This window comes from Leucopleurus acutus (genome assembly GCF_964270905.1).
Source record: "Leucopleurus acutus genome assembly, chromosome: 20".
NCBI classification, from domain to species: Eukaryota; Metazoa; Chordata; class Mammalia; order Artiodactyla; family Delphinidae; genus Leucopleurus; species Leucopleurus acutus.
In genome coordinates this window covers 7,273,248-7,344,590 of record NC_139162.1, presented here as the reverse complement: position 1 = coordinate 7,344,590, position 71,343 = coordinate 7,273,248, and the positions used below count along the sequence as shown (strand labels likewise).

Genomic DNA, 71,343 nt, shown 5'->3' with positions numbered 1-71,343 from the left:
AGCTGCGTGGCTTGGGCAACGCTACTGGACCTCTTGAGGCCTCAATAGCTTTGTCTGTAAAACAAGATGATTATGTAGTTCAGCACTGTCCAACAGAAACTGTGTGAGCCACGTGTGTCATTGTAAACTTTCTAATGGTCACACTGAAAAAAGTGAGAAGGAGCAGGTGAAATTAATTTAGAAAATTTATTTCCTTAACCCCAATAGATCCAAAATACTATCATTTCGATGTGTAATCAGTATCAAAACATCACTTAGTGAGATATTTTACATTCTTTCATGAGAAGGGAGCTACATCTTCAATATCCCACGTGCATTTACATTTACAGCGCATCTCAGTTGAGAGCAGCTGTATTCCACGGGCCCAGTAGCTCATATGGTGAGTGGCTGTTATTCAGGACAGAGTAGCTCCTGCTCATGGGGTTGTTGTGAGGATTAAGTGAGATTGGGTGTGAAAGCTGCTTAGCTGGACTGTTATTAATATTGCTACTATTATTTTTATTATCCTTATCAACAAAAAACATTCGTACACGCAGGTGAGCATCTTCTTCACCCCGTTACTGACTCCTTGGACAGTGACTCGGGAGATTCCACAGAGCCGAGCTAAAAGGACCCAGCTCTCCATGACTGTTTGAGTGACCTTCTCCATTGAGAAAACCTGTGAGCACCATTCCTCCCATTCCCGTATGTATGCCCCTTTGTACTGTGACTCTGCCTCTCCTTCCACCAACAGGTGGAGACTATTTCTCCACCCGTTCAGTGTGGGCTTGGCCATGGAACTTGCTCTGGTCAATGGGACATTAGAAAATGTGACACAAGTAGTGATTTGAAAAATGCTTACACATTGGACCTTGCTTTCACTCCCTGCTGGAAACTCTTCTGCCACCATGCAGATGAGCCTAGGCTAGCCTGTTGGGTTATGAGTGACACATGCCACTAGCTGACATCCAGCTAACTGCCAGACAAAAGAATGAGGCCTTCCTAGGCCATCCAGATGAGCTAGTCCAGACAAGAAAAGACACCTAGCTGATCCAAAGAACCATGAAAAATTATAACTATTATTGTAAGTCACTAAGTTTTGTGGTGTTTTGTTATGCAGCAGAAACTGACTGATACATTTTTACTCAAGGCTCAGAAATTCCTCTTACCTTGTGGGGTAGTAGGGATCGAAAGTGTGGTCATCCCCCATATTAATTATACAGGACAGGTTTCCAATGTAGGGACAGAGGAGCCATGTAAGGGAGATGGTGACATTGTCAAAGATGAAACTCTCAGGCTTCCCTGGTGGCGCAGTGGTTGAGAGTCCACCTGCCGATGCAGGGGACATGGGTTTGTGCCCCAGTCTGGGAGGATTCCACATGCCACGGAGCGGCTGGGTCCGTGAGCCATGGCCGCTGAGCCTGTGCGTCCGGAGCCTGTGCTCTGCAACAGAAGAGGCCACAGCAGTGGGAGGCCCGTGTACCACAAAAAAAAAAAAAGATGAAACTCTCATTGCACACCATCAGCTTCAGGCCTGCACATCAAAACTCAAAATACCATTTGCCGTTGCAAAGCAGATGTTTCTGTTTAAAACCTACTTTCTTCTATCTACCTGACCTTTATCTTTAGTGGGGCTTTTAAAGTTTTAAAATTTTTACTTTTTAAAGTTCTTTTGAATTTTTTCATTCCTAGGTAATACATGACCCAGATACAGAATTTGAAGTGTACAAAAGGGTCTACAGTGAAAAGAAAGCCCTCCCCGACGGCTACCCCTCAGTCCCCCAGTTCTGCTCCCCAGAGGCAGCCATTGTTACCAGTCTCCTGGGTCTCCTTCCAGAGATACCTACACACTCACAAGCATGTACATACTTTTCTATTTATACAAATGGTGCTCTGTTCGCTATTTGGCATCTTCCATTTTTTTCACTTAGAATATTTTGGAGATTGTTCTATATGAATTCAGTTAGAGCTGCCTTACACTCTTTAATAGCTGCACAATGTACCCTAATTTATTTAACCAGGATCCATTGATTGTCTAAGTGTATTTTATAATGATTAAAAAGGCAAAAGGCAAAGCACCTTTAGGAAAATCTCCTTGGCTAGGGTGGCTGATGAATCATCATTAGCAATTTAGTGCACATTAAATTTTACAAATTTGAGCTTCACAAGTTGGCCTGGAGGATGGGGTGAGGGGTAGAATTTGTGGCAGTTCACCCAGCCATGGGCTGATTGGTGCAGCACAGTCTTCTGGTTTCTGACTTAAATGAGAAGGGAAAATATGTAAGAAGCTGAATGCAAATGAAAAGGACTTTCTTGAGCTGGTCAGAAAGCCACCGTGGTCCTGATTGGTACGGGTTCGTGATCATCCGAGGAAACTCAGGATGCAGCAGGCCCTTCTGGGCACAGAGGCAGGAGCTGGGGGGCAGGGGATACTGCTGGATGAAGTCCTTCCCTTCAGAAATCAGAAACTGACGGTGGTCAGAACCCACTGATTCACAAGGGACAAGATATTTGAAATCAAAGTCAGGACAGAAAATCTGGTCCATGTGGTAGCCAGACCCAACTCACCCCCCTACCCCTAAGCTACCTGTCTGTCTGATGACAGCAAGGCTGCAACTGGCAGATCTCCAAGGGCGCCCTTTGTCCAGGAGCGAAACCACCAAACGGAAAGTGCTGCCAAACCATGTGGCCTCCCTTCCCAGAAAAGAGAACAAGACACCCTGCTCACTCTTACTCCACCCAAGTGTGTTCTGCAAACGAGTGCCACCCCCCCTTCCTGCACCCTCTCCTCCGTGCAGCCCTCTTCCTCCTGTCCCCAAGGACCCCGCTCTCCTGGGTGGCCCCTGGGGACCCCAACCTTCTCTGACTCATCTTTCCCTTTCAGAGCTCCTTGAACCATTACTCACAGACTCGGTAGAATTTGCCATTCTGACCGATTAATTGGTTGGACAATGGCATAATGTGGTGTCCCAGCTTGAGGGGAAATTTGCACTCACACTGTAATAGGAATGAACTCGATACAGCCATCTTGGAGGGTAATGTGGCAATGTCTACTAACATTTAAAATGCACGTACCCTGTGACCCAGCATTTCTGCTACTAGGGATCTCTCCTCTAAAAATAATCCCAGGCATATGTCAAGATATATGCACAAGAATGCACAAGAGAGCACTGCAGAGTGATCCATAACAACAAAAACTCAGAAGCAACCAAAATGTCCATCAAGAGGGGAACAGGTTGGACTTCCCTGGTGGAACAGTGGTTACAAATCCACCTGCCAATGCAGGGGACATGGGTTCGATCCCTGGTCTAGGAAGATCCCACATGCCGCAGAGCAACTAAGCCCGTGCGCCACAACTACTGAGCCCACGTGCTGCAACTACTGAAGCCCGCGCGCCTGGAGCCCGTGCTCCACAACAAGAGGAGCCACCATAATGAGAAGCCCACGCACCGCAATGAAAAGTGGCCCCCGCTCACCACAACTAGAGAAAGCCTGCGTGCAGCAACTAAGAACCAAAGCAGCCAAAAATAAATAAATAAATAAATTTTAAAAAAGAGGGTAAGGGGTTAAATAAATTTTGACATAATCTTATGATGGGATACTATGCAGTCATTAAAAGAATAAGGTAGGGACTTGGAGAGATGTCCAGGATATATTATTAAGTGAAAAAAATTGAGTTGTAGACATATACATCTATACATTCATACACAGCCATGTCTATGAAAACACTTTAAAAAGCAGGGAAGAATTTATTCTAAACAATTGAGTAGTTTCTTTATGAGGAGTAGAATTGTTGAATTGAAGGGAGGGATTCTTCCTTCTTGATTTATAAAACTTTTACAAATTCTGGTAATATGGGTTATTTTTATGGTTTTTTAGATTTGTAAAAGTTCCTGTGCATTCTAAAATGGCAGTCTACAGCGGGGGGTGGTGGTTGAGTGCGTGTGGCATGTGGGAATCCTTCCAATCAAGTAATCTTGGTTTTGTCTGTTGTGTTTATTGGGTCACCCCATGAAATTTAATTTGAAGCGTCCTGGGGTTAAAACAGTTGTTTTTCAACTTCTGGCTTGATGGCTTGTTTTGCAACTGAAGCTCAAATGCTTTATCCTGCAGCTAAGCCAGGTAGGGAGGGCAAGCCACAGGGCAGCAGTTTTGGGTGAGGAGGTCTCTCAGTACTGAGCAGATCCACCCCCATGGAGAGCTGCACCCTCTGCTCCAAGGAGGGCTAGAGATAAGAAGGGACTTCCCACACCCAGGCAAGTTGGGGACTCACCTTCCCGGCAGTGGTACTGCACCCACAGGTAACTGCCCCAGGTGGGGCACAGGTCTCCAAAGTAGGTCCCATTGCTGCCACCTGGCAGGCCTGCAGCCCCCCGGCACTGGCCTGGGAGGCACCCACATCCCAGTGGAAGCAGAAACCGTGTGAAGGACATTAAAGGATAGGGTCAGACAGAGATGAGTGACCTTGAATTCGTTCATTCACCCACCATCCCCCCAACAAGTACCTGTTGGTATCTACTGAAGACCGGGCACTGAGTCCGGTGCTGGGGGAGAAACAAGTAGGATTCCTGCCCTCAAATATCTCAGGGTCCAGCACAATGGTCCCCAAACTTCAGAATACCAGAATCCCCTGGAGGGCTTGTGAAGACAAAGACTTCCAGACCCTGATTCTGATTCAGTAGGTTTGGAGGGCAGCTTGAGAATTTGCTCTTCTAACAAGCTTCCAGGCGATGTCGATGCTGCTGGCCCAGGGACCCCACTTTGAGAACCACTGGTCCAGTGGCATCTACTCAGATGGTCTAAGGTAGGAACCTACATCCTGAGAACTGGCAAAGAGGGCACAAGATTAGGAACCCTGTGTCGGCCACGGGCACCAGGTGCCCACAGGAGGGAGGAGTGTGGAGACCCCAGGCCAGAAGCCTCAGGGTCATCCCAACACCCGTTCCCTCTGCCCATGTAGACGTAATAGACGCCTACAGAGAGGCCTGGAGAAAGGACAGGCAGATGCTGTGGCCCTGGTTCCCTTCTTGGCTTGAGAGCATCCTATGGCTCTGCCCTGCACTGCATCACTTTCCTTGTTCTCTTTCGCATCTTAGAAACCCATGCTTGCTCCAGGCTTTGGAATATTTAAACGCTCTTTTCCTGTCTGGTTGCTTAGCCAGGCAAGCCCCACCCCCTCCTCAGATGCTCTCCTGGCCCTGGTTCCTCCCCAGCTGTTATGGTTTTGTGCTCCCCTCACCCAGTTTTTAGCCATGGGCCGATGACTCCTTGATCTATGTCTCTTGTTTAGCTCTCTCTTGAGTTCCTATCCTGTATGTCCACTTGTCTACACAGCATCTCCACTTGGACGTCACAGGGCACTCCAGGCTTCTCATATCCTGAAATGAGGTCTTGATCTCTGATTTGGGTTGAAGTGTGTCTCCTCTAAAAGGTATCTTGAAGTCCTAACCTTTGGTACCTGTGAATATGAGCTTATTTGGAAACAGGGTCTTTGCAAAGATAATCAAGTTAAGATGAGGTCATTAGGGTGAGCCCTCAATCCAGTATGACTGGTGTCCTTTGGACACGGAGACAGGGCATGTGAAGTTGGAAGCAGAGATTAGAGAGATGCACCTACAAGGGTTTGTGGGCAAGCATTGCCGACAAATGCCGGATGCTAGAAGAGGAAAGGAAGGGCTCTCCCCTGCAGGTTTTGGAGGTAGAGAAGTCCAGCTGACACCTTGATTCTGGACTCAGCCTCCAGACTGCAAGAGGACGTGCTTCTGTTGTTTTAAGCCACCCAGTTTGTGGTACTTGGTAAGGCTGCCCTAGGACATGAAGACAATCTCCCTCCTCCACCTTTGCCACCAGCGGCTCCTCCCCCAGCCTCTTCTCTCAATGCCAGGGTCATCCTGGACTCCCATCATTGACAAGTCCTGTCAGTATGTCCTTCTGTTTCTGGAATCTGTCCATTTCTCTCCATCTGCATTGCCCTCCAGCCTCCAGCCTCTCTCACCTGGGTTTCTGGCATCAGCCTCCCTTGTTTGGACTCACAGCAGCCTGCGGGCAGCTTTAAAATACACCTGGCCGTGATCCTCCCCTGCTCAAAACCCTCCAGTGCTTCCCCAACATCCTGGGGCTAGGGTCTGGGTTCCTCAGGAACTAGTGCCCCACCTCCCCCCATGCTGAGTGCTTTGCAGTTCCCTGCACCTACCACGCTCTTCCTCGGACTTGCATGGGTTCCTCCCTCTCCCCAGAACACCCGTCCCCATTCACCCAGCTGTCCTTTTCCTGCGTGACTCCTATCATATCTTCAGGTCTCAGCTTAGCTCTCACCTCCTCTGGGAAGGTGGCCAGCCCTTTGACCGTTGGTCCACAGATCCACCCTCACCCTACTTGGTTCCAAATTGCAGGGAACTACATTTCCCAAACTGCCCTGTGCACTGGCAGGCGCTGATGGAAGACTGAAGATGACGTATTAACTTCCAATGGCTGCTGTAACAAATGACAAAAACATAGTGGTATAAAGCAGCACATTTATTATCTCACCTTTCTGGAGGTCAGAGGTCTGGGTGGGCTCAGCTGGGCTCTGCTCAGGGTATCACAGGGCTGAAATCTAGGTGTCACAGAGGCTCTGGGGAGGAATCTACTTCCAGTCTCATTCTTCTTGTTGGCTGAATTCAGTTCCTTGGGACTGTAGAACTGAGGTCCCATTTCCTTGCTGGCTATCAGCTGGGACCACCCTAAGCTCTTAGAGACCTCTCTCCAGTCCTCCCATGTGACCCCCTGTCTCTCAGAGCTGGCAGTGAGGCATCAGATCTGTCTCATACTTGAATCTCACTGACCTCTCCATCTGCCACCCCTCTCTTATGCTTCTAGCCAGAGAGAATTCTCTGCTTTGAGGGGCTCATGCGATTAGATTGTACCCACTTCGATAATCCAGGATAATCTCCCTAGTTTAAGATTAGCAACCATAATTACATGTACAAAGACCCTTTTGCCACGTAAGTTAACATATTCATGGGCATGGCAGCTCATCATACCCGCAGTTCCAGGGACTAGGGTGGGAATTTGGGGGTTCAAAGTCTGCCTGCACCAGACGGGAAGAGGTACAGGGCAGGGTGCTTTTTGCCCTCTCTCTCACCCCATCTCCTCTGAAGCTCCAGCTCCCTGGGGCCCGTCCCTCCCTCCGTGGTCATTGCTCCCCCGGCGCAGATCATGGTTCTAGCACCTGCCAGGTGGTCCTGACTTCTGGTTTTGGTGTGACATCCCCCATGGCTGTCCCTCCAGCCCTTTGGGGTGGTCGCGGCTTTCTGCTCCTCTAATCTCAGGGCTCGATCATCATCCCCTATTCGGCTTCTCAGCACTTCCGTGACTGAGTCATTGGATAACCAATTCCCTGCATTGAATTCCCTCTGTTGGAAGACCTAGCATGATTTCTGTTTTCCTGCTGGGACCCAGTTTGCTCTACCCCTCCGTGTGAGATCTGTACCCCACTAGGCGCGTCCTCAGCACTAGACTACAATCTCCAAGAGAGAGGGAATGCTTCGTTTTGCTTTGTTTTTGTTCACTGCTGTATCTCCAGCACGCAGAACAGTACCTGATACAGAGCAGGTACAAAATGAGTCTTGCATGAATAACTAAACAGCACCTTTTCTCCCTTCTGTGTGACATTGAGCACAGTGCTAGGTAATTGCCTGTATTTGTTTCTGTCTCCCCATTAGACTGTGACCCCTTCGAAGAACAGACTGTGTTTGATTCATCCCTGCATCCACAGAGCCCAAGATAGTGCATGGCACAATTTTGGTGCTCAGTAAACGTCTGTCAGCAAACTGACTGAATGAATGAGTGATGGTGACACTTAGGTACAAACAGCCCCCCTGGGGCTCTGCCCAGATCTCCTCCAACCCTCCCCAAAAGGATGCAGGGCTCCCATCCAATGTGCCCTCTGGGTGTGGCTACAAGGTTTGGAAGCTCACATCTAGGCCTTTAAGGAAATAGCCCACTGAGCTCCATCTGTGAAGGAGGCACACCCATCGGCCCGTCCTTTGGGCCTTTCCTCCTTGGTGGGCCACGGCCTCAGGAATGCTGGGGCAACGAGGCAAGATGAAGAGAACCAACTGGCTGATTTCGGCATTTCTTTCCCCCACGCCTGCTCTAAGGGGAGGAGGGGTGATGTGGGTCAGACATGGCGGGGAGAGGTGCAAGTTTCTTTCCAAGGAAAAATCCTTGTCACCAGACAAACCTGGCTCAGAGGCAGATTTAATCTGATTTAGAAAAATAAGACCCTAGAGAAACTCTCCCACGCGAAGGAGAGATACCATCCAGAACAGGAGAGATACCACCTGGAACGTTTGTTTGTTTCAGAACTATTCGCTATAGCAAGGATTAAGCAACAATCCGCACATCTCTCAATAGAGGAAAAGACAAACTATGATATAGTTACATAATAAGTGAAACAAACTAGTACAACATGTATCAGGACAGATGATACGAATCTAATGTTTTATTCATTTCTGTAATAAGGAAATCTTAAGAAAATATGGCATAATGCTAAGATTTGACAAAGTTGGGTAGTGGGTCCAGAGGATTTCACTGAAATTTTTTCATTCTTGTACGTGCGTTTGAAGTATTTCGAAATTTAAAAATTTCAAATTAAAAAAAAGAAAGAAATGTTTTTGCACCCAGTTGGGGTGGGGAGCAAAATGTCCACCTGACCCGTCGGGTGGGTTTGATGTCAGGTGAAGGGTGAGCCACGGCCCCCTTACTCCCCTGCTTGGTGCTGTGGGCAGACTGGCTAATTTTCCTATATGATGGAAGCCCAAGGTCAGATATGAAGATTGTTCAATCCTTCCAGACCCCTTTGCTGGGCACAGGACACCAGGAAGTGCCCTGCACTTGCAGCCAGAGCTACAGAGCCCTTGGGCCCTACCTGCCACTTCATCCTTGACGCTGACCCAGTTGCATTCCTCCTCCAGGTCTGAGGGGTCCCCGGCGTCCTGGATGCAATAATGGGGAGTCTGGCGCCCATAGAAAGCATCCTGGATCTGGATCACCTCCCCTGAGCCACAGTGCATGGTGGCATTGAGGTTCTCACAGGCCAGACTCTGGCCGACACCTGTGGCAAAGGTAAGGTGACACCTAAGGAGGGCTCGTGGTCACAGATGGGCAAGTGCCCAGGTAATGGGAAGCAGAGGGGTCTCAGGGGTCAGGACTGTGAGATGCAAGGACACAGTGGGAGCTGACTCAGCAGGGGTGAGAAACAATGTGGAGGGCATGAGCATGGCTCTGGGGCCAGACTGCCCAGGGTCAGGGCCAGCCCAGCCACACTCGGGCTGTGTGGTCTTCTGCAAATTATTCAGTTTCTCCGTGCCTCCTCTTTATGGGGGGAGTCAATATCACACCCCATAGAGTCGTTAGGAGGATCAAATGAGTCTGTACGTGTAGGGTCAGGGCTGTAAAAGTGGCAATTATCATTCCACCTGTTTCGAGTGCCTTCCTTGAGACTTATCTGAAAACAATGCCTGGCACATCATAGATGCTAAACTAGCATTTGTTGAATGCATGAGTGATTTCACTGAGTCTTCATACCAGTCCTATGAGCTGCACTATTATCCTCCCCTGTGGTAACATCGGGCTCTGTGGGGTCACTGTGCTGAAACCCCACTCCAGCCCAGCTCCTGGCATGTGGTCTATGCTCAGTAAACATTTGTTGATAAAGAATGACCTGGCTCAGATGTGCACAGCAGAAAGTAGGGAACACTGGCTTCAGACTCAGCCGCGTCTGCCTGGTGGGACCGCCACAGGGCAGGGGTTGAGATCAAAATCTGTGTTCGTTTCCTAATGGCTGCTGTAACAAATGACCACAAACTTAGTGGCTTAAACAGCACAGATTTATCTTCTTACAGTTATGGTCAGAAGTTCAAAATGGGCTTTACTGGGCTAATATCAAGGTGTGGGCAGGGCTGGTTCCTCTGGAGCCTCTAGGGGAGAAGCTATTCCCTTGCCTTTTCCAGCTTCTAGAGGCTGCCCCTTCCTTCATCTTCAAAGCCAGCAGCACAGTGTCCCCCAGTCTCTCTCTCTGATCTTCACGTCTCATCTCCGTCACCTCCCAGCTGTGTGGAACTTACCCTTTCTGAGCATCACTTTTCTTAGCTTTATCATGGGCCTGCGACAGAATGATGGAGGTATTTCTACTGTGTGATGAATAAGTGCACAGAGGCATGTACAGCTCAGTGCCTGGAACTCCTGCTGGATGTATGTTAGCTCTTCCTAGTGTGACCTCGTGCCAGGGACTGCAAGACCCTGGGGGCTGACGGTGCTGAGACAGGCTTGCAGTGGGGGTGGGGAAGGGGATGGGGTTTGGGGCGGAGCTTTGGTAAGAAGTGAGGAAGTTGCACAACCCACAGGTCCACAAAGCTTTCGACTTTTCCGAATCGGCCAGGCAGGAAAGTTAAGCTTGCATGGCATCTATAAAGCTGAGTGTGGGGGAAATAGAGCAGGGGTTCCGTAAGTGTCTGAACCCAGGCTGGGGCCTGGGCACCAGAGTCTCCAATGAGGGGCTTAGAACCAGGGAGGGGACTGGGTCTGGAAGCCCAGAACCTTCTGTCAAGGCTGGCTTGAGGGTCAGGGGACCACAAGGCAGCTCAGCTCCAAGACCAGGCCCCTCATGGCAGGCAGGACCCAGTGTGGGTCTCGGGCCACTCCTGCGGGGACTCGCACACAAAGTCCCCAGGAAGGGGTTCCCAGGGCCCACAAAAGGGGCCTACCACAGGCAGCAGCTGGAAAGGGCACAAGAGCAGAGCGTGGGAGGATTTAGGAGTTGGGAGTGGGATGTGGGGGTGAGGGGCTCAAAGCCAGGCTGACCAGGAAGCGGGAGTCAAGGGTGAGTGAGAACAGCCTCCTGGGACCACATGTCTCTTCATGGGAAGACTGGAAAGGGAGCGAAGATAGGGCTGAGCACTTCCCTCTAATGTGGGCTATGAGAGGGGAAGACAGAGAGACAAGTGAGACTAGAGGGCAGGTAGGCAGGTAAGTGGACAGGGAGAGAGCGGGACATGAGCTGGAGAGATGAAGTGAGACACAGAGCATCACACAGCCGGAGATTGTGGGCATTTAGAGAGATAGAGACAGAGAGACAGAGACAGAGAGATACAGAAAAAGAGAGAACAAGACAGAAGGAGATGCAGAGAGATAGAGACAGAGAGAGAGTCAGAGAAAGAAAGAAGGAGGGAGACCCCACAGCACAGGCCAGCTCACCAAACTCGCAGATGAAGGCGAACTCCTGCATGCAGTTGTCCGAGGGCAACCACCCAAAGGAAGGGTCTCTCCCATTGTAGCCCCAGGGGTTGGTTACAGAAGCATCCTGCCCTCGGCGCCAGATCCTGTAGCTCACATTTGAGGTGTCCAGCCAGATCCTGGGCCCTGGGATGGGAATATGACCACCAGGACTTGGAAGGGTCCTTCTGATCCTGGTGTGCAGAGAGCCTGCCCCAGCTCTGCTCCTTGTGTGCAGTGGGTGCTCAGGCAGTGCTGACAGGCTGAAGGCCTCTCTGTCCCATGCCAGTGAAGGGGCATCACCTAGCCACTATCTTCCAAGATAAGGTCTCAGCCTACAAACCGGGGTGCCGAGCCCAAGAGCCCATACAAAGAGGTTTGATTAAATAGATGATGCTTCTAGTAATGTGTAGCCACAATTTAAAATAGAGCACAGGACTTCCCTGCTGGCACAGTGGTTAAGAATCCGCCTGCCAATGCAGGGGACACAGGGTCAATCCCTAGTCCGGGAAGATCCCACATGCCACGGAGCAACTAAGCCTGTGTACCACAACTACTGAGCCTGTGCTCTAGAGCCTGCAAGCCTCTACTACTGAAGCCCATGAGCCACAACTGCTGAAGCCCGCGAGCTCTAAGACCCACGTGCCTCAACTGCTGAGCCTGCATGCTGCAACTACTGAAGCCCGCGCGCCTAGAGCCCGTGCTCCACAACAAGAGAAACCACCTCAATGAGAAGCCCGCATGCCGCAACAAAGAGTAGCCCCCGCTCACCGCAACTAGAGAAAGCCCATGTGCAGCAGCAAAGACCCAATGCAGCCAAAAAAATAATAATAAATTTAAAAAAAAAATTTAAGGTTTAAAAAAATTTTTTTTAATTTAAAAAATAAAATAAAAAAGAGCACAGAACTGTGCCTCGGGATGGCAAGACATACTCCAGAGAGTAGCAGGGGCCCTTGTCAAATATACTTGGGCAGCACTGAATTAAAGTGGAAGCAATTTTCATGATTTTGGTACTCTTCAGAACCTTGAATACACCAACATGATTGTTGAAGAAGTGTGTGTGTGTGTGTGTGTGTGTGTGTGTGTGTGTGTGTGTGTGTAATACAGAGGTACACCAGAGGTCTAGAAAACACTGGCTATAAACTATTTACTGTGAAGACTCAAAAATACATTTACCATTTTTTTAAGGAAAAGAAATCCATACATATGGTTTAAAAAATTCAAAGAACACAAAAGGGTATAAAGTGAAAACATCTTCACTCTTTCAACCTATGGACTACTCCCATTATTGTTATGTTTCTTGAAAATTGTTCCAGGATGAATTGTATCCATACATCAACATTTATGAATGCCTGAAATCTAGTTACATAAATGCCATCATATCACACACAGCCAGGACAGTCCCTTGCTTCTTAAATAACACTGAGCGATGGAGGTTGGGACATATCAGCCTACTCAGATCTACCCCATTTTCTGTAGCAGCCATGCAGTATCCCTTGGAGATTTTAAATAGACACGCTCCTTTAACTGCATGTGAATGGGTGTCCGATATACAGAAATCCACAATTTCTGCATCTACATAGCAAGAAACCATTCAGTAGATGTTGCCTGAAGATGCATTTTAGAATTCAAATCTCTTGGCTGTGAGTTTCCTAAAATGAGCTTCTCCGGCTGCTCCTTTATTAAAGTATTTCCATCCACGCTGGTACATTTCTACAGGTGTTCAGCCCAGACCAAGCTACTCATTTATAAAACCCAGCAGCTTCTACTGGGCAATGGGAGGTAGCAGGACGCTGTCATCTTGAACAAGTCATTTCATCCCTCTGGACTTATTTTCCTCATTCATAAAATAAGAGTAGCAGTGCTTGCCTCATGGGGCAGGGGTAAGGCCTAAATACGGACATCCATTTTTTGTTGTGTATGGACACTGGGAAAACAAAACCGTCCAGAATAATGGTTCCTTCCCTTGAAGAACTCATAGTCCAGGGGGAAGACACCTAAAAACTGAAGTCATGCCAAAAGTGCTCTCCTAAATGTGTGGACAAGATCCTACAAGTGCAAAGAGGAGGACTCACCTGAACGTGCGGGGGTTGGAGGAAGGGGTCCTCGCCGAGCGAAGGATAAGGTAGGGTTTCCAGGACGACTGTTACCATGAGACTGTCTAATGTGAATTGAGCTGTGCTAAGCCCTTAACCCACTTCAGCCTCATAACAAGTGGGGGAAGGACATGTGGAAGTGCTTTGAAATAGCTTAGTCATTATTTCCTGAGACTCTGTTTTCCCATCTGTAAAATAGGGACAACAATCATAACTGTCTCATCGGTTATGATAAGGATTCACTGTGAAAATGGACGTGAAGAACTCAGGACAGTGCCAGGCACTGTTCTAGCAAGAACTGAAGAAGCCATAGCTAGTCTTAGGCACAAGCAAAGAAAGGGACATTTTTAGCATGTCAGCTACAAGCTGGATTCTGTGCTAGGAACTGCACAAGAATTCTTTTATTTGATCCACAAAACAACCAAAAAGGAGGGTCTCCTTACCATGAGAATTGGGACATACTAATTTGTTCCATGGAGTTCTGGGTAAGAAACTATGGTGAGAACCACAGCCACAAGCTCCCCATAAAACAAAATTATCGTGGCACCTACCTTCTGTAGTATCATTCCAAGCCAGGTTCCATGTGAGTCCAGTCCACCGTTCCCTGTCCTGGGTGAGGTGCTTCTGCAGGAATAGCTGGGTGGCTTCACCACGAATAAAAACCAAATGGCCTACTTGCTCCTCACACCAGCTCTGGGCACCATAGAAGGTGCGGCCGAGAGGCACAAATTCATAGCAAGCATCTCTGAAAGCCACTTGGCTCTTAGAGCAAAAGCTGCCATCCTCTGGCTTAGCCGTAATGGCCCTAAACCCCAGGGCAAGCCCCAAGAGTACCAAGGCCAAGGTGCTCATCCTTGAACCACGGCTGGAGCATCTGGATGGGCCTGGCTCTCAGGTCCTTCATATGCTCGTGCCTTCACAACTGGCTGCCGTACATCTTTCCTTCTCTTGTTGTATCACATAATAGTGACTGACTTCTTGTTTAAGTGTCTGCATTTTTGTTAATGCACATCTTGTTAAGTGTCTGCATTTTTGTTAATGCACATCTTGTTAATGTGTCTGCATTTTTGCTTCCCCCAGCTCTTTGTTCCATGAAGTTCCAAATCCAATTAATTTGCAAAAAGGTCTTGTAGAGAAAGATAAAGTTGCTGTATCACTTGTCTGCTTGTCATTGGGTGAACCATTAGCTTCTGATAAAAATTCCTTGTTATTGGTTTTTATGTCATTACCCTTCAGGGCTAAATGTTTCACGAGGAGCCATCAGCTTGTGGGAAGTATGCGATAAAAGAAAACTGGCAGGAAAGCTAGAGTTATGGATAGTAAAGAAACCAAGTTGAGCTCATATCCAACCCCATTGTCTGTGGCCGCTGTGCCCAGATGATAATCACCTTCTCCCCAACATGGCTTCAATCCTAATGGAGATTTTTTTCTGCTCTCTGACTCATCACATTACCACTCATGCCTGTTTGAGAATAAAAATTTCCTACAAAATTTATTTGATGTCATCATGAAAATAAGCTTTTAAAACTTCAAACTGCCCATCCTCATCTACTGCCTAAACCCTCCAACAGGTGTCCATGGTCAATGGATCAAGTTCAAACCTCCTGGCTTTGTATTCAAGGCCCTATATGAAATGATCTCTGACGATGTTTCCAAACACACCCCCAGAATGTAGGGAAACATGCTGTCTCACCAATTGCTGATGCAAGTATAAATTGGTACAACCTCTATTGTGGGTAGTGTGACAATACCTATCAAATATCTATCAAAATTTTAAAAAGTACAAGCTCTGTAATGGAGCAATTCCACTTCTAGAAACTTTACCTACAGATGAATTCATACATATGTGATATGTCATATATATATATGTATATATATATATATATGGTTATTTATTACAGAATTTTGTAAGAAGGAAAGATGGGAAACAACATAAACGTCCATTTAAAGAAAACTGGTTAATAAAAGGTGGTACATCCTAAATAGCGACTAAAACATGAACATATTCTTTGTATACAAATTCGGGAGGATCTCTAAGATTTTGGCTAATATTAGAAGTGAAGTATGAGACATTGATGAGGTTCCAATCCCATTTACACACAACCCATATGAATACTTCTTTGTATATGTGTGTAATATATCTCTTAAGGGACATACAAGAGACTAGCAACAGTGATTGCCCAGTGTGGGGAGCAGGGACTAGGTGAGTGGGAGACAGACACAGGAGCGAGATTTTTGTTTCATTGGCCACCTTTTTGAGACTTTTCCATTTTGTACTATGTGACTGCATTACCTGTTCAAAAATTATAAATTCTCATGAGCCCATCATTCCCCCAGAAGCTCAAAGTCACAGCTCATCCCCTCATAATTCATTGCTGGTGACCTTCCTTCATGTCTCTGTGCATTTGTCTGTGCTCTTCCTTTTGCAGGAACCCCTTTCTCCCTAGTCCATCTGTGATCACCCTCAAGCTGATCCCCGGTTAGCTCAAACAGCACTTCTTCAATGAACCTTGTAGAACTTGCCTCAAATAATATGCCTCTCTCCTCTGAGTTTCTTTTTTCTTTTTTTATAACAAAAGCTTTATTAAGATATAATTCACTTTCCATACAATTCATCCATTTAAAATATATATCAACAGTTTTTAGTATATACACAAGGTTATGCAACCATCAGCACAATCAATTTTAGAACATTTTCATCACTCCCGAAGAAACCATATTCTGATAGCCTTCACACCCCGTTCCTCCCTCCCCCAGCTCTGACAGCCACTAGTCTACTTTCTGTCTCTAGGGATTTGCTTATTCTGGAAATTTCATATAATCCTCTGTGGCCTTTTGTGACTGGCTTTTTTCACTTTAGCATAGTGTCTTCAAAGTTCATCCATCTTGCAGCAAGTATTAATGCTTCATTCCTTTTTTTTTGGCACTCCATAAAAGTTTATAGAATAAATGTTCAATGAAGGTTTTTTTTTTAACATCTTTATTGGAGTATAATTGCTTTACAATGGTGTGTTAGTTTCTGCTTTATAACAAAGTGAATCAGTTATACATATACATATTTCCCCATATCTCCTCCCTCTTGCATCTCCCTCCCACCCTCCCTATCCTACCCCTCTAGGTGGTCACAAAGCACCGAGCTGATCTCCCTGTGCTATGCAGCTGCTTCCCACTAGCTATCTATTTTACGTTTGGTAGTGTATATATGTCCATGCCACTCTCTCACTTTGTCACAGCTTATCCTTCCCCCTCCCCATATCCTCAAATCCATTCTCTAGTAGGTTTGTGTCTTTATTCCCATCTTACCCCTAGGTTCTTCATGACATTTTTTTTCTTAGATTCCATATATATGTGTTAGTATATGGTATTTGTCTTTCTCTTTCTTTTTTTTTTTTTTCTTTTTGCGGTATGCGGGCCTCTCACTGCTGTGGCCTCTCCCATTGCGGAGCACAGGCTCTGGAGGCGCAGGCTCAGCGGCCATGGCTCACGGGCCCAGCCGCTTCGCGGCATGTGGGATCTTCCCAGACCAGGGCACGAACCCGTGTCCCCTGCATCGGCAGGCGGACTCTCAACCACTGCGCCACCAGGGAAGCCCCTGTCTTTCTCTTTCTGACTTACTTCACTCTGTATGACAGACTCTAGGTCCATCCACCTCACTACAAATAACTCTATTTCGTTTCTTTTTATGGCTGAGTAATATTCCATTGTATATATGTGCCACATCTTCTTTATCCATTCATCCGATGATGGACACTTAGGTTGCTTCCATCTCCTGGCTATTGTAAATAGAGCTGCAATGAACATTTTGGTACATGATTCTTTTTGAATTATGGTTTTCTCAGGGTATATGCCCAGTAGTAGCATTGCTGGGTCATATGGTAGTTCTATTTGTAGTTTTTTAAGGAACCTCCGTACTGTTCTCCATAGTGGCTGTACCAATTCAGGGTTTTTCAGAAGTAATATAGCCCCACCTTAGCTCTTTGTTTGCCTTCCTGAGTAATGTTTGTTGTTCATGATAACTTTCAAGATTAATTAAATTTGCCAAAGTTACTATGATACTTTAGTGGTGGGAAGAATTGTTTTCACTACTAATGCCAGAGTTCCTCTTGGGAACTTTTTCTTTAGAAAAATACCTATTAGGCCATTTGGGTTGTGATAGGGATGACACCAAGGGCCTGGTTTGTACCATTAAAACAAGAGATGGTCTTCCTAAGAAATTAATAATTTGAGATTGGAGAAGGGAGCCATGCAATGTGGTGGGACTGTGGAACATTCAAAAAAGGTGTCAGATAAACCGTTTCTTGTGTCAGGGTGGTCAAAGGCTTTAGAGAACACAGCTGTCTAATGTCTGTTTTTAAGCTTTTAGCTTGCTCTGACCTGAGTTACCATTATTTTGTTTTTTGCTTCCACCCCTCTCTCCCCCAGCCCCTGGCAACTACGACTTCCTATCGCTATGGACTTAACTGTTCTGAACACTTCATACAAATGGAATCATGCAATATGTGTACCTTTGTGCCTAGCATATTTTTTCAGGTTTCATCCATATTGGAGCATGTATCCATACTTCATTCCTTTTATTGAGGAATAATATCCCATTGTACAGATAGACCACATTTTGCTTATTCTTTTTTCTGTTGATGGACATCTGGATTATTTTATTCTGTGAATTTCTTGGGGGGAAGGAATAATGTCTCTTAACCTCTGTCTATCCCTTGGCTGGCACACAGTAGGACTCAATGAGCATTTGCCAGCCTGGCCCCATTTCCCAGGTCCCTGGGGCTGACACTTGACCCCCCCTCCCTTTCCCAGAAGCCCTTCCAAGAACGCTGGAGTAGCCTTTCCAGGCAGAGCCCTGGGTAGAATTTGATGTCATCGCTGACTCACAGGCTGGAACACAGGCTGGGCAGAACTGGTCTCTTATCTCCAGGGGCCAAGCATCTAATGACTTTCATTAGAGAACTATGTGGAAGGCCACACGCAGAGATAATGTGTCTCCTGGATAAAGGCTTAATTTATGTCCCTCGTGGAACATGCTTGGAGACATTCGATAAGGAACGCAAATGTGCAGGCTGAATTCCATTTCCACATTCTTTATATTCTGATAAATTGCAGACTCCTGGGCACAGAATTCATCTTGGTGATGTCAGCTCCCAATGTGCCTTAACCTCTGTGTATGTGAAGAAAGGAAGCAGGACATGGCTGGACCCATGTGAGCCTGATTCCAAGGATCCGATCCAGCTGCCTGAGCCTCCAAATCCTGCATTGCAGGATCAGCCAAAGAAAGCAGAAAGAGAGCGAGTTTGGTTTAAATAGGGCACTGAGTTCATAAAAAGAACCATAAAGCTATTCACGCCCTGTGGCCCAGACGTCCCAGTCCTGGGAATAGACCCATTTTAGTTTCGGTCCCCTCAGAAGCCTAGACAAGAATTTAAGTGCAAGCAGCTTATTTGGGAGGGGGTGCAATTCTATATGAACTGGTGTTTTCGTTAGTCATATTGAAATTTGCCTTCCATTCAATCAAAAAGACAATATGACAAAAGAATTTGCATGGTCCCATCACCCTAATACATTCTCGTTTCTTTGTGGTTTCTCCAAATGCTTCTTTTCTTGAAGACAGATGTTTACCCAGGCACAATCATAGTGTACGTATAACTAGCTCATATTACATCCTGCATTTCCCACTTAGCATTAGATAGTAAGCCTTTTCCATGTTGCTAAAGGGCGTTGAAATCCGCATGGTGGTGGCTGGGTCTCCTTTCAATGAATGGACATTGATTACACCACTCCCATTTTGCTAGATGTTCTATGTGGTTTTCGTCACCTGTCTGTGATCTGTTCACTTTTGCTATCCTAGTCAACACTTCTATGAACATCTTCTTGCACTTACCCTTTAGGCTGGGCTGAGTTATCTCTTGAGGGTTATAGCAGACACTGTCAATGCCCCGCCTTACCCTACACTTACCATGTAAGTCTTCTAAATGCACCCATGGCTCTTTGCCTCCCTCTGCACACAAGGAACAGAATGGAAATGCCTGGAAGTTTGAGCCTCTCGGAAGAAACTCTCACCCTATTGACCAAAGTTGCTGGGTCAGTCAATCCCCCAGCTCTCTAAAGATTACTCTAAGGCATGTTCACACCATCTGCAGAGTCTCCCACCAGACTGAGCCTCAGTTTCCTGAGATGGTAATGACCTTGATAATGTACTGTTAATGTCTACCCTCCCTGTTTCACTGCTCCCCTCCTGGGTTCACCACCCAAATAAACCATTTGCACTGGAATGCTTGTCTTTGGGTCTGCTTCTGGGAGAGCCAAGCTCAGACAAGTCTATCCTTGGGACTGGGATGCCTGCCCACAGGGCATGAACATCTTTGTGATTCTTGCTATGGACTCAACGCTGTTTAAACCAAATTAACAATCTCTCTGTTGTTCATTTTGCTGATCCCACTTGAAGGCTCAGGCTGCCAGATCAAATTCTGGGAAACACGCTCACACAGCTGAGTCGTGCCCTGCACACTCTTCTCGTGGTTTCAGTTCTATACTTGGGGACCAGCTCTGAGCAACTGATAACGACCTGAGTCATTGGAATGGTGGGTTGTGTTCTCTTGGTTTTTTAAACATGTATGTAGGTGAGGCTTCCAAGTTTGCTCATGTATGCCTTGTTGTTTGCTTCTATAGGGTGCCTGGTGACCTGGATCTTAAAGGACTAGTCAGGAAGAGAGGGGTGAGGTGGAGGTAGGGGTGGGGGAAGAGCTGGTAGAAAGGGGTTCTCAGGGAGAGGCCCCAGAATGTTAAGTCCCTATTGCGTGTCAGTACCCCAGGACCAACATAAACCACAAAACCCTACATTATCTCCCCTGGGTGGTCTGCCACGGCAGGCCACACCTCCACACGTTTGCACATGCTGTTTCTCCACTGAGAATGTCTTCTCTCATACACTTGCACACTTATACCCTTTTTCAAGAATAACTCAACTATAAACCATTTCTCTGAAGCCTTCTCAGCCTCTGCACGAGTTAATTGCCGCTTAATCCATGCCCTTGTAACAGTTTAATCTACTTCCATTTTAGCATTGCTTAAGTTTTCAGCCTTGAAAAACAGAAGAAGAAACTATATATATATATATATATATATATATATATATATATGTATATATAAAAGAGAACAAGAGAGAAACTACAAGAACTTAGATGTAAAAATAAATCCACTTACAGCCTTTGTAGTTTCCACTTTTGAGTTGTTTTGCTTAATGACTATTGTGGGTTCAGTTGTAACTTCCAAAAGAATTGAAATTGAAATTCTAACCCTTGGTACCTGTGAATGTGACCTTATTTGGAAACAAGGCCTTTGAAGATGTGGTCAAGTTAAGAAGAGGTCATGCTGGCTAAGGGGAGCCCTAAGACAATGACTGGTGTCCTCATAAGAAGAGGGAGATCTGAACAGAGAGACACACAGAAACAGAGGCAAGAAGGCCATATGACAACCAAGGCAGAGGTTGAAGTGATGTAGCTGCAAGTTAAGGGACATCACAGATTTTTAGCAGTACCGGAAGCTGGAGGAGTCTGCCCTCAAGACTTCAGAAGGATCATGGCTCTACTGTCACCTTGGCTTCAGACGCCTGGCCTCTAAAACCATGAGACAATAAATTTCTGTCGTTTAAGCCACCAAGTTTGTGGCACTTTGTCATGGCAGCCCTAGCAAACTAATACAATGACGATGTAGCCCAATGAGGCCATGTGCCATTCATTCATTCAGTATCTCTTGAGACCTACTATGTGCCGGGCACTGTGCTAATCTCCGGATTTTAAATAGGAGAATGATGTGGTCAGCTTTGAATTTCAGCCAGGTCACCTGGTGGCAGCAGGGAAGGTAGATTGGAAGGGGTGGGACTGGGGCCCATGAGGAGGCTGCTCCTAAGAGGTCAAAAGTAGTGAGGATAGCAGCTGGGGGACTGGAGGTGAGAGGTGCAGTGTGAAAGATTATTTAGGAGGTAGAAATGTCAGGACATCGTCCAGACTATAACTCAGTGGTTATTATTTAAATTGAATTTTTGTCCAGCTTCACTGACTGGGCCCTGAAGTACATGGTGGCAAATTGAACGGTTCCAGCTCAGGCGTTAGAAGGCGCTTCTTTTTCTACCAGTGGCGTCCGCTGTATTTCAGTCCTGTCAATTCTCCCAAGTGTGGCAAATTATTATTAGATAAATGATAATACACAGCACCTCTGCATGATGATTATTATTATTTGCATTCCTTTCTCCCTTGTTAGACTCTGAGCTCATTGAGGTCAGGAGCTATGATTTCCCATTTTTCTGTCTGAAATACCCTATATGACACCAGTCTCTGCTGTTTAGTAGAACTTGGAGGAAATTATGAATCCTCTTAAATGTTAATGGCATAATTTATGGCCTTTGTTGAGTGGTGAAGTGTTCACTCCGGGAGTCTTGGGGAGGCTCTCCCACCACTCCCTACATCCTGTGTTCTGGAGCTCACCACCAACGCTTGTCCCTCGGGGAGGCAGCTGCCACCTTTGCTGGCACTATTCCCGTTAACCTTGAACGCTGCTATCCGAGATTTCCACATTATCCTGCTCAGCTTATCACACCGGCTACTTAGAGGCACCTTTTAAAAGATAACTTAATGGGAAAACCGCAAAGTAATTTAGATATGATAACATTATCTCCAAAAGGGAAATATTAACTCACTTTAGGCTACAACTTTGTTAGTAGAAGATACAGAATTGCAAAATAAGCCTGTTGTTTTTATAGCACACAAAACTTTTCCTTTTGAATTCAGCTTTACATCTTCATCTCGAGGCTGCTTTATGGACGCAGCACATTCCATGGAAAAAGTGGCCTTGGGGAAGGTAGCCTCCTCTTCCTGCATCCTTCCCCAAATTACAAGGTAAGAGGATTCCATGTTTAATCTCCCACCCCTGCCACGTGTTGTGTGATTTCTGGTCCAGGGTACCACCTCCAAAGCTTCAGTTGCTTCCTCCATAAAGAGGGGATAGTGATAGTGTCTGCCGGGTCTGTGTCACGATAAGAAGATACACAAACTACAGAGCAGGGGCACACATCTGGGAACCCCCATCCTTCTCCTTCCCCAAGGGAGGAGGCCAAGCCTTCCTGCTCACGCTGAGAGCGTCTCATCCTCCAGAGGGCAGACTGTGTGTGGTTCTGTACCATGCCTTCCACCCTCTGGAAGGGAGTCCTCTTCCACAGTCTCTGGATCACTGCTGGAAGCAACATAGCCAACTTGTGCAAACGTGTGTGACTTGGGAGGAAGCCCAGGGGTTACTCAACCCAACTCAGAGAAGGGCCCTGCCAGTTAACGCCTCCTCGAACCCCAGCCTTCTTCCTGCTTCCCTCTCAGCAACCCAGCCTCCAGTGCCTCAAGTCTGAACGATTTTCCTCTTCCCCCACCCCTCTCTCTCCTGCCTGCCATTTCCCCTGGCCCCTGCTCCCCTCTCCTGCACACCCACCCCTTCAAAAATCTGGAATGAGGTGGTGTGGCCACGCTGTGGGATGCCTCTGAGTCTTCGCACAAGCTGTGGCCCTTTTGGATCGCTCCTCCCAGCTTCTCCTCGTGGCCAACTCCCAGCCATCCTTCAGCTCCTGGCTTGGCATTGCCCCTTTCAGGAAGCCTTCTGGAAAACCCCTCTCCCTACCCTGGAGGATTTCTCACTCATGACTCTTTGTCACCTCTTCTGTGCCACTGCAACCCCACCCCGGACGGGTGGCCCTCCGTATTTGTGGAACAGCTGAATGAATGAATGTGTGGGCTATTCACATTTTTACCATTGACAACCATGGGCTTCTCTGACAATTGTACTCTCTAAACTGGCTTGTTGTGCAGTCATAACTGCTTCTGTCCACCTGAGTCACATACAAATGCCGTCTTGGCAGCTCTCCTGCTAACTCAGCACTGTCAATAGAACTTTGCACAATGATTTGCACTGGCCAAGATGGCAGCCACCAGCCACATGTGTCTACAGAGCCCTTGAAATGTGGCTAGTGTGGATAAGGAATTTAATTTCATTGCAATTAATTTATATTTAAGTTTAAATAGCCACATGCTACTAGCAGCTACTGTGTTGGACAGCACAGCAAAATTCCCGCAGAAATGCCTTCCAGGACCTGGCCTCTTGACTTAGGACACCATTGCCTACCGCGTACAGCCCAAACTCTTACAATCTGGCACAATCCAATCCCTAAACGGGGATCGGACTGTGCACTGTTCACTTCCACTACCTCCATCCCGGAGGTAGTGGAAATGAACAGTGGTTGCAAGTACAGCTCTGGAGCTAAGCTGCCTGGGCTCGAAGCCTAGCTCTGTGGTGTTGGGCAAGTTACTTAGCTCCTCTGTGCCTCACTCTCCTTGTCTGTAAAATGGGGCTAAACACCTGTACTTAGGGTGATTGTGAGGAGTACATGATCATGTGTACAAAAGGCTTAGAAGGAAAGCCCAGCACCTAGGAAGCTCTCAATAAATGGTACCTATAATTGTCATCATCTCTCACTAAGTCCCTGGCAGCGCCGGCTCTGCTTCCTCCCTGTCTGCCTGCTAGAATTGTCCAGCTCCACGCCATTGCCCACTCTGGCCCTCCCACCTGCCTCCTCTTTGCCCATCCAACTGCTTCCCACCCTCAAGGGCTCGGCTGTGCACCTCGTCCTCCAGGAAGCCTTCTTTCTTAACCCTCCCCAGCCTGAGCAAGATTTCCCTCCTCAGAACTCCCACGATACTTATCTGTGCCTCTTCTAGAGCAGGTATAATAGGGAACTAGCTGTTACTTTCTGTGTACGTGTCTTCACAGCCAAACTAGAAGAAACTTAAAATCCTCTACTGGGTCATGAGGGTCTACTTTCCTTCCAGGGACAGACCAGAGTTGTATACATTGTAGCTGCTCCAAAAAATTAATGTTTCTGCTTATCATACTGGCTGACCTTTCCAAGTTTTCTCTCTTTTCCAAGAAACGATAGGAAAGGAGCACGCTATGAGCTCCTACTATATTCTAAGCACCATGACATACACGATTAGAGCTTACAATGTTTAATTTAAACTTTGCAGCCACCTGTGAGGCAGATATTATAATTCCTATTTTAGAGATCAGGAGACTGAGGTTGTGAGATTTAAGCCAATAGCTCAGCACTCAGCTTAGCAGGTGGAAGAGCTGAGGCTCTAATGGAAACGGGTCTGTTGAGGTTGCGAGTCTCCAGAGGTGGCCCCAAGGGACCACACAGCCCAGGCCCATATTCACACCCTGGTGTGGCCCCTCCTTGCCCCGTGATTCATGCTAACCAGTCAGGGGAAATGAAACTATGCCAGTCCTAAGTTCAGCCTTAAAGGAGACTGGCACCTTCTGCTTCCTCTCTCTTGAAATATTCACTTCTGGGGGCTTTTGCTGCCATGGAAGAAGTCTGGCTATCCTGTTAGAGAGATCTCAGGGAGAGGGTCAAGGAAGGCCCTGAAACCACATGGGGAGGGAGAGAGGCCCAAGCCCAGCCCTCCTAGTGTCCCGGTCAACTGCCAGCTGACTCACAGCCACACCAGGAACCCACACTGTGAAAGCAGAAGAACTGGCCCACAGAACACTGTCAACCCACAGAGCTGAGCCCACAGAGCCCACAGACGTGATCAAATGCTTGTTGTTTGAAGCCACTAAGTCTTTTTTTTCCGTTTAATAGTGTTTTTTTAATTTAATTTTTATTTTATATTGGGGTATAGTTGTTTCACAATGTTGTGCTAGCTACAGGCATACAGCAAACTGGTTCAATTACACATATACATATATCCATTCTTTTTCAGATTCTTTTCCCATATAGTTTGTTACAGAATATTGAATAGAGTTTCCTGTGCTATACAGTAGGCCCTTGTTGATTATCTATTTTATATATAGTAGTGTATATATGTTAATCCCAAATCCCTAATTTATCCCTCCCTCCCATCTTTCCCCTTTAGTAACCATAACTTTGTTTTCTAAGTCTGTGAGTCTATTTCTGTTCTGTAAATAAGTTCATTTGTATCATTTTTTTAGATTCCATATATAAGTGATATTGTATGATATTTGTCTTGTCTGACTTACTTCACTTAGTGTAATAATCTCTGGGTCCATCCATGTTGCTGCAAATGGCATTATTTCATTCTTTTTTATGGCTGAGTAATATTCCATTGTATATATGTATCACATCTTCTTTATCCATTCCTCTGTTGATGGATATTTAGGTTGCTTCCATGTCTTGGCTATGTGAACAGTGCTGCAATGAACATTGGGGTGCATGCATCTTTTTGAATGATGGTTTTCTCCAGATATATGCCCAGGAGTGGGATTGCTGGATCATATGGTAGCTCTATTTTTAGTTTTTTAAGGAACCTCCATACTGTTCTCCATAGTGGCTGCACCAATTTACATTCCCACCAGCAGTGTAGGAGGGTTCCTCTTTCTCCACACCCCCTCCAGCATTTATTGTTTGTAGACTTTTTGATGATGGCCATTCTGACTGGTGTGAGGTGATACCTCATTGTAGTTTTGATTTGCATTTCTCTAATAATTAGTGATGTTAAGCATCTTTTCATGTGCTTTTTGGCCATCTGTATGTTGAAGACACTAAGTCCTAGAGTGGTGTGTTACACAGCAAAAAATGACCCAGACTCTTGTGTATGAAGAGCTACTTCCCTTCACACTACCATTGCCCTGTTTTCTCATGCACTGGCCAGTTCTCGTCCCATTTTAAGGCAGCACATGCATTTTAGAAATTGCGGAACACCTACTTTTGCTCCCATATCTCCTCTGTTCTCAACTATCAGCTTCAAAATGTGGGCAGCATTACTGGCTAGTGGGGGAGAACATGCGCTGACTAGCTGTTGACTTTGATCAAATTCCTCCACGTCTCTGAGGCTGTAAAAATAAGATTGCTAATGACTCCCTCACAGAGATGAACTAAAAGACAGCTAATAAGACACTTAGCATGCTACTTGGCATGTGTCAAGCATCCAGTGAATGGTGTTTATCAGAGGGCGGAGGACAGGCCAGGAGACAGCTCCTACTGGCGACAAGTCCCTTGTCCCACTCTTCCCATATTAGCAAAGACATGGAAAGCAGGGGTCAGGCTTTCATGGTTCCAGAGCGATGCCAGAGCTTCCTGGGAAAGAACAGCTGCTGCTTGTTATTTTTGTTGATAAAGAGGGAGGATGGAGGTTTGACATGAAGGCAGTCCTGTGAACCCCTGCACTGCCTCTAACTGCCTTGGGAAATGCATATTTTTGGGGATATGCAGACTCACCCCCCAAACAGAAAGAACATCATGAGAGCCCGAGAAGGCAGAGACTGACTCTCATTAATCACTACTATATCCTCAGAAGTTGGCATGTAGTTGGTATACTTTCTGAGAAGGCACAGGATTGTTTTCCCGTTTTGCTCACAGCTCTATTTCCAGCACATAGTAGGTGCTGAGGAAATGTATGTTGCGTGAATGAATGTGAGGATGCATGAACGTTGTACTGCCTGCAGACGACACTGTAAGTTGCCTATCCCCAGCCATTCCCTCGTTTTTCCTTGCTAATGATATCTTGACATGACTCAGGTAGCAACGTGTTCCCTAGGGGTGACTCATGACAGGTTTAAGGAAATCAGGGCACTCCTGTTCCTCCTTGCCAGGGATTGGCCTGGGGGTGGGGTCACATGACACAGTTCAGCCAATGAGACTAAGAGAAAAATCTGCTCAGGGGATCATGGGAAAGAGTTGTCTCTAGCACAAAAAGAGAGAAAGCTGGAAAAAGAAAATGCCTGCTTCGTCCCCATCTTATCTCTTTACTTTTGTAGTTATTGTGCAAGGACATGATTCCTGGAGGGAAGGCAATCATTCATAAGCAAAAGTGAACAAGCCCAAGAATGAGAAACCAACCCTCTGAGGATGACAGTGTGGGAGGTGGGAGCCTCGTGAGATGACCCAAATGAGCTTCTGAGCCCGCCAGGAGCCCTAGGTGACTTGATGTCTGAGATAAATGCACATCTTTGGTGTGTCGGCAGATATTCTGTTACTCTCAGCCAAAGTATCTTGCATTAACTCATCGTGCTGTCATGATATTGTTATGGGCTGAACTGTGTTCACCCCCAAATTCATATGTTGAAGTCCTAACCGCCGTACCTGAGAATGTGACAGTATTGGAGGTGGAGCCTTTAAAGAGGTGATTAAGTTAAAATGAGGCCGTTAGGGTGGGCCCTCATCCAAACTGACTGGTATCCTTATTAGAGGAAAAGTGGACACACAGAGACACCAGGGATGTACATATCCAGAGGGAGGACCATGTAAGGACACAGTGAGAAGACTGTCTACAAGTTAAGGAGATGTCTCAGAAGAAACCAACCCTGCCGACACCTGTATTATGGACTTCCCAGCCTCTGGAACTGGGAAAATTACTTTCTGTGCTACTTTGTTATGGCAGCCCTAGAAAATATATAGATCTCTATTGTTATGATCAAGTTATTATCACCATCGTGAAAAAGTCCTTTGTTTCACCATAACATTGTCCCTGAGGAGCAGCTGGGACCTGAATGAAGGGAGCTTGCTCAATATTCCATAACAAGGCAATCATATCAACCCAAGACTGGCCTTCTTCGTCCTCCACCCTTCACTTCACTCGGTAGAAACCTAGCAAACATCCCTCATGCGCTGGAGCTGTGTGGAATTGTCAGAGTATATATTTCGAAGTCAGACTTCCTGGCTTTGCTTCCTAATTCAATCTCTTAGCAGCTGTGTGATCTAAGGCAACCTGGTTGTCTTCCCTGAGTTTTCTCATCCCCAAAACACTGCTAAGAACACGCATCTCATAGAATTATATAAGGCCAGAGCAAGCCAGTACATGCAGAGGGCTTCACCAAGTACTTGACTCAGAGAATATTCTTGATGGATGGGGACCATTTCTCTTCTGAATACACAAAATGGACAAGAAAGGGGAATACGGTCATGTTTTCACTTATATAACTTCAGTCTAATCCTCTCAACAAACCCTGTTTTGCAGAATAAAGTGAGGTTCAGAGGAGTCATGTGACAAATCACGGTTTTAGATCCTAGGGCCTGAGATTCCAGCCCAGACCTTCTGATGCCCATAAGCCCTGAGCTCTTTTCTTCTGCACCAGAGATGCCGCCCTTGGTAGAGTAATTTTTTCCCAAGCACTCAAGGTATGCCAGACATTCTCCTTTAATCCCCACAAGGACTCAGCGTTCACAACCTAGGAATAAATAACCCTGACGTGGTTACACGTGTTTACACCAGACAGCAGAATAAACTGGCAAGCTGTTGTGGGAATGAATGGACAATGTGGATCAAAGGGAAGTGCCTCCAGAGACAGCAGGGAAGAAAGGCCGACATTAACTGTGCGGGGACGAGGGCTTTTGCTAGACCCTTGACTTTGAATAACCTTGAGATTTTAATATTGTTATACCTCTGTTTTACAGATAAGGAAATGGAGGCTCAAAGAGGGTAAGTAACATACCCCAGACACAGAAAAGGGAGGAACGTGAATCTGGTATTAACGCAAACACGTAGCATCTTCCCCTGGACCAGGGCTTCTTAACCAGGGCCTGCTGTGTAAAGTAGAATACTCTGGAGAAGTTTTAAGACTACTGAGGGCTGGGCTGCACCTTCAGAGACTCTGAATGGGTGGGTCTGGAGTGGGGCCCGGCACGGGCATTGCTAAATCTCCCGCCAGGTGATTGGAATGTGCAGCCAGGGTGGAGCAAAGCCAGGCCACACTGCTCTCAGGACTGAGCTCTGCGATTCTGGAACAGTCTGGGCCCAGCCCTGATACTACTAGACCCAGCTGGCTGCATAAAGGCCAGCTTTTCTCACTCCACCCAGAGAGGGAACAGCTGGTTCTTTCTTAAAGCAGCATGAGCGAAGGTGAGGCCAGTAACTCATCACCCAACATTCATAGCAAGTTGAATATGGATTTTAGGCAATGGCATCACCTCGAGATTCATGAATGTAGGGGAACCTTAAAATCAAATACAGGCATACTATCTCCCTCTTGATGGGCCAGAAAGTTGGAGCTGAAGTTTGTTTTTTACTATTCCTTGTAGTTCCTGAGTAGAGTTTTTGGTTCCCTGAATTTATTGTTTAAATGGGTACATGAAACATTTTATGTTTACTTCTCCAAAAAATGAAGTATAATTAAGTTGCTCTTTACATATGATTTTTTTCTTTCTGAGCAGTGGGGAGGGTGGTGAGGAAGCTCAAGGACCTTTATTCACAACAAAACAAAACAATACTTTCCCTCTCTGGCAAACTGAGTTCCCATGCTGCATAGTAGGGATTCACGTGACTGATGCACTCTGGGCTGCCCTAATCCAGGTGTCCTAAGCAGAATGCACCGCTAAATGATCCCACCTGCTGCTTTTCTAAAATTTTTATTGGAGCAGAGTTGATTTACCATGTTGTGTTAGTTTCAGGTGTACAGCAAAGTGAATCAGTTACACATATACTTATATCCACTCTTTTTTAGATTCTTTTCCCATATAGGCCATTACAGAGTATTGAGTAGAGTTCCATGTGCTATACAGCAGGTCCTTATTAGTTATCTATTTTATATATAGTAGTGTGTATGCGTCAATCCCAGTCTTCCAATTTATCCCTCCCCCACCACCCCACCCCCCGGAACCTGTCAGCTTAAACACAGCAAGAAACTCGCTTTTCTTGATTCAACCAAAAGTGGAAGTGGACAGGGAGAGTTGAGGACACAATCAGAGAATTAAAGATTAACTGGGACACATGGCTGGGGAATTGACCGTTGACCAAACATAAATAACACCAGCGCAGCTTCCCGCCACCGTGTGCACGAAGAGATCCCAGGCCCTCGGAGAGCGGAGAGCGGAGAGTGGAGAGCGGAGAGCGGAAAGCAAAGGGAGAAACGAGTGGCATCAGAAGGGAAGGAGATGTAAAGGAAGCTGCAGGAGAGCAGGACAGGAAGGCAAGGAGGGGCCAGGAGCAGTCGCCTTGAACACAGAGGAGCGTCTGTTCACTGTTAATACTACTGTTGCTCATCGCCCTGCACGATGGATATAATATTTGGCAGAAATAAGAAGGAACAACTGGAGCCTCTGAGGGCCAGAGTGACAGGTGAGCGTTTTCTATAAGCGATGGGTACTTATATGTTTAGATGTACACTTTTTTTCTGCTTATAAAAGTAATGTTTATTATAAATTATTTTTGAAAAATCTGGAAAGCGGTATATAGAGGGAAGATTATCCATAATCTAGATATATTCTCTGTGAAGAACTAGTTGTGCTTTTATGCATTATAACAGTTTTCAAGGAGAGAGAGTCGTTCTCACTATTTCCAGGAGAAAAGTCCCGGGACTGCTGCAATTGGCATACAGACAATGGGATTCTTCTGCAAATTGTGCTCCATCCCCAGTGCGTGATATATTTGTAAAAATGTGCGCGTCCTAAGTTAATTTCAAAGTAATAAGAGAATCGCGTGGGAGCGCCCACTGCTGCACATGCGCGCTGGGGGGCATCGCGGAGCCCGATGTGATTTCCTAGAAGGTGCGATTTCAGGATGCGAGTACCTGCAGAGCCCAGGGTGGGAGCCTCCTCAGGAATCTCCGTTTCATGGGTTTTCTCCACCTCTTCTTAGTGGCCACTTTCGTGGGACCATTTTGTTTAGACTCTGTAGGGCAGTAAGTGGATCTGAACTCTCCCGTCCCAGGAGTGAGTGGTGCTGAAACAGGGAGGGGGTTGGCTCAGCCACACCACCGTTTTGGATAGATGCACAGTTTTCACAAGGACAGGACAACAGTGCCCTTTGTGAGGCAAGTCAGATTGGAGCTTCTCAGCTGAGGAATTGCCTTGGGTGGCTTTTGAAAGAAAAAAAAAAAGGTTTATGTATATTTTTTCTGATTACAGAGGTAATGTGAAATCTATATGCGTGTCTATATTACGCATAAAACTTGGAAGTGCAAATGAGAACACAGAGGGAAATAAAACTCAGCTGTATTTCCATCTCGTAAGCACTATTAATATTTGAGCCTATTTAAGTTTTTAAAAGATACATAAATATAGAGAGTACAAAGATCTATTAATAGATTTTACATATAAATACTTTTTCAAAAAACAAATATACACTTACTGTTAACTTTCTATTTTTAAAAAAGGGATCTTTGATGCCTATCCTTTTATTCTCTGGGGTACCACGGACATTTTGCCATTATACCCCTTTACAGCTCATGTTTAGTGACTGCATGGAAATGCTTGGAAATTTTAGAAAACAAGAATCCTAGGACCTGAGAAGCTGAATGAACCTCTAGATCTAGATCAGCTGTTCTCAGAGGATGGACCCCCAGACCTGCAGCATCAGCATCCCCTGGGCTCTTGTTAGAATCACAGATTCCTGGCCTCACTTCAGACCCTCTGAATCAGATACTCTGGGGGTGGTGCCCAGAAACCTGTGTTTTTACAGCCCTCTGGGTGATTCCAAGTGGGGGACCACTGCTGTAAATCAGGCCTCCCTACTGGGCAGGTGTGAAGCCGAGGGCCAGGGAGAAGCAGCAACTTGCCTGAGTCCCGGCGGCCAGCAGAGGATGGGCTCCAGCTTAGGACAGGCCTCCAGCCCTGGGTCATGTTTAATCAGCTGGTCAGCGTCCGCTGGCAGACAGCTCACTAAACACTGTGCCTGTGTGGACACGTCTGCCCCGGGGGGCCAGGCCAAGGCTCAGGCTTCACGTCCAGCTGCGCATTCTTGGCTCTGAGGCTTCTTTGGCGAGTTACTTAAGCATTTTCTGACTCAGTTTCCTCTCACGTCTAATAAAGTCAACATGTACCTACCACATGAGATTGCCGCAATGACTAAATGACTTAATCTATTAAAACACATAGTGCTCAATAAATGGTCTTCTTATTATGTCTAGGGCTTTAATATATGCTCAGATTCATCTCTCCCTGCTCTGCCTCAACCTGCTCCTTCTGTGTCCTGGGTCTCTGTGAATAATCCCACCCAAGTAAGAGACTTGGTTGCATTTTTCGAGTGTTCCCCTCCCCTTCCCCATACATTTAGTCAAACTCTAAGTCCCTTTGTTCCATTGGTTTCTCTCCATCCCCACGGCTGCTACCCTGTTCCTCTCTCTGGTCTTCCCACCTCCCTCTGGCTCCTCCCGTCCACACTCCACACCATAGCCAGAAATAACTTTTGAAACCCCCAAATCTGATCACATTCCGTTAGTGTGAGAAGAAGCAGATCCTTAGAGACACACCGTGGATTAGTGGTTGCTAGGGGCTGAGGGGGGGATGGGGATTGACTGCTAATGGGAACAGGGCTTCTTTTCGGGGTGATGGAAATGTTCTGGAGTTAGTGATAGTTGCACAACATTGTAAATGTTCATAAAAGAATAATAATCCTGAACTGTACACTTTGAAATGGTGGATTGTATGTTATGTGAATTTTATCTCAATTTTTAAAATCGCAAAAAAAAATCTGATCCTATTTTCCCTGTTATAACCATCAAAGGTGTCCCATTCTTCTGAGCACCAAATCAAAGCTTGGTGTGGTCTTGTTGACCTTGGTCGCTTGGCCCTACTTAACTCTCCAGCCGCAATATTTATGATGTCCTCGTTTGAAAGTTACAGGCCAGCTCTTACTAAGCAACTTGCACATCTCCTGATCGTTGAATTGGTCTTTGATCTCTGGGTTCAGGTTTCTCCAGAGATAAGAATTCAGGTGTAAGTCGTTTATTTGGGATGTGCTTCCTAAGGAACACTGGGAGGGAAGCCAATGAAGAAGACATTGTCAAGCCATTGACCACCAGGAATCATTGGAGCCAAATCCTCTGGACAAAGCATAAAATATGCCTTGCATTGTGTCAGCCGAGGGCAAGGAAGTGGTGGCCTTTGACCCATAGCATCCCATCCATCTTTGGGTGAGAGCAGCTTTCATGGGCATTAACTCTCCAGTGAGCTTCCAGCTCATCCACGTGTGGGCAGAGCTGCTCCACAGTGAGAACAAAGCCCTCAGGTGGAGAGCTGTAGGTATTTGCAGAAAGCAGCCTTCAGGGAGAGGTGAACGCCAAGGGGACAGGGCGGGACCCCAACAGCACCTGCAATGCTGTCCAATGGCAATATAACGCCTGCTCATGTGTAATTTAAAATTTTCTAATAGCCGCATTCAAAGAAATACAAAGAAACAGATGAAATTAATTTTAATAGTATATTTTATTTAATACCACATATCCAGAATGTTATCAGACCAACATGTAATTAATATTTTTTAACTGCTAATGAGATGTTTTACATTTCTTTTTCATACTAAGTCTTTGCAATGTGGTGTGCATTTCACATTTACTGCACATCTCACGTTTCCAGTGCCCAGTTGCCACTCGGGGGTGGTGGCTACCACATTGGACAGCACAGCTCTAGAATGTTCTCTCCTCAGGCCTTTGCAAGGCAAACATTTACTCTCCCTCAAAACTCAACCAGGTCGCCTCCTCAGGAAACATTCCTCACCCTCCTGCTATCACCCAATTTCAGGGTGGAGTTCTGTTCCACGCAGCACCCTTGCTGAGTTTGTTGCCTTGCCTTTAGCACAGTGTATTTTGAGTGTTTTCCTTTGTTTTTGTCTTTTAATGGATGGGGAGCAACTTGGAGACAGGGATGATGCCTGTTCAGCTTGGTATCCTCAGCACTAGCACAATGCCAGACATATTCTTTCTGGAAATGAACGGATGCAGCAAGTGGTACAGGGGCTGTATGGCCACTTCTTTTAGCTTTTTGGTTTAGGTGCAGAACTGGAAACTAAATGTTCTTTCTCTCACCAGGCAGGATTCCAGCATGGCTGCAGGGGACCCTGCTCCGCAATGGGCCTGGGATGCACACAGTGGGCGAGACCAGATACAACCACTGGTTCGATGGCCTGGCCTTGCTCCACAGCTTCACAATCAGAGACGGTAAGAGCACCGTGTGATTTGCCATAGCTGCCATAACAAATGACCACCAATGGAGTAGCTTAAAGCAACACACATTTAATTCTCTTACAGTTCTGGAAGTCGGAAGTCTAAAATGTATTTCCCTGGGCTAAAATCAAGGTGTCGGCAGGGCTGTATTCCTTCTGGAGGCTCCAGGGAGAGAATCCGTTTCCTTGCTTTTCCTAGCTTCTAGAAGTCACTTGCATCCCTTGGCTTGTGGCCCCATCTTCATCTTCAAAGCCAGCAGCATAGCATCTTGTGGTCTCTCTCTTTCTCTCTCTGTCTCTCTGCTTCTATCATTACATCCCTTTCTCTGAGTCTGACTCTCCTGTCTCTCTCTCTCTCTCTCTTTTTTTTGAAAATATTTATTTATTTAGGCTGCTCAGGGTCTTAGTTGTGGCACACAGGATCTTCGTTGCAGCATGCAGACTTCTTAGTTGCGGCATGTGGACTCTTAGTTGCAGCATGCAAACTCTTAGTTGTGGCACGCATGCGTGGAGTCTTACCCACTGGACCACCAGGGAAGTCCCCTATCTCCCTCTTATAAAAGTTTTTGTAATTACTCTAGGCTCACTCAGATAATCCAGGATAATCACCCACTTCAAGATCCTTAACCCAATCACGTCTATAAAGTCTCTACTGCCCTGTAAAGTAACATATTCAGAGATTCCAGGGATTGGGATGTGGACATCTCGGGAAGCCATTATTCAGCCCACCACAAGCACAAACCTCCCTGGAAAGGCGGCCAGGGTTGTTTTTCAGCGAGTTCAACCGGAAAAATAATATGCATTCTCAATAAGGTGGGCAGGGACAGGTGGAAGTTTACAGGCTTTGGAATCAGACACACATCAAATTAAAATAGGAGTGTAGAGCTGAAAAGAACAAAGTGAGCCTATTGCTCACCAGGCAGGGAGAGCCAGGTCAGTCATGTCCCTGAGAAGACACTGAACACAGAGCAGAAGGTAGGAGGTGCCGCAACTAAAGTGAAATTCCGAGTTCAGATGACTGACTCAGGAGGTGCTATTGGTCATTGAGCTGATTTATGTCACAAAGTACAAGCCGGGTTCTTAGAAGGTCTGGAATGGGTTCTGGGAGGCTTCAGCAGGCTCAGGGCCATGTGGTAGGGTTCAGCGTGGTGAGAGTTTACTCTGACCCCTGTGTTCCAGCTTGGGCAAGCTGCAGCCACTCCACCTCCCTGGGCCTCAGTTTCCTCATCAGTAAAAGGAGCTTGATTGTTCTCCCTGGAAAGCTTTTGTGATGATCAGAAGTACTAGGTGTCCAGCAAGGATTTGATGCCTGGTAGATGCTCAGTTGATTAAAAACCACCATCATAGGACCTCCCTGGTGGCACAATGGTTAAGAATCTGCCTGCCAATGCAGGGGACATGGGATTGAGCCCTGGTCGTGGAAGATCCCACATGCCGTGGAGCACGCCTAAAGCCCATGCTCCGCAACAAGAGAAGCCGCCGCAGTGAGATGCCTGCGCACTGAGATGAAGAGTAGCCCCCACTAGCCGCAACTAGAGAAAGCCCGCGCGCAGCAACGAAGACCCAACACGGCCAAAAAATAAGTAAATAAATTTATTGAAAAGTAAAATAAAATAAAAACCACCATCGCTGTTGCTGGGTTTGAATCCCAGCTCCACCATGCTAACTAACACATACCTAAGCTGTGTGACTTGGCCAAAGTTACTGACCCTATCTGTGTCTCAGTCTCCCCATCTGTAAAATGGGGCTATTAGTAGCATGTCCCGTAGAATTGATGTAGAATTTAAATAAATTAATACATGTGAGGGGCTTTGTATAATGCCCGGCTCATCATATGTGCTCCATAAGCGTTAGCTATAATTTTCACATAACTGTCATCTCTTTCAAGCTAGTCGGCAATTATTTTTTGAGTGCGGACTCCGCCAGCAACTTGCTCTAGCATTTCATGAACAGACACCGTGTGTGAATGCCATGAGCTCCGAGTTTGCAAAAACTCACGGTTTTTACAGTGACTCAGCTACAGGGTGGGTAGTTCCATATTTCCCGACAGCCTTGAGCCTTAACAGTCCCCTCTTTTCCTAAACAGAAGTTCCCAGTGATTCCTGGGGACAGAAGTGCTGTTCTGGATGAGGTGTCTGAGAGGCTTCCCTTCTCTGAGGCCCTGCCTCACCTGCTGCCAGGTTCTTCATGGTCCATTTCCGAGCTCACATTCACGTGTGTGAGAGGTACTCTTGTCTCCTTGCACATGTGACACTGAAACTTTAGGGAGGTTAGGTGACTGATCCAAAGTCACTGACGTAGGGCTGGGATCTGAACTTGTCTGGAGTTCGTTTGCAGCTTTCTCTCCTGTCCTCAGCCCAGCACACACGCACACACACACACACACACACACACACACACACACCTCTGAGAAATGGCAGATGCTTAAATGGTATCCTTCAGTAGAGAATCCAGGGACAAGGGAACCAGCAGGGGATGACCGAGCCCTAGCCGTCTTACAGAAGTATGGCTGCTGTCCACCAAAATCCTTGAGTGGGCTAAACGGGCCAGTGACCAAAGTTATCCTATACTATTTAGACTTTCTAAAAGCTTCTAGTAGGTTTTCAAACTAAAAGTTTACTGTCAGAGGCAAGTAGCTGTTTTCTGTTCTTTTCTGAGATGGTCGGTCAGGTGCAACCAGAAGAGGAGACACAGAGACTCAGGAAAACAAAGGTTATTCTACCCACAGGTGCTGGACACAGGAGGCGAGTCACGCAGGGCACATGGAAAAGACACCAGGGTGGACAGGAGACAGAAGACAGGAGCGGGGTGAACTCTGAGACTGAGGCCTTTATTGGGGTTTCTGAGGGCAAGGCAGGAAAGGGCAGAGTGAACAGCCTAGGACTGGCTAGGTGAACAATTCAGTGAACTTTGGGCTAGAGGGATGGTTCCTAGTTGCCTGGTACTCAGTCCTGGGCTGATTAAGGTGGAGGGACATTGTCTCCGGGGGTGTATGGACCAGATGGAGGATTGGTTAGTTTGCATATCAAAGACATACTGGGCTCTTTCCTGCCTCTAAGAATTGTCTGGTCCAGGGAGACACAGTCTTGTTCCAGCCAGAAAGTTTTTTTAAGGTGTGAAAACATCATAATATGCAGAAAAATTTAAATATATACAATAAAGCAGCATGAAAGACAGTTCTATTCATAATCTGGAATTGGCTAGAAAGTGGGAGGAATGGAGACTATAGCCAATTACTCACCCTCCCCTGCCTGTCCTGCTCTCGAACCTGGGCGTGTGTCAAGGGTGTGTGGCCCCACTCTGCTTTACAATGATCAGTGTGCCGTTCTCCAGCCTAGGGCGGAGGCCCCAGAGTGCAGGGTCCCTGTTCAGGTTGTTGTATCTTCATCACTTAGCACAGGGTCTGGCCCACAGGGGCACTTAGGAACTCTGTGGAGCTGAAATGACACAAGCAAGGTGAAGATGTTTTGGTAGAAGGAGGCAATACTTCCCCAGTCCATCTCTTCAATACTTGCTACAGGGAGTGCTTGCTGGCCATTGGCCTAAGTGGTTCATGGCCATCCACGACTCAGCCCTCACTGCAGCTCCTGGGGAAGGGACCACTGTTACTATCTTGATTTTACAGACGGGCATCTAAGGCCCAGAGTAGCCAAAGAACTTACCCAAATGCACACAGCTAAGAAGCAGTGGTAGTCAGTTATAAACTCAATGCTCTTTAAATCCAGAATCATAAGTCCTAAGCATTATGCAATTCTGCCCCCATTCCCCACTCCTGCCAGCTACCATCTCTCCCCAACTCTCCAGCCTAATCCTCCTGAGGCTGCCAGATTGCCAGTGTTGGTGTAGCACAGCCTGGCGTCGTCTCTCCTCTTAAACTCTCAATGGCTCCCCAGTGTCTAACAGTGGAAATATAAACCAAAAATGTTAAGTACTACCATACACAATTTAAGAGGACAATGCAATCAGGGTTCTCTGATTTGCAGGTAACACAAAGCCAGTATTTCTCAAAAGGTGGTTTGTGGGCTTCCTGCACCAGAATCCCCCAGGATGCTCATTTAGGTTGTGAATCCTGAGACCCCACCCAGGGCTTGAACCGTAGGGATAGAGCATCTATGTTTCCAACACGTTTCCCAGATAACCCTGAGCACACTGGTGGTTTGGGGCTTGGGCCTCCATGATTTTTAAAAGTACCAGGTTGTTCTAGTGCACAGCTAGCATGGAGAATGGAAATTAGTGCCAAACCAGGAAGAAAGGACTGGAGGAAGAAAGTAAGAAAGCAAAAGACAGGAAAATGACTCATAGCCTTCAGCAGAAGTCACTAGAAGATAATGCTTTAAAAAACTAAAAAAGATTTGAATAAAAAAGGCGGAGTGGAGATGGGGAAGCCGGGTGAAGGGTGTACAGGAGCACTCTTTTCTGTAAGTCTAAAATTCTCTCAAAATGGAAAATTTTTATAAAGCAGGCATGGAGATGAGTCAACCCAGGTCCCTCTTAGCAGCACATTTGATACTTTTCCAATAAGAGGCAAAGTCGGTGTCCCGTGAGGATTTGAACGTGTGAATTCCAAGAGTCAGAGTCACAGAGATGTTTTTTTAAACTGGAGTATAGTTGATTTACAGTGTTGTGTTAGTTTCTGCTGTACAGCATAGTGAATCAGTTATACATATTCATATGTCCACTCTTTTTTAGATTCTTTTCCCATATAGGTCATTACAGAGTATTGAGTAGAGTTCCCTGTGCTGTACAGTAAGTCCTTATTAGTTATCTGCTTTATATATAGTAGTGTGTATATGTCAATCCTAATCTTCCAATTCATCCCTCCCCCACTTTCCCCCTGGTAACCATAAGTTTGTTTTTTTTATATCTGTGACTCTATTTCTGTTTTGTAAATAAGTTCATTTGTATCATCGTTTTAGATTCCACGTATAAGTGATATCATAAAATATTTCTCTTTCTCTGTCTGACTTACTTCACTCAGTATGACAATCTCCAGGTCCATCTATGTGGCTGCACATGGCATTATTTCATTCTTTTTTATGGCTGAGTAATATTCCATTGTGTGTGTGTGTGTGTGTGTGTGTGTGTGTGTGTGTGTGTGTGTGTGTATATACCACATCTTTATCCATTCCTCTGTCAGTGGACATTTAGGTTGCTTCCATGTCCTGGCTATGTGAACAGTGCTGCAATGAACATTGGGGTGCATGTATCTTTTTGAATGATGGTTTTCTCCAGATATATGCCCAGGAGTGGGATTGCTGGATCAAATGGTAGCTCTATTTTTAGTTTTTTAAGGAACCTCCATACTGTTCTCCATAATGGTTATGCCAATTTACATTCCCACCAACAGCAGAGTCACAGAGATTTAGGGGCACAAAGCCTCTCCCAAACTGACTTTTTCAACTGTTGTAGCTCCAGTGTAGTCTTTTGGAAAGTTTGCTTTAAATTTTTTCTAATTAAAAAATATATATATGTATATCTCCCGCCCCACCAAATAATAACACTTGACCCAGTTCTGGAAGATCCCAGGCGGGAACGCGTCTGTTTACTTGTGTCCCTTTAGAAGGAATGTGGTTAATTGGGCTCCCGACAGCAGGGTGCTAGAGAACGCTCCGTGCCTCCTTCTTTAATCTCAATCTCAAAGTAAGTGTCAGCCTTGAGTAATTCCAGAGACACATTTCCCCATGTCCCTCTGACCGCTCCCTGCCCTGGGGCTGGTTGTTTGTAGGATATGGGCTGCCTGTTGACAACCAGCCTGGGCTGGGTGTTTATGTTTCATAGGAACAGAGTTCAGCATTTTAGGCAGAGCACATTAGCCAGTACCTATGGGTGGCAGCCCTCAGAGAGAGTGACCGTGAAGGGCAGGCTGGCTCAAGGGGAGACCAGAGTGGCCTTAAAGCTGGTCCTGTGTAGCATGAAGACCAGTAGGTGTGGCCTCACCAGCCCCCAGGTGAGTCTTCCTGCCTCCAGGATTTTGGAGAATTCAGAACTGCAGCCATCACTTATCACGTGCATGCTAAGCGCCAGGGAGCCAAACTCCTTCTATCGTCCCATCTCATTTAAAACTGCCAACCCTAGTTGGGGAGGCCTGTATGATCCCCAGCTTGTAGTTGAAGAAACTGAGGTTCAGTGACAAAGGGACTCACCCAAGGTTACATGGCTTGGATGGGGACTTGCCCAGAGCCAAAGCCTTGCCCCAGCTACCTACTGTATCTGACTAGCATATGTAGCTTTTTATTGAGCACCTACTATGTGCTAAGTGCTTTACAGGCCTTAACTGTTATAGCAGCTTTGTGAGGAAGGTATCAGGGTTCTCATGTCAGAGCAGAGGGGACTGAGGCTTGCCTTTGACACAAGGTCAAGTGCATGGCCGGTAGATGACGGAGCAAGGATTCATATCCACGTGGAGACTCGAACCTACTTGGGGTGGAGATCTTGCCTGTCCCACTCACCATTACATACTCACATCCTGGCCCATCCAGGTGTTTAACAAATAGTGATCAAATGCATGAACCCCGGGCCCAGTTAGTCTCAGAGCCCTTGCTCCTAACCATTCCTCCATGTTCCTTTCCGCTGCCCCAGGAACAAAGCTCCCCCCACCAAATATCTCAGAGATCCTGATGTACAGTAGCCACCCCTGGAAAGATGCTTGCAAAGAGGACAGATGATTGTCTGACACACAGTTTACCTCCTGAAGACTGGAGAGAGCACCAGAAGGTCTTTCACGGTCTCTTCTAATCTTATCATGACGAGTGTTACCATTATTGTTGCTGTTGCCACTTAAATGCACAGGGTGGAGTCATCACTGCTGAAACGTACACTCACATCCTTTGGAAATAGAGGTGAAAACGCAACCCTGAGGGCAAAACTAACCAAGACTGTTGGAAGTCAAGATAGTGGTTCCCCTGCAGGGTTGGGATTGGGGAGGCTAGTACAGGATCAGATATGAGCGGCCTTCCCAAAGGCTGCTCACATTCTGTTTCTTGATCAGGAAGTAGTTTATATGGGTAGGTTTAGTTTGTGAAACTTCACCAAACCATACAGTTATGGTAGCATATTTCTATAGGTATATTTTTAATAACAAGGAACAGATAGAATGGTCAATTGACATGGTCGCTGTGTCAGGATCTTCCCGTTGCCAGCTTTTGAGTCCAGTTTACCACTCGCTAGCTGTGTGGCTTAAGGCAAGGTACTTAACCTCTCTGTGCCTCAATTTATTAGCTGGGAAATGGGCTTGCAGGGTCGTGAGTGCCCAAGCCCTTTGCCCTTCATTTTGTAAGAAATCTGAAACCTTCAAGCATTGTTTAAATTTTGTTTTATTTGGCTGTTAATTAGCAAATGACATTAAGTTGATTTTTTTTCCCCTAAAGAATACTTTTCTAGTTAAGAGTCTTCTACACACTTCTTATGTTCAGAGGATTAAACTAGATAATACACATAAAGTGCCCTCACAGTGATTAGCACACACATGCTCAATAAATGTTAGCTCTTAGTTTCATTTCCTCTCCTGAAAATATAAAAAGGCCCTGGGCAGGAATTTCTTGGGATTCAGTCTCTCCTTGAAGCCCATCATTGTGACAGTGGATACATGATGGGCGTTTCTCTGATGAACCTCTTTTTTATGGGAACAAACTGTCAGTATATCCTGGGTCCTACTTTTTTGCATGTTATCATTGTACCAACCCTGGAAGCATAGGTTATACTACAGCAAGGAATGTGTTCTCTAGAGGGGAAAAGTCAACATAATGTCATTTGCTAACTAATGGCAAAATAAAATGAAACAAAAACCCTAGAGGAGGGGCTTCCCTGGTGGCGCAGTGGTTGCGAGTCCGCCTGCCGATTGCAGGCGACGCTGGTTCGTGCCCCGGTCCGGGAGGATCCCACGTGCCGCGGAGCGGCTGGGCCCGTGAGCCATGGCCGCTGAGCCCGCGCGTCCGGAGCCTGTGCTCCGCAGCGGGAGAGGCCGCAGCAGTGAGAGGCCCGCGTACCGCAAAAAAAAAAACAAAAACAAAAACAAGCCCTAGAGGTTTCAAATGAGCCACCCAACCTACAGACAGCCATCCGGAGCAAACGCTGGTTGTTTTGACTGTAAAGGACATTGGAAAGCAGGACTAGATTCAAAATGGACAGTTACTTGGAAAATATGTTTTTGCAGGGGTCCGGATAGGCCACTACAAAGGTCAAAGGCCTCAGTATTCACAGCCCTGAAGACTTAGTAAGGTCCCCACCTGACCCCCAGCCTCATCTCATGCCTGCTGCTCCCAAGTGCCTGGTGTTCCAGCCCACACTGACTTAGCCCTTCCAGGAAGTGGGCTGTACTCCCCACCCCTAGGTCTTTGCTTACAGACTTTCTGGGGAGAGTCCATGGGAACACCTGACCCTCTTCCTAGCCCCACCTCCTGGATCTGTTGCAGTTCAATTCTACCTATCCTTCAAGGGCTTTGTCAAGTGCTACCTCCTCTGTGAAGCCTCTCCTGACTCACCCACACCCGCGAAAAGTATATGTATCTCTCTCCCTCCATATCTCTCTCCCTTCTTCCCTCTCCCCTCTCTCCTCTCCCCTCTCTCCCCTTCCCTCCCCCTTCTCTCCCCAGAAGGAACCTGTGAATATATTATGTGCTATTCTACATGGTAAAAGGGTCTTGCAGATGTGATTAAGTTAAGGACCTTGAGATGGGGAGATTGTCCTGGATTATCAGGGTGGGCTCAGTGTAGTCATAAAGGAAAGAGGAAGGCAGGAGGGTCAGAGTCAGAAAAGATGTGACAGCGAATCAGAGCTCAGAGTGATGCAGCCACAAGCCAAGGAATAAAGGCAGCTTCTAGGTTCTCCCCTAGAGCCTCCAGGAGGAACTAGCCTTGCTGACACTTCGATTTTTGCCTTGTAAAACCCATTTCAGACGATGTCTTCCAACACAGTAAGATAACAAATTTGTGTTGTTTTAAGCCACTACATTTATGATCATTTGTAACAGCAGCCATAGGAAATTAATATAGGTCTAGAACCATCTGGTATATTTTCAGGTTGGTCTTGGTGGACTAGTCAAGAGTCCATGCTTTTCTGGAGTGAGTCAGATTCTCTGCAGTGTCATCAACACATGTACTGACCGTCTATTGTGTGCAGAATTGGGTATAAGGGTGCTCCCTGGTTGCAAAGAGATATGAAATGTTACTCCAGGGGCTAAATTGCCAGTGTAGGGCCCCCAGAACTGAACTGGGCCCTGGAGAAACCTAGCCTAAGTACGGGGCCTTCTGGACTAATCCTCCAAATCTGGACCTTACCTGGAAAGATACAAATATGGTGGAAGGGGTGGTTGATGGCCTGGGTCAGCACCTCTCTGTGTGATGCTGGGCAACGGGATGGAACATTTCTGAGCCTCAGTTCCCTCATATGAAGATGGGGCTGGGAACAGGAATACTTACCTGGACATATTGCTGTGAGTCTCAACCTTGCTGAAATGTGTGTGAGAGTTCCCTCCAAATGCTTGTTTTATCTAGCACACACATTAAAGGGACTGTCCCGGTGGACTCCCTACCCCCTCCCCCCCAACCCCCCCGCTGCCCATCAAATCCCTGGATTGGCTGAAATCAACTTCAAAGCCCTGTAAAGGTGTCAGTCTGGGATGATGCTGCTGCTTCTCTTTCAGGTGAAGTCTATTACAGGAGCAAATACCTGAGAAGTGATACCTACAATGCCAATATTGAAGCGAACAGGATTGTGGTGTCAGAATTTGGAACAATGGCCTATCCGGACCCCTGCAAAAACATATTTTCCAAGTAACTGTCCATTTTGAATCTAGTCCTGCTTTCCAATGTCCTTTACAGTCAAAACAACCAGCATTTGCTCCGGATAGCTGTCTGTAGGTTGGGTGGAAAATATCCCGTGATGGCCTTTGACCATATACGCTACGCAGTTTTTGATCACTGACAGCAAGAGAGGCAAAGAGCATCTGACAGATTGTTAGGTGTTCTCCCACATAGCTGGTGGGAGAGCACTTTGGAATTATCTATCAAAATTACAAATGCACATTCCCTTCAGTCCAGAGGGGTACTTGCTTGTGTCTGAAATGACAAATGTACAAGGTTATTCATGGCTGAATTATTTGTTATGATGAGGAACTGAAAATAACTCAAATGATCATCAACAGAGGAGTGGTTAAATAAATCACAGTAACACTACAGGAAAATGCCAGGCAGGTATAAATAAAGGAATGAGGTTGCTCTCTATGTTCCAAATGAAAGATTTCCAAGATATACTGTTAAGTGGAAAAAACATAAAAAGCAAAGTGTAAAAAGAGCATATAGTATGCTATAATTTGTGTAAGAAGGCACGGGGAAATCTAGATTTATTTTCGTATGTGCAGAAACTCTGGAAGGATGCATGAGGGAAGTGGGGAACTGATGAGAGGAAGGATGGGGGAAACTTTCAGTTGTATACAGTTAAAATCATCTGGGTTGTGATGTATATGAATGTATTACATACATGTTCAACACTTAAATTGTTGGCCAGGGAATCAGGCCAGCCATCAGTACCTCCTTTCTGATACTCTTTAGACATAGAAGGGTTGTGAAATGTCTTAGGGGTAGACTGGCCCAGAGAGGGAGGCTGGCTTCTACTTTTCCAGAACTGACATCATCTCTCCAGTCTTAGCGTCCAGTGCTGAGTCCGGCACACAGCAAGCGGGGAACTCCCATTCCCTGCTGGGGGAGGAGCCTGGGGGAGGGGGAGGGAATGAATTTAAAACTGCAGCCTGTGGGGCCTCCTTGCTGTTACAGTGTTTGCCAGTAGGGGGAGCACTAACCAGTACACGGGGTCAGGACTTCCTGCTTTGAGTTTGCCTTCTAATCAAGTGATCAGTTCTTAACTCATAATTAGTTTACTTTTCTTTTTCAAAAATCTAATATCCTGGACAAAGTTGGGTAACCAGGGTGGGCTCACATTCCTGTGCAAAGCAGATTAGCTGGTTTGCTAGTCTTTGGGGGGCCATTATGGGTATGACTATGATTTCTGTAGAGCTTCTTAAAATACTTCAGAACAATCCACAAGGTCTTGATGGCTCTGGTGCAGGAGACTTTTGGATCTGGGGAGCCCAGGAGGGCTCAGTGGGCAGCCTTGTTGTCTCAGCTGACTCCCTCCTTAGCTGATTGAATGTGGTGGTATTTTTGGGTAACTTGATCTCTGAGTCCTCAGGATTCCTCAAGGAACCCATTAGGACCCAGTACTTTTTCTCCCTTAGTTGAAGTAGAGTGTTTTAAGTGGTGGGAAAATTAAAACCATCTTGAGTAGAACTTTCCAGCTGGGTGGACACAGCCATTGACCCCGTTGACTTGCTTCCTCTCCAGAGCTTTCTCCTACCTGTCCCACACCATCCCTGATTTCACAGACAACTGTCTGATCAACATCATGAAGTGTGGAGAAGACTTCTATGCAACCACGGAGACCAATTACATCAGGAAAATCAATCCCCAGACCCTGGAAACCCTGGAGAAGGTATCAGTAAATCTACAGCCAGCCTCAATTCTTGACTCAAGAAAGGGACCCCCTGCAGGAGGCCAGGAGCCTGCAGGAACTCACAGAGGAGCCCTCCTCTGATGCCCTTGGGTCTTGGGCTCTCCCATCTCAGCACTTAGCACTAGATTCTAAGCTTCCTTACAGCAGGACTGTGTCCTGTCATCTTTGTGTCTGTATTCATTCCTAGGACTCCCATAACAAAGGAATACAACAGAAATGTATCTTAGGTGGCTTAAGACAACAGAAATGTATCCTCTCACAGTTCTGGAGGCTGGAAGTCTGAAATCAAGGTATCGGCAGGGCCATTCTCTCTCTGAAGTTTCTAGGGGAGGATCCTTCTCTGCCTCTTCCAGTTTCTGGTGGTTGCTCCTTGGTTTATAGGAACAACCAATAATTGTTGTAATCCAATCTCTTGCAAAGCTACAAATCATTGTGTGAAGGCCCACCCTAATCCAGAATGACCTCTTTTTAACTTGATTACATCTACAAAGACCCTATTTCCCAATTTAGGCACCAGGGGTTAGGACTTCAACATGTCTTTTTGGAAGATACAATTCAACCCCTAACAGCGTCCATACTCCTTGACACTGAGTGGCACCTCAATGGAAATTTGAATGAACGACTATACTGGGCCACCCAGGACTCCCAGCAGCCCTGCCTTGTATTGATCTGAAGAGGGAGGCATTAGGCACAGAGCAAGGGCGCAAAAATCAGTGCCCAAGCAGATACCTTTCCTGGGTAGAATCAAGTCTACATTTTCGTGAAGATCAATAGACCCACTTTAAGTTTTCTCCAGCTGGCAGTTCAAAGCCTGGATGTCTTTGCAATACAATTTAACGATCCCTTGGAAGGAGTGCTTTCCTTAGCTGTGAAATTACGTCCAGCTCCTTTTAGGCTAGGCGGCGTAGGTCCAACTGATGTATGCTTTCCACAGAGTTGCAGAGAGGAATTACTAGGAGAGAACGAGGTATCGCCTGACTTTTGGCTGGAGGAGGTTGTGCTATTCTGGGGGAAGAAGGGCAGGGAGTTGGCTCCCGGGCCACCCCATTGCTGTATGGTTGTGGCCTGTTAGGAGTCGGGATCATTATTGAGCTCCTTAGTCTCTTTTCCCTTTGACCAAATGTTTTTGTAACCTTTCTGTTCCCAGAATAACCCTATGAGAGAGGCCTGGAGATTTATGCCTCTGTGGGATGCAAAAGGGGAGAATTTAAATAGCTTCACCAAAGAAGTGGCCAAGATTAGCCCTAAGGCTGCCTCTCTGCCGGCAAGGCCAGGTGGCAGGGTAGGAACAGCTGTCAGAGAAAACACATGTAGCTCACCAAGTCCCCTGCAGCCTATTAGCTGTGGGAGGCCCCCTCGAGGTTACATCAGGTTGCAAGAGGAAACATCTCCTTTAAAGGTGATGTCTGCCTTATTTTCAGATCAGGAGATGTGCAAAAATAACCATCATCTCTCTGAACCTGGAGTCAGTCAGCTTTTCACAGGATTTCACCCTTTCCCCTTTCAAAAACCAGGTGGCTGTCATGTTTTGCAGGTTGACTATCGTAAACATGTGGCTGTAAATCTGGCAACATCACATCCTCATTATGATGACGCTGGAAATGTTCTCAACATTGGTACGTCCATCGTGGACAAGGGGAAGACAAAATATGTGATCTTTAAGATCCCTGCCACAGTATCAGGTGGGTCATTCTGAGGCTGTAATGGAGTACAGACACCAAGGATGGCTCTTTCGGAAGAGTTCTGATTTTGGTTGATAACACAGCACTCAATCTGACACTTACCCGCACAGATGATTCAGAGGACCGTGAACTCACTTTTCTCCTTCAGGAGAAAAGAAATGATGCTAGGCTTCCTTTTGGAAGAAGTGAATCCCTTTGCTATTCCAACCTCCTTTTCTTTAGGTTCCTGTTCATTAATTCATTAATTTATCCATTATTCATTAATCATCTACCTATCAATCCATCCATTAATCTATTCATCATCCAGCCATCATCCAGCCATCCAGCCATCCTTCCTTTCTTTCATTCATTTTTTTTAGTTTTGTGACAAACCTCTGTATGTCAGGGCTGTGCTGTCCTCTTTCATCCCAGCGCCTGAAGCCAGGCTCCCAGGGTTGTTCAGGGAGCTCAGCCCTGCTGGCACTCACTCCAGATCCCCACCCTGTTCTGCTGGCCTCCTGGACCTTCTCCATTTAGGGGTGGGAGCCTGGCGTGGAGCCCAGACCGATTATGTTCCTGAGGGGGAGGAGGGCGGGGCTCCTAGCCCTTATTTGTCCAGGACTCTCTTGGGAACCACACCCAGGAGACCAGGCCTCCAAGAGTGGCTGCGCAGGCTCAGGAGACAGAACTATGAGGGTGCTTGGCTAGACCTTCTGGTTTAGGAAGGCCGGTTTCCATCTGTGATCCCTGCTGGCTCCCCTCCCTCACAGTCCCGTAGAGCCCCCCCCCCGCCCCCACCCCCAGCAGATTCCAGGCTCTGCTGGCAGATGGGAGCCCCGGAGGTCAGAAGGTACAATGCTCTTGTTAAATGGAACTGCCATTAATTAAGCCAATAAAGGGATATAGGGTCTGGCTTGGGATCCTAGAATGCAGACCTGGGAGTGGTCTAGCCATTTGAGTTTGCCACCTCATATTACAGAGCACTGCGAGTCCCAGGGGCATCAGGTGACATGCGCACGGCTCACAGGAGGTACCCTCTGCACACCTGGTCCAGGCTGGCAGCTTTGCTGGGATTCACACCTGTGTCCTGCCTCCCAGGCCCGGGTGCCTTTCCTTTCAGTTTGCTTTGTGTTCCATTGGTTTGGTGAAGAAAAGAACTGCCCCACAACCCAGAGCATCCCTCCCACCAGCCAGCTGTTTACAGTGTGCACAGGTGGCCACAAGAAAGGTGGCAACGCTTGCATGTAACTCATTATAACCCAGCCCCAGGCCTGGGTTGGGAGGCCTTTTGGCCAGCGGGTGACTCATCCTTGCAGAGGAAAAAGAAAACAGAATAGTCCTGAGCACGTTCGTGGTGGATGCTGAGCAAGGTACTTGGACTCCTGCAGGATTTCCCTTGGTCTCTCCCTTCCCTCTAATAACAGAGTAGGCAGCCAGGCTAAGGAGCCTGTGTCTTTCCCGCTTAACCCTGTGCCTCTGGCTGTAATGATGGAGCGTCCCACCAAGCCCTAGTTTCCCACCTGTAAAATGGGAATCGTACAGCCTACCTTGACTGTCACAATCTGTCACATTACCATAGACACTTAGTCTCATTCCCAGGTATTTCAGAACGGGCAATGCCAAAAGAAATTCATAGAAACCCCGTGAAGTACACATCAAATGATGGTTCTCAGCAACATATCAAAGCCTAACCTTGGGAAGCTAGCCCACTGCCTGGGAGCTTGACGGAAATGCAGGGCCTCGGGCCCCACCCCACAGGCTGAGTCACACTCCACATTTTGTCATGATGCCCAGATGATCCGCGTGCACGTGAAAGTGAGGAACATTGCTCCAGAGCAGGGGTTGGCAAATGTTTTCCGTAAACGTCCACAAAATAAGTATTTGAGGCTTTGCCACCTGTATGGTCTCCGTTGCGTGTGCTCAACTCTGAATCTCGAAAGCAAAGCAGCCGTGGACCCTGCAGGGGCCACGGTCCAGATAAACCTCTACGTAGAAAACAGGTGGAGGCTGGGTTAGCCCCGTGTTGGAGTTGCACACGCCTGGCCCAGAGGCCCCGCGGTCCAGAGGCCCAGAGCCTGGGGATGCAGTGGTTTTCGATGCCAGACCAGATCTCACGGGGGAAGGGCCCCATCCCTGCATCAGCCAGGCAGCAGCCCCTTCACCCCGTTTGCTGTCAGCTCTCATTCGAAGGTTCTTCTCAGCGGCCAGGTGGGTTTGAGAGGCCACGCTGCAGGAGACGGTGGCCCCGTTGGGGGCCGCCAGGCCCTGCGCTGTCCCTGAGGCTGGCTTCTCTCTAGGAGGCGGGAAGAAGGGGCTGAGCCCCCTGAAACACATGGAGGTGTTCTGCTCCATCGCCTCGCGCTCGCTCCTCTCCCCGAGCTATTACCACAGCTTCGGAGTCACCGAGAGCTACATCGTTTTCCTCGAGCAGCCTTTCAAGATGGATATCCTCAAGATGGCAACCGCCTACCTCCGGGGCGCGAGCTGGGCTTCCTGCCTGGCTTTCCACAGGGAGGACAAGGTAAGGCAGGGCCGGCGACCCCGCAGCACGAGGACGGCCAGAGCAAGATGGAGGTCAGCAGGCAGGGGTGGCTTCGGGAGGGAGGCCCTCAGCTGCCACACAGTCTCCCCAGAGGCATGAGCCGACCTTCCAGCGAGTTCTGAAGCTGGGATGGTCCTTCACAGTGGTGCCCAGTTAGGGCAAGGGGCTGGGCCTTTATGCCCCGATGTCCATAAGTCAGTAGAGCAGACCATCGGCAGAAGAGCGTGGGACCTTGGGCGAGGCAGCCTCAGCAGCCAAGGCAGCCCCTGCTCGCCCAGCAGCAAAGGGACTGCTCGTCAGCCCTGAGCGGCGCCTGGCCTCCTCCAGCCTCCGCCATCCATTGACAAGGCCCTTTCAGCATCCCTGCTGGGGGGCGGGGAGGGGATGTCACAGATTCTTTAGACATCATGATGATAGAGCGTCCCACCGGATGGTGTAACAGAAACGTCTTCAATTTAGGTACACCTGAGTGGAGTGCTCAGAATATCTGTGTGCCTGTCATGTACGTGTACCTCCCTGTATATGTGATGTCTGCATGTGTGTATACATGTGGGTGTGAATACATTATTCATGTATAGGTGTATGTAAGTATTTATTTGCTCTTGTTACTTGTGAAAAATAATCAAGTAATTCTCCGTGTCATCTATTCAAATAGCACACAAGCATAGAAAGCAACAGATCAAGTCCCCTTCCTCCTCTCTGTCCCCTTCCTCCCACCTCCCCGTCCAGCCCCCTCCAGAGGGAGTCACCACCATCCATCCGACACCCTTCTACTCCTCTTTCTGTGCAGCACGTGCATCTTCATGTTCCCATGCAAATATGTGTCCCGTGTGTGGCTGCCGCCTCTATGATGCCTGTATTCTCAAGGAGGAGAGTGAGGTCCTCGAGGGAACAAAGGGGTTAGGCGAGATCCCTCCTCTGCTCAGAACCTTCTGGTGATTTCCCATCTTCCTCAGAATAGGATCCAAAGGCTTCACTCACCAGCCCATAAAGGCCCACATGCCCTCATCCCAACCTCTGGCTTCCTGCTCACGTGGTCGCCTCCTACACCTCAAACCTGCCAAACTCGTTCCTGCCTCAGGGCCTTTGATTTTGTGTCCCCTCCACCTGGAATGTTTTTCCCCAGATGGCTTCCTCCCTTGATCAATCCCGGTCTCGCTCTACGCTCCCCCATCCCTGAGGTCCGCCTGTCTATCACAGAACCCCCAACCCCCGACAGGCTTTCTCCATCCCCCACTCCATTTTCTCAGTCGTGCTCATCCGTCATCCTTGGCGTGTTGTATATATTGATCACTGACCTTGGCCTCACCCCCACTGAAGTATAGGCTCCATGAAAGTGGGTGGGTGGTTTTATTTTATCTCTCCAGTTCCCCCGAAAGTGTCTGATGTGTCTTAGGCCCTCATATGAATGTTTGTGGACTGAATGAGCTGGGCAAGGGGGCCAGCAGGGAGCCTGCGGAAGTGGGTTTGCTCCGCAGGACCACGAGCATCCCGCCAGCAGGAGTGTCGGGGCCCCCTAGGCCTCCAGTCTGCAGCCCCTGGGGACCTCTGGCCCTGGAGAGTCCCACAGTGAGAGGACAGAGCCCCCGAGGACGGGACACAGAGCCCTGGGAAGGGCTTTGGAATGCATTTGGAGAACTTTCCAGGAAGTCCCTGTGGCTGACCCTGGGATTGGGTTTATGGGGAAGAAAGCCTACAGTAACCACGCCTGTGTTCACCTCCCCAAACCCACCCTCCCTCCCAATGCCCTCCTCCTCTGTACACTACTCCTCACCCCTCCCCCACTTAACTTCAAAGCCAGATTCTGGGAAAGGAGAGGAAGAAGCAATGAGCCAGAGGAGGTGGGGAAATGGCAGCCTGGAGCAGCCCCTCCCTCCTTTCAGAAGGAGGATGGTTAGGCCAGAGCTGCCAAACGAAAGAAAATACCCCTTCCTCCTTGGACTAGGCAACTGGGGCTGCAGATGTGGCTACTTGACACCCAGAGTGATACTGCCTGTGACACCCAGAGGTGCCTGAGGATGCCTAATGAGCCGATACTCACGTGGGCTCCTTGACTAGACCGGTCACTCAGCACCGCAGCCCTCCAGGGCCGCCGGGTTACTGGGAAAACCACACCTGCAGCGGGCAAAGGTCAGGAGAGGGGACCCAGGAGGGGCTTTAGGGGCGCTGGCCACCAATGGGGCCTGAGGAGCCTTAGAGGGCTGGACCTGACTGTTTCTCCCCAACCTGGCCTGGCCTGGGAGCTGGCCTGTCGCTGCCCACCTGGATCACAGTCAAGTGAAGGCTGGGGAGACGGTACACTCTCAGATCCTGTATCTCCCTGGGTACTGTCCTGCTGGTGAGGAAGGGGCCCTGGCAGCAAAGCTTCCCTCCTCCCTCAGCACTTCTGCGTGTGTCTGGAGGTGGTACAGAGAGGCTCATAAAAGGGAGGGAATGCTTCAGGGTCACAAGCAAGTGGATGGCAGGGCTGGGTCTTGTCCCCTGCCTGATGCCACTGTGTTGGGCCTGCAGAGGAGAGCTGACCACTGATGTGCATCTCCTTTCAGACTTACATTCACATCATTGACCAAAGGACGAGGAAGCCCGTGCTGACCAAATTTTACACGGACCCCATGGTGGTGTTTCATCACGTCAATGCCTACGAAGAGGACGGTTGCCTTCTGTTCGACGTCATTGCCTACGAGGACAGCAGCCTTTACCAGCTCTTCTACTTGGCCAACCTGAACAAGAACTTCGAGGAGAACTCCAGGCTCACCTCCGTCCCAGCCCTCAAGAGGTTTGCAGTGCCCCTCCACATGGACAAGGTAATGGCTTGAGTCCTGGGAGATGTGAGCCCACTCAGGAAGTGACTTTGGCTCTAATTTCGTTAATATTGAAATTCAAAATGAGCTGTTCTTTTTTTTTTTTTTTTTTTTTTTGGCTATGTTGGGTCTTCGTTGCTGCGCGCGGGCTTTCTCTAGTTGCGGCGAGCGGGGCTACTCTTCATTGCGGTGCACGGGCTTCTCATTTCGGTGGCTTCTCTTGTTGCAGAGCACGGGCTCTGGGCGAGCGGGCTTCAGTAGTTGTGGCCGTCCAGTGGTTAAGACTTCGCCTTCCAATGCAGGGGGTGAGAGTTCAATCCCCGGTCAGGGAGCTAAGGTCCCACATGCCCTGCCGGCCAAAAAACCAAAACATAAAACAGAAGCAACATTGTAACAAGCTAAATAAAGACTTTAAAAATGGTCAACATTAAAAAAAATCTTAAAAAAAAAAACAAAGTGTTCAATTCAATGGCTTTTAGCATATTCACAGAGTTGAATGTACAACCATCAGCACAATCAATTTTAAAACATTTTCATTTCCCCAAAAGACACCTTGTACCCTTTAACCATCAGCTCCCCACCCCCCAACCCCTCCATCCCCCCACAGCCCCAGGTAACCACTAATCTACTTTCTATCTCTGTGTATTTGCCTATTCTAGATATCTCATATAAATGGAATCATACAATATGTAGTCTTTCGTGGCTGGCCTCTTTCACGAAGCATGTTTTCACAGTTCATCAGTGTTGTAGCACGTATCAGGGCCTCATTTTTTTTCATGGCTGAATATGTACCTACTATTTAGTCTACTGCTATACATACTATTTCCACCTACTTGTGTATGTAGACATCTCTCCATGACGTTAAATATTCTTCTGTGACATCATTTTAAATATTGGCCTGACAGTCCGTGGTGGGGATTCATCACCAGTTGCTTACCCGTCTCCCTGATGTTGAACAGTCCTGTTCTTACATTAAAAATGACCCCTGGGCCAGACGCTATCCTTAATTAGGCTGATGCTGCCAGGGCTCTGGGTTTGGTTTTAAAGGTTCCAGAGGCTTCTGGCTCCAGAACTTCCTGACTTCATGACTTAATTAATTTAAATGAATCCAAATTCAATTCAATTCAGTTTTGATGGCTCATCCTTACTCAATGCACTCTATGTGCCAGGTACTTTGCTAAGCATTGTATTTTCCTTACCTAACTTAATGATCAAAACCATCTATGGGAGAGATCCTCAGGTTAGCCTCATTTTACAGAGAGGTTAAGGAATGTGCCCAAGGTCACACAGCCCGGTGGCAGAGCCAAGATTGGCTCTAAACCCTTCCTTGGAGCTGGTAAGGGGTATAACTCTGCGGATCTCCCGAGCAGGCCTAACTCCTGGAAGGAGTCCCAGAGGGTCACCCTGACCTCTCTCAGGGCCCTGCAGGCCTAGGGAACAGAAGACACTCCTACATGCCCAGGGAGGCTTCTCTCACCCTCCAGGCTCCTCCATGCAGGAGTGCAGGCACCTCCCAACCAGTGGGCGGAAGACCCGCATCTGAACCCAGCTTTGTCCAACTTCAGAGTTGGGTCCTTTCTCCTCTCTCCAGCATTTCCCCAGCTGCAGTCATTTGTGTATCTCTGTCATGATTTTCACTGTATTTCCTATCACCTCTATTAACATTTACAAAATCATGTTTTCATTTAAATCAACTCACTCTTCCCTTAACTCATTTGGAAGGAAACCTATGACGACCCAGTGGAAAGGCAGCATTGCACGCTGCCATTGCGCGCTGCAGATGGAAGAGCAGATGAGCGTGAAGGGCTGGTAATAAAGCAGAGGTCCTGAGCTCTAGCCTGATGCTGATGCTCTTGCCAAGACCTGATCTCTTCCTTAAAGAGAACGTTGGAAAATTATTAGGTGTCAAAGACATAGTGGCACTTAACTGAGACTCTCGCCTTGACCCAGTCGGAAAGATTGGAAGAGAAAAAGGGATTAACTTTCTCCCCATGTGATTCAGGGCTATTGAATGAACGGCCGTGTCCCACAAAATCATCATCTGAGCCGCTGGCCTCTGTGCCCGTCACTCTGGGAAGTTCCATAGTGCAGCACTTGGGGTGTCTCCTGGCTCCAGGATGCAATGGGGGTGTCACAAAGCACGCAGGTGGCAAATCCTGAGGCCTGCGCACCTCCACCACACCTCCCACCCCACCCCCGCCTTGTGGAGGCCTCAGCCTGCGGCTGATACACAGAGAGGAAACACTCCCTTCCGCTGCCCGCACACTGCAGGATTTTATAACCTTTTATCAAGCTCTAGAAATGATTTGCTTCCTTGGAACCAAGCTAAGAAGTTTAGCACGTGTATTTTAAAAAGGCACTGCGTGAGCCGTCTGCAAAGAAGAGCGCGTGCTGGGAAGGGTAGCTCCGGCCACGCTTTTTAATTGCTGTTTATTGTCCCTTAAAAATGTCTCCTTGCTTCACTTTCAAGTCGCCCCACCTGCGTGTTGAAAGGGGAAAGTTGAGCTACAGACATGGCCTATGTGTCCAGATCCGGCGGCTCTGATTCCATCCCGTCCAAAAGCATATTAGGGAAGGGCCTTAGGGGATGCTGTCCTTTCTCAAATGCCCTTCAGTCTGGGGCCTTCGCACGTCGCTGTCCCTCTGCCTGCAACCCCGTGCTCTTCCCGTGAGACCTCTGCTCCTGTCCCGGCTGCAGGTTGAACTTACCTGGGGGTTCTGAGACCAGCCCAGTGAAGGCACAACCTCCAGGGGATTCTAATCCCTTCTCATCCTTCAGGTCTGGCATCCTGACTCCCTCAGTGGGTTTGTATATTCTAGTGGCACCTGCAGCTCTTCGCTCACATTGATGGCAGGTATAATGAGCTTCCTGTTAAAGCTCCCAGAGGGCTGGGACTCTTGGTCTTGTCAGCAGTTTATCCTCTGAGCCCATCACAGGGTCTGGTACTCAGAGGGTTCTCATTAAGCCCTTAGATATTTTAAATAAATGAATGAATGATGAATGAATGAAAAAGGTGAAGCAAGGTCTCTAAAAGGGCGCAAGGTCTCTAAAAGGGCACAAGGTCTTCCTTTAGCGCTTGGAACATTTCCCAAGTGGAAAGTACCTTCCACATAGAATGGGCTATACTGAAGTGTGTTCAAAAGTCTGGGGCCTCCCAGCTGCCCCACCTTCTCCGGCGTTTGGGCCAGCTGGGGTCAAAGGAAGGAGGGGCCCACTGACACCCTCTACCTGTTTGTGTAGGGGTTGTGCGGGGGTTGTTTAAGGCGGGGCTGGGCCCCAAGGGGCATGGGCGGTGCCAACAGTCCCTGCCAGCCACCCTGCCCTGGTCCTGCAGGGCTCCAGGGAGGGGCGGGGCTGGCATCTTGGAGCTAGAAGGGATGGTTCCAACTCCTGGCTCAGTAGATTCGGTTTTTGTCTTGTTTTCAAATGCAAAAATGAAGACCCAATAATAAGAGAAGGCACCATTTCTCAAGAGCTCACTCTGTGCGCGGCCCTGTGTCAGATGCCTTTTCTGCTCTTAGACCCAGGCCAGAGGGGCCCCCTGCTCTGGCCTTTCTCCATCAGTGTCCCTTCTTCACTGGGTGAGGAATTCACAGGGCCACAGGGTGCCCACCCAGAGGGGCACCCTTCCGACCCCAACTGTGGCCTGGGATCCCTGAATTCCCTGCACAAATGACCCAAGCCAGCCTGCAGCAGCTGCCTCTGTCCTCCTAAGGGCAGGCTGTGCTGCTGGATGCAGCCCTCAGACCCACCAGGGAGGCCAGGGCTGGCTGGGGCTTCCACGCAGTGGCAAGAAAAGGAGGCGGGAAGCCTGGGCCCAGAGGCCAGCCTTCACTCTGCCACCTGCTTCTAGCTCAGGATGCCAAGGAGTCCTGGGATTCTGAATTCATATGCATCCTTCCAGACCAGCACTGGGCACTAGAACCTGCTGCAATGAAGGAATATTCTCTGTCCAAGCAGTAGCAGCCAGATATCTAGGCTACTGAAATGTGGCCAGTGCAGCCGAGGAAGAGAATTTTAAATTTCATTAAATTTAAATTTAAATAGCTACGCATGGCTGGTGGTGGTTGCCGTATCAGCACAGTTCCACAACATTCTGAAGCTCTGTGCATAAAGGAAGGCGGGAGAGAATGGTATTTTACTTAACAATTTGCTATATGTGGACATAGGTTTGGTGGGCCTCTGCTCTCATCCTGGGTCCTGAACGTTTTTGGCCTTGTGAGATGCTCCACATGCTTCTCACCGAATCTGTGTGACAGTCCTTGGGGTTATTTATCCTCCCCATGACTGTAGATGAGAGAGACGGTAACTTGCCCAACATGGCAGAATCATCCGGAGGATCTGAGTTGGGATTGGAATGCATGTCTGTCTGGCTCCAAATCACTGACTACGATGGTCTGGCCCTGGATCAGGTGCTTTCATAACCATTATTTAATTTCATCCTAACCACAATCCCCAGACGCAGGTCAAAGGGACCTTCGCTTGTACTCACCACCCGTCCAAAAGTTACGGATTGCCCCCCTTTATACAAACGAGGAAGCAGGCTCAAGTTCACGTAGAAAGCTCTACAGTCATACTGCACACCCAAGGCTGCCAAACTCCAAAGCCAGTGTTTTGCGGGATTATTGAGATTACTGCTTCTCACGGGAGTTCCCTTGAGTTGAGAAATTTCAAAGCCAGACTGCAGGATTTCGTTGAATTCTGGCTGGAAAGTGATTTCTTCCCAAAGTTGAGCACATTGGCCATAGAAGGCTGCCAAGTCATGTTCGTTACTGCTGTGTGTGGAAGAATTCACAGTTTATGCCTCAACCAGTCTGACCAGTTTCATGCTGCAGCTAGAAAACGTCTCTGCGGACTGACTCCCTGAGAATCAAGCCCGGGACATGCACAAGAGGCCTGTGGCTGCCTCTTGACTAGCAAGGCACAGGGCAGGGCCTCTCACATGTGGGACTGCACATACAGATGAAGGCAAACAGAGCCTCTGCTTCCAAGTCACCCGATGTGCTAGGCGCTAGACGACCTTTTCACGCCCTTCGTTTTTTACAACCACCTGCAAAGCACATGTTCTGCCCCTTAAGAGTTGAAGGAAGAGCTCATTGAGTCATGCATTTGCTCATTCCTTCAGCAGTTACTTCCTGGGAGCTGACTATGTGCCATGCACTGAATAGAATCTGATCACTGTCTGCACAGGGAAGACAGCATGAAAGAAGGAAGCAGGTCCATAAAGGAGATATTTACAGCTTGGGACACATGCCTTGGAGACACTGCAGACTAACTTGTCAGGGAAAGGGATGTTTGAGCCGAGAACTATGGGATGGGAACCGGCCAGCCTCAGGGGCTTTGCTTTGCCTGCTGCCTGTAGTGTTTTGGCTTCTGAGCAGAAGAATCTCAGTGCGAAGCTCTGGGCCCAGCCTCTGCTCCCCTCTGTGTGACCTTGGGCAAGTCACTTTCCTTCCCTGGGCCTCAGTTTCCTCTTCTGTTAATTGGGATCGCCCTGAACAGATCTCAGAGGGGCCCTACAGTTCAGCTTCTAGGATGCAGTAAATTTCCCACCTTCTCAGCAAAAAGCTGCTATTGTTCAAATAGGTTTGTTTTCATTATAAAAGCTTATTTTGGAAAGTTTGGAAAGTAGAGAAAAGTTTAAATGAGAAGTCAGACATGACCATAGTTCTCCTCCCGTAACTCCATGAATGCAGGGATTTGCAGTCTTGTTACCCCTTCTCCCCCAGCAGCCAACCTGAACCCACCCCCAGGGGTAGTGGCAGTAGTAGTAGTAGTAAAAATAATGCTAATAATAATACAATTATGTTATCAATAGCAGTTAACATTTATCTAGCATTTACCACTAACCAAGCCCTCTTATAAACCAACTGCATGGATTATTTTATTTAACCTACATAATAACTCGGAGACGCACATACTATTTATACGACGCTTGTGCTATGCCTCATTATACAGATGGGGAAACTGAACTTCAGAGATACCAAATAAGTTGTTCAAGGTCCCGTAGAGAGTATGTGGGGACACAGGGAGTAGTAGATGCTCAATAGATATTTAATTAATTGTGTTCAGTCTCTCTCCTGGGTTACAACGATGATGGTAAAGTACTGAACAAAGTCTGATTGTCACTTGAGACCAAGAGATGTCCTTGATAGATATTTTTCTCCCAAGTAATTTTTATTGCATGTTTGTTTTCTTTTCAACAGGGGTACATTTTCATAGGAGAAAATACTGAAAATCTAGAAAAGCCTAGAAAAAGAAACGAAAGTCTCCATAATCCCACCACATGCTATATTGTTACTATTTGGTATTTCTTCCAGGCTGCTTTCAATGTAATTTCTTTTTCTTTTTCTTTGTTTAACATGGTTGAGCTCAGACTGTGTATGCAGTTTACTCTGCTGCTTTTTTCTCTCAGTATTCTATCATGAGCATTTCACACGTTATTATGAACTCTTTATAAACACCTTTTGAATGACTGATGCAGCCTTTTACAGGTGAATCATCCAGTATTTAAAAAGCGAAAACTTATAAGTACATTAATTCACCTGTGAGGGATCAGGCACCCCAGAGTAGAAGAAAAGATCCAGGGTTTTTAGGGCCCCCCTTCTACCACCCACCAGCTTTGCCCTCTTTGGGGAGTTACTTCCAGCCCCCAGTTCTCACTTTTAACTGAAAATACCAATCGTATAATAGCTGCTTCCGGTGGTTAATGTGAGGCCGGAACAAGGTGACAGACACTAAAGCATTTTTTAACATGTGCACAGTAAAACAAATATTTGTTCTGGATACCAAGTTTTTATTTTTCTGGAAAACCGATTCTTTCAGAACGCAGAGGCAGGCTCCAATTTAATCAAACTGTCATCTACAACAGCAAGAGCCCTGAAGGAAAAAGAAGACCAAGTCTACTGCCAGCCGGAGTTGCTTTATGAAGGTAAAGGGCATCCTCTCTCCTGTGTTTAGGGAGGGGCTGAATGTCCTCTTTATATGATACCTCTTTCTGATGCAGAGGAGATGTGCGAGGACGAGGACGAGGGACTGAGAGGAAGGCTGTTGGGACGCCCAGGGGAAGGCATCTGGGGACACTTCTCTTTCATGTATCTTCATACCCCTCCCAGGGAGGTACTCGGGTGGTCGTTGGACCCAGGGACTTTCACGGCTAGCCTTTCAAATGCTTCCGCGGTTGTTTTTTTTTTTTTTTTTTGCTTTCTTTTTAGAAGTTTATTTTATTTTTTTGAATTTAAATTTTTAATGCAGTTTTTAAAGGTTGCTTTCCATTTACAGTTATTACAAAGTATTGGTTGTATTCCCTGTGTTGTACAATACATCCTTGAGCCTGTCTTACACCCAATAGTTCGTACCTCCCTCTCCCCCACCCCTATATCGCCCCCCTGAACTGGTAGCCACTAGTTTGTTCTCTGTATCAAATGCTTTTGTGTATTGAATGCTGACTTACTGAAAGGCATGGCACGTGCAGATTTCTACCTGTGCACACTCAGAACACCCTGCAGAATCGGTGCTATCAGCCCCACTTGCCAGAGGAGAAAATTGGGCCTCAGAAAGCCTGAGCTACACCCAGAGCATAAACCCCCCCAGAGAGAAGCACCCACCAGAGCAGGGCGTCCCAATGTGGGCACTGCTGATACCGGGGCCGGGTCGTTCTTTGCGGGGAGGACTGCCCTGGGCATTGGAGGATGTAGATCAGCGTCCCTGGCCTCCAACCTGATTGAGAACCACTGCCCTAGCATAGAAGCCCGTGGGGTGGGGACCGTGTTTGTGTGCTCAGTGCTGTCACCGGCACGTGACAGAAGTCTGGCTTAGAGCAGGGTGTGCTCAGTACTGCAGTGTGGAATGAACAGGCCTGCCCAGGACAGGGCTGGGGAGCGGCGGGCGGGGCTCTAGGCTGGGAGCCCGGCTCCCCATGTCGCTGCCCCACGCCAGGGCCAGGCGTCTGGAAGGACAGTCCTGGGGACTCTGCTAGGACGACCTCAGATTTGCCCACTAAGAACCCCGTCTACACATGGCATCCCATGGATCCCATAATGGGTTCTGTGTGGTGCCCCAGCCCCTCAGAGTCTTTGGAAGTGAATATAGACATGTTCGTCCCTATTCTTAAGGCATCAACTTCCATCTCTGCTCACCTGTCACTCACATGGGCAGATGGAGGAGTAAAACACTACGGTCGTTTTATTTCTGGGAAGGGAATTCTTGTTTATCGTAGCAACCTTGGGCCGCGCTGAAAAGCATGACCGTAGACAAATCCTTCATAATCCCTCCACCTGTGACGGCCGTTTGGAAACATCCACGCAGTCTTTCCATCACGTAGGCGTTGCTTGGCGCATGCCAGGCCCTCTTCTAGGGGCTCCCCAACTTCCCATCCTTTCCTCCCCAGTCTCATCCTGTTCTTATCACGTTAGGTGAGTCCATGCATGTAAGGGGCTTAGCTGGGGGCCTGGCCTGCAGTGAGGGTCCAGCTAAAAGCAGCCGTGATTAGAACACCTCTAAGAGTCAGGGGCTGCCATGTACTGTTCATGCTTTAGAACCGAGGACAGCAGAGCTGAGAATAATTCAATAACTTGCCTGAAGTTGGGCAGCAGAGCCAGCACCTGAACCCAGGCTTCACTGACTCGAAAAACCCTTAACCTCTGCATTTACGGTTATACAAAATGCATACCATACCATCTAGAATGTTCTGAAATGGCTTCTTCCACTTAATGAACGTAGCCTGGGAATTTCCCCACATCCCAAAGGTTCTTCAAGAGCGTGGCTTTAATAGCCGGACAGAATTCACAGGCATGAATCACATTTTACTTAACCATGGGCGTATAGCTGGTCATTTACAGAGTGGAGGAAAGGGGGGCTCCAGACCAGGTTCGAGGGACCCAGGAGCATCACAGGGAGTCTCAGACCGACTCTGGGACCGACAGTGGGCATCTTTTTTCTGAGTTGAGTGTGTGGGTGGTCCCTCGTCCTCATGTTCATCTTGACCTTGGGAATTTCGTGATTACCCGACTGTGGGATGGGACATCTTCCCTTCTTACTGCTGCACCCCACTTCCCTCCCCACTGAGCCCGATAACCAGTTAGGCCCTGGGTCCTCTTCAGGAGGCTTTTATGTGGCAGATGTTTCCATCTCTGCTTCTTCTTTTCTTGGACATTATATTTTCACCAGCAGTTGGCTCCAACTCGCTGCAGTATTTCATAAGAGGGACTTTCATTTCAATATTCAGACTTAGAAATTCAATTTGACACAACAAGCATATATAAATATATATGCATGGACATGGACACATTCTTAAGGCTTTTTGGATTACAAAAGTAATAGGTATAATGAAAATTTCACACAATGAGAAACTTAGAATGGACAGTACAAACTATAAACCACCATGAGGAAGTTATCACCCCAGCAATGCTTCCAAACTTTTTCACTTCATTTATAACACAGTGGAGATAATCCCATAAGCAGCCTTTTACATTTGATCTTATGATGTGGACATTTCCCCATGTTATTAAAATTCTTTGTAAATGTTACTTTTGTATAATGTTATTATATGATTTCACCAGATTTATTTAAATATTCCCCACTGATGCTCCTTCCACAGCTTCAGAAGTTTCTATTCACACCCACACATGTGCACGCACACACTTTTTTTAAAAAGAGCTTTAAAAAATTGCAGTCGCCTCTGATTTTAATCATGCAATTTTCTTTGATTTCTATCTTGGATAATTGAAGATGTTTATACACTTAGAAACCCAGGTCTATCTTACGTTGCTCTTAATGGAGCTTCTAATGGAGCTGGGGTAGTTATCAGAAGTTCCTTCCTCCTGTCCTGTGATCACCCTTGATCCAATCTAGGGCCTGAATCAAGTTCAGGGATCCTGGCTTGGGAACCGTTTTTGTGAAAAGGATGCCCAGCCTGGATGCCACAAAAGACATGTGGTCCCAGCTCTCGGTGAAGGGGGCTTTGTCAGCTGTGTCATTTCTCTCTAGGCTTAGAGCTGCCTCGGATCAATTACGCTCACAACGGGAAGCGATACCGTTATGTCTTTGCTGCTGAAGTCCAGTGGAGCCCCATCCCAACCAAGGTACTAGTCCTTGGGAGATGGCAGCCTATAACCATCGTGTCTGTCTGCAAAGCTGAGTTCCCAGGTTCTCAGGGAGGTCAGAACCGAGGTCCCCCTGGGGTGGGGGTAAGTCAGAAAGTGACGTCAGCTTGGGACAAAATACACTGGAAGCAACGATGGACCATCCAGGGGAGGGAATTGCACCTTATGGGCTGTCGCTCAAGAAGGATGTGGTGTCTGGAGTTTATCCATTGATTTCTTTTTTGGATGCATGTTTATTGAGCACCAGCTATGTGCTACAATGTGGTAGGCACCGAGGAAAGGGAAGTGAACAGGAAGATCCCAGTTCCTGCCCTCAAGGAACTCACTGTCTCAAGCAGAGAGGGTAGAGCTGAAACTAGGACGATTTACGTTTTTTTTTTATTATTTTTTTAAATTATTTACGTATTTATTTGGTTGCACTGGGTCTTAGTTGTGGCAGGTGGGCTCCTTAGTTGTGTCTCACAGGCTTCTTAGTTGTGGCATGCGAACTCTTAGTTGCAGCATGCATGTGGGATCTAGTTCCTGACCAGGGATCGAACCCAGGCCCTCTGCCTTGGGGGTGCGGAGTCTTATCCACTGCGCCACCTGGAAAGTCCCTTTTAACTTATTTTTAAATTGAAGTATAGTTGATTTACAATATCGTGTTAGTTTCAGGTGTACAGCATAGCGATTCATATTCTGTTTTTGAAACTGCTATTTGTTTGAACACTTGCTGTTTCCCAGGGACCATGCTGAGTGCTGTACAGACATCAGTTTTCCTTAGTAGCTTCAGTTTTTAGTAATAAAATGGAAAATTTATTTTTAATGCAAGCAGTGCAAAAATGTACAAAGCAAAAAATTAAGGTTCCCCCACACACATACGCACACCCCGAGTCACTCCCCTCTAATCCCACACCCTCAGGGGAAAGAGGCCTATTAGAGATTGAGAGAAGGCCAGGGACTCGCACTTTTAAAACAACAAAGGAATCATATTATACTTTAAAGGTTTGCATTGAATAGTTTATCTAATGTGTATAAAAATTGCAATATATAGGCTTCCCTGATGGCGCAGTGGTTGGGAGTCTGCTTGCTGATGCAGGGGACACGGGTTCGTGTCCCGCTCCGGGAAGATCCCACATGCCGCGGAGCGGCTGGGCCCGTGAGCCATGGCTGCTGAGCCTGCGTGTCCGGAGCCTGTGCTCCGCAACGGGAGAGGGCACAACAGTGAGAGGCCCGCGTACCGCAAAAAAAAAAAAAAAAAAGCAATATAGTGCCAAGTACCAGATAAATCCAGGGGTTTTATTTCTGAAAGAATTCAGTGTGTACTGTCAGCTCTGCAGTGGCAGGAGGACCTTTGCTTCAAGTCGGAGGAGGAAGCAAGCGGCTTTTCTTTCTGTTGTTACACTGACCAGAGGCAGATGCCTTTTGGGGTCTACGTTCACCAGAGTCCACTCCCCTCTCTCTGGGGCCTTGATGCCTTCCTATTCGCAGGGAATAAGCATGCTCTCCAACCACTCATCCCCATGTTTCTCCCCTTTGGATGCGCAGATAATAAAATACGACATTCTCACGAAGTCATCCTTGAAGTGGGGAGAGGTGCACTGCTGGCCGGCAGAGCCAGTGTTCGTGCCCACACCGGGTGCCGAGGACGAGGATCACGGTAAGGCTCCAGGAAGGGCAGCCCGCTTGCTGCACTGTACCTGTGATCACCCCTCAAACAGAGACATCGTTTGGGGGCAGTGACCACCCCCCATCACACAGCTGGTGGAGTCATGCTTTGAAGCCCAGGTGTGTCTGAGTCCAAAGCTGTGGGATGAGGGAGTCCCCCAGCCCACCCCCACTTCTGACACCAGCTGCAAGTTTGGGGATCCCCAAGACCACCCTCAGTTTCAAGATAAGAGCTCACAGAACACACCGAAATCTGTTGTACTCATGGTTATGGTTTATCTCGGCGAAAGGGTGCAGATTGAAAGAGAAAAGGCGAGTGGGGCGGGATCCAGGAGAGTCCTGTGCTTGGGGTTTCCGCTGGTCCTCTCCTGTGGAGGGGTAGGACCACGCCAACTTCCCCAGCGACGTCCACGGAGCGTGGCCAACCAGGGAAGCTCTCCAAGCCCTGTGTCGGAGCCCGTGTGGGGCGTGGTCATGCGGACATGGTGACCTCCAGTCTTCGGCCCCTCTGGAGGTTGAGCTGACACCTGTGGCCCAGGCCTCCCCCTAAATCACTTTGCTAGGATGGGTTATATGCAGTGGCCCCAGGTAAACAAAGGCACTCTCATCAGACCGTCAGTCCAAAGGCTTAGAGGTCATCTCCCAGGAGCAGAAGGTCAGACCTCCCTTCCGGGGTGATTAAATTGTTTGCGACACAAAAGCCCACTTCCTTTCCACGGAGCTGCCCTACCCTTGCCCAGAGTATAGAATCTTGGTTTTAAAATCCATTGCAATGGCTGGGTCTGAATTTGTGACTCCTCTAAGCATGTAAGTTTTCCGTGGAGCACCTAGAAATGCTTGTGGCCCTCCTCTCTTGTCCAGGTTTCCACCTGACCAAATGGTCCTTTCCCTCTTTGATTCTGCCTTTGCCCCAGAAATGCCCTGCCCACCCCCTAGGGATGCTAAGGAGGGTACTACAAGCCTGGGTGGGGCTGCCCACGCCTATGGGGAAGGGCAGGCTGCCCCCTGCTGAGCCTGCCAGCTGCTTCCCTCAGGTGAGAAGGGAGTGGTTTTCTACCTGGGTCTTCCTATCGACCTGCACTGCACGGCACGCCAGGTAAGGGACCCCGTGTCACTGTCACCTCCAAGGTGGGGGATGGTTGGTGCCACCTCCTGCTGAGGCTGGCCTCCCCCTGGGCTGGGCAAGTGCGTCCTGCACAATCTCTTGCGGGCAGGCAGCAACCTGGTCTTCATTCCACCAAAGGAGAGGCTCAGAGAGTGAGGTCTTACCCACAGTCCGTCACACGCCCAGTGCATACAGAGGAGGGTCGAATTCAAGCTGATCTGACCTCAGCTGCCCTCAGCCACTCTGAAAGCCGGGAGGCCTTGGGATGAATCACAAAGTTTTGCTGGAAGTTTGTGTGCACTATTTCATTTAGCCCTCTGTCCCTTGAGAGTGGGTGTTTAGAATATTCCCATTTTACAGAGGGGAAAGCTGCACATGCATGAGATGAACTGGACTCATTCAAATGCCATTTGAGTGCAACTGGTCCGGGTTTAGCCAAGTGACGGATATTAGCCTAAGAGCAGCGTCAAAGCTGATTCTCTGTAACTGGAGTTTCTAAATAGTAGGAAAATAGCCATTCTTCAGTGCATGTAATGATTTACAAAGTGCTTTCATAACTGACCGTGCAGAGCCTCTCAGCAACCCTCTGAGGGTGGGGAGGATTATCCCCACTCTACAGATGCAGAGACTGAGGCTCAGAAAGGTGAGGGGACTGGTTCAGGCAAGCCTTCCAATTTCCCTGGCCTTTCCCTTCTGCTCCCACAGAATACCAAATTCACTTCCCTTCTGTTTTGATTAGATAACGTACATTCAAAGGACAGGGAGATAGAGCTGAGAACCTTATCCCCCCAGCTGGACCAGGTTCAAGGCTGCGCTTTTACAAAGTGTCTCTTTTTGTTTCCCCAAAGGGATTATCTTATCAGCCATTGTCTCTACCGATCCCCAGAAGCTGCCTTTTCTGCTGGTTCTGGATGCCAAGACTTTTACAGAATTGGCTCGTGCCTCCGTTGATGTAGAGATGCACCTGGATCTCCACGGGCTGTTCATCCCAGGTGCCGACTGGGATGCAGGGAAGCAGGCCCCTTCCCGGGAGGAGCGGGACAGGGCTGCTGAGCGCCGTGTGGCCCCAAGGACCTGACAGGGTGGGGGCCTGGGCCCTGGAGAATGGCTCCACCAGACTCAAGGGTGGTCCCTCCCTGGGTGGGGGGCAGGGGGGCCCTTCATTTTATTTTGCACTTATTCTTTCCATGGTTGCTTTGAGACAACGTTACGGAAATAGAGCTTTTATCAGTATCTTTTCTTTCATTTCATTTTGGCCATTAGAACCTTGTTGGAAAGTTGATCAAATATTTACTGATTAGCTCTAGTACTTCTAAAAGCCCTTTTCCTTTAGTATAAAGACTGTGACCATGAATCAGCAATTGTATTAAGGCACATAATCATTGCTCCTGGAATGGGCAGCCACTGACCCACTGGAGAAGAGACACAGAAATATTTATCTTTGCTCCTCCCTCCCCAGCTTTCTTTCCCTTCCCTCCCTCCTTTCTTCCCCGTGGACCACATCGTAAGTTCCAGCTTTCTCAACCCTGTGCTGTTAGTAGACGACGTGGCCCAGAAGGCGTGTACTTTGTGATCATTCCATGCAAGGCAGGGCATAGTATAAAATAATAAAACTTTAAAGGCTTTTCAGACCTTATTTTAATTTTACATGGCTTCTTTCCTCTGAAGATCTTCTAAGGCAGTAAAGCAGAGGGGCAGAGCCAGACGGTTCATAGTCCGCCAGGTGCCTCATTATACACCCAGTGGGACAGCAGACTGGTGTGGGCGTCCCCCACTGCAGGAGGGTATGGAGGGGCTGGAATCCAGGATTGAGTCCTGTCTTGCCTGATGCTGAGAACCAGGGTGGCGAGGCGTGCCAGAGCCATACAGGAAAGGGGGTCCCGTCAGCAGAATTCCTTGGAGATTCATCCAAGTTGTCGTTGTTGTTTTGCTCTCCTTTTTATTTATTTGGCTGCGTCGGGCCTTAGTTGTGGCTCCCGGGCTTCTCTCTAGTTGTGGCGCGCAGGCTCCAGAGCACGTGATCTTAGTTGCCCCGTGGCATGTGGGGTCTTAGCTCCCCGACCAGGGATCGAACGCCCATCCCCTGCATTGGAAGGCGGATTCTTAACCACTGGGCCAACAGGGAAGTGCAATCCAAGTTGTTGTTTGTTTTCATCCAAGTTGTCCTGTGTTGGGTAGGTTTTATTCACTACTTTATCCTCTAGAACACTGCCTGGTAGATGCAGGCTCTACCAACAAATTAACTATTTGTTGAACGAATGAATTCCTCCAACAAAGAAATCCAACTCCATAATGTACCAGAAAGGGATGGATATTTAAAAAAAGAAAAAAATAACAGGATATTTTACTGAGGATCTCCTGGGAAGACAAGGAAGACAGTTCACATGGAACACCACCCCCAAATTCCCAACAAGGGTTCCTCTCCCAGCTGTCCCTCATCTCTCCTCTGTTTCTTCCCCTGTTGGTTCCTCAAAAACTCCTCTACCATCCCAGCATTTCCATTTCATGCTCAGCTCATAGATCCCATTAAACAGAAACCCAAACTCCGTGGATGGCAGAATAAAGAACATCTACTCTTCTCCTCTGGAGACCTCAGTACTTCCAGCCTTGATAAGATGGATTGGAAAGAAATGTCAACCACGGTGGCCTAAGAAACATGTGATGGAGGCCTGCATTTGGGTGGCAGGAATGGAAAAGAGTTGACAAACGGGACAGTCACTCACCTATTCATTATTTTACTTTAAACGTTTGAGAAGAGGGTGGTATTTAAAAAATGCTTCCCCACTGCTATTCTACTGAATTCCCATTGCCAAACAATACCCAGACCTAGTCATGAAAAAGGACGCAGTTCTGCGGGGAAGAAAAGTATGTCCGTGGTTTGTTTTCTTTGTTTAGGAAGACAGGTAAAATACCAGACCAATGAGGAAGCCTGGCACACCACATCTTTTCTTCTTGGTTTCAGATACACCAAAGATCAATGCCGGGACGTCCAATTTGCCTTGATCCTGAATTCTGTCATATTTCAGACACAGGCCAGGGTAATTAGCTCAAAAGGCCACAGGAGCTAAGACGCATGCGCCTTTCTTGAAGCCGAGACCATCCGTCTTATCCTCAGAGCCTTCCTTGTTATGCTTCATGTGGGTGTAGTGCATGTCCAGGAAGTTCTGCAGGAAAAATCACCCTGGATTTGTTTATTCCTTTGATAAAGCCACAGCTTTTCACAAGCGCTCTAAGGTGTGTCAGGTATGTGGTAAGCCCTCAGATGTTTGACCCACTAATTTTCCTTCAAGGGTTTCTCTAATTTGATTCCATCTCAGGAATAAGCTGGATGTATACGTGGACAAATCAACTCGCAAAAACTCCAAGTGCATTCGAGCTCCATCCGCATTACTGGTTTGTACTCGTTTCCTCCCAAAGCTACCGAGCAGTGGGCTAACTCTATTGAGAAGGTTGCTTGTCCAGATTAAGTGAAAACACCTTTGATCACTTCTTCAGCTGTTTAAAGACAGTTTGAATGGTTTTTAAATGGCCGGGGGAAGTCTTTCCCATGGCAAATCAGGACATGCAGACAGAAAAGTCATCACCGCCTTCCTCATCATCCAACGACAGTGAGACCAATGGCCTCTGCTCTTCAGCTTCCTTCCAGGAGTCTGGACTCAGCGACCAGGTGCAGACGCAGGGCCACTGCCCTGGCTGCTGGGCTGCAGCAGGAAGCAGTCTCTCGAGGTCAAGCATCAGCAGAGAGGCTGGAGTTTTCTTGGACAAGGTGAGCAGGGAGAGATGTGGGAGCCCTGTGTTGGGACAGGTGGGGATGAGCCAGCCTTCCTTCCTCCTGGCGACCAGGAGAGGCCTCCTGGAGGGAGCGCCTGCCCAGATTCTGAGGGTGAAGCTTGGGATGAGGATCTGAAGGCGGATGTGGGTTGACTGAACAAGGCAGGTGTTGAGTGAATTTCCCATGAAAGAGCAGTGGAAAGAGTGAGAGAATTAGGGGGTGTTGTTTTCTCTGATTATAAAAGTCATATATGTTCACAGTAGAGCACCTTGTTATGTTAAAAAAAGAAACGAGAAAGGCACCCAGGGTCCCACTACCGAAAGAAAACCCCTGAAATCATTCTGGTGTGGTTTTTCCCAAATTTAAAAATTTTTTCTATGCACAGTTTACATATTGGTGATAGGTTTGTAACCTACCAGTTTATAACCTGCTTTTTTCACTTACTATACAATACAATGATTTTCCCAGATCATGAAATTCTTCTAATGGGTGCATATTATTCCATCTTTGGGACATGGCAGGATGTACACCCGCCTGCTGGTGGACATTTAGGTTTTGACTATTATAAACAATGCCAGATTGTATTATATACAATGTGTGTCTATTTTTAGGGTCCACGCCGCATCCCTCTCTGTATTCAGGTGCTTGTTATTGTTATTTTCTTTAGCTAGATTCCCAACTTTGGATTTCTGAGCCAAAGAGTGGAAAAACAAGGTTCGGGTGTTCTTTGAAAGGCCTAAGGTTTTGGTTTGATTCATAGGAAACTGAGAAGCCATTCTAGAATCTGAGAGGCTCAAATGGTCAATGTGGCTATAGGGCTGAGAAATCCACATTTCTCAGGCAATAGGGAAAAAAAGTAGGTACATGAGAATGTAAGTTTAATCCAAATTCTCCCTTCTTCCTTTCCTCTATTCCTTCTTATCCTCTGTATCTTTCCACTCCATTCAGATACTTGTTCTTTTCAAGCATATATTCACTCACTCACTCATTCATTCAGTGATGACCAAGATTATGTTGGCATGTAAGGGTCAACAGAACGAGTACCTCCACTGTCCTCAGGGAGCGTATAGCATAGTGAAGGACACAGCACCAAGGAACAAACCAACACAATTCAATGGACTGGCAGTAAAAAGGGAGCCCCCGGGGACCCCCAATACTGTCTCAGGAGCCAGGGATGGCTGATATGTGAAGCATGGTAGCAGGTAACCAGGTGAAATGGGCAATGAAGATAAAGAAAGGGGCATGGAATCAGGAGAGAGCTTGGTAAACTAAAGGTAGAAGTTTACCAAGAACTTCTGTGGGCGTAGAATTGTGGCGTAGAAGATGGCAGAAAAGACAAGTTTCAGCCAGAACCCCAGTTTATCTGTACTCAGGTAAGAAGTGGAATTGGCATTAACTAAAGAGAAGTCTCCAATAGTTTCTTCAAGGACCGACAGTAATTTTTTTGTTTTGGCCACGTCACGTGGCTTGTGGGGTCTTAGTTCCCCAACCAGGGATCAAACCCAGGCCCTCGGCAATGAGAGCATGGAGTCCTAACCACTGGGCCGCCAGGGAATTCCCAGTAATTTTTTTAAATAATAGCTTTTTTGAGATCTAATTCCTATACCATAAAATTCACTCTTTTAGAGTATTCAATTCGGTGATTTTTAGTATATCGACTATTGTGTAACTATCACCACTGTCTATTTTTAGAACATCTTCATCATCCCCAAAAGAAACCCTGTACCCATGAGCAGTCCCCCCTCATTGTGCATCCCCTCCCCCCAGTTCTAGGCAAACATAAATCTACTTTCTATCTCTATGACTTTGCCTAGTCTGGACATTTCATATAAATTGAATCATGCAATATGTAGGGTTTTTTGTGATTGGCTTCTTTCACTTCGCCTAATATTTTCAAGGTTCATCTATGTTGTTGTATGAATCAGCACTTCTTTCCTTTTG

The 71,343-nt window shown here is 47.4% G+C and overlaps 2 protein-coding genes across 3 annotated transcripts in view; one reads left to right on the top strand and one right to left on the bottom strand.

Annotated features, from left to right (window-relative positions):
- The window catches only part of LOC309977101 (polycystin-1-like protein 2), a gene marked incomplete at both ends in the record, with an annotated part of 81,582 nt that extends 67,399 nt beyond the window's left edge, over window positions 1-14,183 (bottom strand). The window contains 5 exon segments of the mRNA XM_082863024.1: window positions 1,149-1,497; window positions 4,253-4,363; window positions 8,873-9,076; window positions 11,218-11,382; window positions 13,883-14,183. Coding sequence (XP_082719150.1) covers window positions 1,149-1,497; window positions 4,253-4,363; window positions 8,873-9,076; window positions 11,218-11,382; window positions 13,883-14,183 — 1,130 coding nt within the window.
- Window positions 14,184-30,034: 15,851 nt separating this feature from the next.
- Window positions 30,035-67,217, top strand: BCO1 (beta-carotene oxygenase 1). Of its 2 annotated transcripts, XM_082862544.1 has the most exons (11): window positions 30,035-30,442; window positions 34,131-34,259; window positions 43,906-44,035; window positions 45,602-45,749; window positions 47,305-47,452; window positions 49,729-49,952; window positions 52,520-52,777; window positions 59,601-59,706; window positions 62,763-62,857; window positions 64,406-64,517; window positions 66,479-67,217. In XM_082862544.1, the coding sequence occupies exons 1-11, from the start codon at window positions 30,379-30,381 to the stop codon at window positions 66,706-66,708; spliced, it is 1,644 nt and encodes a 547-aa protein (XP_082718670.1). In that variant the 5' UTR covers window positions 30,035-30,378; the 3' UTR covers window positions 66,709-67,217. The 2 variants fall into 2 exon arrangements, with proteins under 2 accessions (XP_082718670.1, XP_082718671.1); XM_082862545.1 differs by lacking the exon at window positions 62,763-62,857 and having other exon boundaries at window positions 66,479-66,694.
- The last annotated feature ends 4,126 nt before the right edge of the window (window positions 67,218-71,343 follow it).

Coding starts and splice junctions, on each gene's coding strand:
- BCO1 (XM_082862544.1), top strand. CDS start 30,379: ATGGATATAATATTTGGCAGAAATAAGAAGGAACAACTGGAGCCTCTG. Junction 44,036..45,601: donor TGCAAAAACATATTTTCCAA/GTAACTGTCCAT, acceptor CTTCCTCTCCAG/AGCTTTCTCCTACCTGTCCC. Junction 52,778..59,600: donor TGCCCCTCCACATGGACAAG/GTAATGGCTTGA, acceptor CGATTCTTTCAG/AACGCAGAGGCAGGCTCCAA.